Genomic DNA, 70,273 nt, shown 5'->3' on the forward strand with positions numbered 1-70,273 from the left:
AGGCTTGGCTGAGACCCCTGAAGGCTGTGAGGCCATTCAGAGACTTGGGCAGGCTGAGAGCTGGCAGAGAGGAACCTGCTGAGGCTCAGCCAGGAGGAGAGCAGAGTCCTGCCCCTGGGAGGGAAGAATCAACTGCAGCAGCACAGCTGGGAGGGGATCTGCTGCAGAGCAGCCCTGGGGGGAAGGGCCTGGGAGTGCTGGGGAGCAGCAAGGTCTGCAGGGCACAGCAATGGGCCCTGGGGGGCAACAAGGCCAAGGGGGTCCTGGGGGGCATTCAGAGGAGTGTGGCCAGCAGAGCCAGGGAGGTTCTCCTTCACCTCTACTCTGCCCTGCTGAGACCTCACCTGGAATATTGCATCCAGCTCTGGGATCCCCAGTTCAAGAGGAACAGGGATCTGCTGGAGAGAGTCCAAGGGTGGGCCACCAGGATGCTGAAGGGACTGGAGACTGCTTGGGGAGGAGAGGCTGAGAGCCCTGGGGGTGTTCAGTCTGGAGAAGACTGAAAGAGAATTTAAGAAATATTTATAAATATCTGAGGGTTGGGGGTCAGGAGGGAGGGGACAGGGACAGGCTCTGCTCAGTTGCACCCTAGGATAGGACAAGGAGCAGTGGATGGAAACTGCAGCCCAGGAGGTTCCACCTCAACATGAGGAGGAACTTCACTGTGAGAGTCACAGAGCAGGCTGCCCAGAGAGGTTGTGGGGTCTCCTTCTCTGGAGCCTTTCCAGCCCTGTCTGGGTGCATTCTTGTGTGACCTGTGCTGGATTCTTGTGGTCCTGCTCTGGCAGCGGCGTTGGACTGGAAAATCTTCAGAGGTCCCTTCCAACCCCTAACATTCTGTGAGCTGTGACCAGATGCTGTACATGCACATATTAAATTGGACCTTGGGCTTTAACTGCCCTCCTGGAAGGACAGGAGCCTGATACAGCCTCTAAAACCTGGGCAGTGGTTGCTGGATTTGGGGATCTATGAGCAGCCAGCAGCGTAGGAGTTGTCTTGCAGAGGTTGATCGTTGCAGGCTGGTCTAGGGACAGGAGTTTCAAGTGTTGTAAACAGTCATTGCCCCTTGGTCAGTAACCCGCAGTGCTGTGCAGCAGCATTTATCTTGCTCATCTCTGCCTAATGCTCCTTCTCTTCTTGTACTGTGTTTTTCTTTCTTTGGCCTACTATTACTACAGCATTCTCAGTGCTTTTACTCCCTCGTTGCCTACTCCTACACTTTTGCACCCTTTCTTTGTGCTCCAGATGGCTTCAACGTGGAATATTAGAGTCTAGAGGAGCAGCACTGCAGTCACAGTAAACTGCTTTTGAAGTGCCAGCTGAGCTGCATGCTGCTCATCAGGGGATGAATCTTAAACCAGAATTTCAGTGTCAGGTTTGCAAAAGAAGTGTAAATGTCACCCTTTGGGATTCAGAAGGTGTGAAGTAGTTGTACTTCCTTTGGATGTTGCTTGAATGGAGATGCCAGTGCCACCTTAAAACGCTGGAGACTGATTGTGCTGTGTGTGGTGCCCGGAAAAACCAAAACTCACCCTTGGATCCTGACCCACAGGTGGGGTTGTGGATTCCTCTGCCTTTTTCCATACTCCTCAGAGGATGTTTGTTTTAGGATTATGCAGGGAAGTTTTGGTAAGGTAATAAATTAACATGGAAAAAAGACTTTGGAATCATAATGGTCTCCTCTGGAGCGTGTACTTTGGACCCTTTCAATGCTCTGTACAGAGCCTGGCTGCAATAATCTCTGTTCCAAGGTCTCAGACAACATGGGGCTGAATTAAGTGTGGGTAAGGGTAGCTGCCAGGATATTCATGCAGAAATTCTGTTACAGAAAGAAAGAAGCAATGAAGATGAGCTGTGCATAGGAGCACCCAGTTCAAAGCAGTTGTATCCTCAGAGCTGAGACACAAATGTGTGAACAGGATCACAGTTAAATTGCTGTGGGTGTTTGGGCAGTTACACTGAGCTACAGCTCAGCTAACTTCCCTCTCAGTTTCAGATGTATGTGAAGGTGACTCTTCTGGTGCTTATGATTTAGTTTCCTCAACTCTGCCTAGTTTTGATTTTGCAGTTATTTGCCAGTGGGAGCTACAGTGGCTGGAGTGGCTCTTGCTGCTGTGACTAATCAGCTTGAAACTAAGACCTGAAAAAAAAAAACATTTTGGAGGATGACATGGCCACAAGAGCCAAGCAAACAAAACCCGCACAACTGAAACAAAACAGCAACAAAATCCAAACAAAAGTCAAACCAAACCAACAAAACCCCAAACCAAAAACCCCTACATCCAGACAAAACAAACCAGCAACAACCCAGCCCCTGAACCCAAACCTGTCTCCTTCCAGAGTGAGATGCTGTATGCCTGTGATAGCATTTCCTGGATATGATGGCTTTGGTTTTCTGTTGGGCTGTATTTTTCTGCCTTGTGTCTCTGCACAATATTCAGCTTGCTGCAATCCTCTTCAAAGGCTGAAGTTACAAGTTTTGCTTTCGTTTTTAGCTGCTGTGGTTGGAAGCAGCAACCTTAAGCAACCTACTGGAGGCTCAGACTGCAGTGCAAGCAGACACTGTGAGGAAGGGGTACACACTGTAAGTAAATCTGATGTACTTGGAAATCTTTCCCACCGTTGCTGTGTAGCAGATACCTTCCTGGTCCTAGCTGCTTTAAACAAAACTGATTTTATTCACTTTCCTTTTCAGCAGGACTCTCTGAAAATGGCAGAAGCTCACCAGGCAGTAGCTTTTCAGTTCACAGTAACTCCAGATGGGATTGACCTGCGGATGAGCCATGAGGCACTGAAACAGATTTACCTATCTGGTGTCCATTCATGGAAAAAAAAGTTCATCAGGTTCAAGGTATTTTCAATTGGTCAAGGCCAGCAAGCTTGAGGACTGTTTCATGTTCTGGAGATTTGGTGAAGTTTTGTTGAGACAAAACCTAGCACTTTTTGTCTTTATGGCAAATACACTTCCTTACTTGAAAAGCCTTGTGTGGGTCTTAGTGAAGAGCTACAGAGGAAGGCAGTCCTCACTGATGCTGTAAAGACTGAAAGGGTAGAGCTGTGTGACTTACTCTATGGCAACAAGATGAAACAGCCGTAGACATGAACGATACCTGGAGTTCTCCTCACTTTCTTCCTAGCACATGATGTAATCTTTTGGCATACCTCAGAAATACAACCAGTTGTTATTTTTAGTGTGGTAGCACTGAGAGGTACAAGACCACACTCTTGATTTTAAGTATTCCTTTCAAAGATTTCTTTCACATTCAGGAGAATGTTTGCTGTTCAAAAAGTTGCCTGAACATCTCTCCTGTGTGCTGAGCAGTAATGGTTTAGATGAAATACTTGATATAGATTGTTGGGAATTTATTATGTCTATGTTGTTAGCTCAAGGATGAACTTACCTGGCTTGCTGCTCAAGGATGAACTTACCTGGCTTGCTGCTGTCTTCAGCATCTTTCTCAAAACCATTTTTACCAGTACTCCTAATTAAATCTTCTTACCAAGCTGTGAGAAGGACTGTTGAAGTGATGTCTCAAAACCCCCTAATTCCAGTTTTCAGTTTCATGTTCAGTAGAATATTTTTGCCGTATCACAGACTCACTGAATCTGTCTGGTTGGCAGAGGCCTCCAAGCTCATCCAGCCCAGCCTCCACCCAGCCCTGCAGGCTCAGCACCAAACCATGGCCCTGAGCACCAGGCCCACAGCTGCTGGGACACCCCCAGGGATGGGGACTCCAGCACTGCCCTGGGCAGCCTCTGCCAAGGTCTCAGATCCCTTCCAGGGCAGAAGGATTTCCTCATCTCCAGCCTGAGCCTCCCCTGCTACAGCTTGAGGCCATTACTTCTTGTTCTGTTGCTAATTCCCTGTGAGAAGAGACCAGCACCACCCCCTCCACAACATCCCTCTTGCCTTATTGCCTTTCTGTTTTCCTTTGGCAAGCTGTAACTCAGTGTAAGTGGGAGTTACCAGAGTGTCATTTATTGCAAATTTATTTGCAAATGTCAGTAAGCAGGAGCAGTGTTTTCTACAGAAGACCTTAGAAGTTCCTTTAATCCTTGCTACCACTGTGACACTTTCCTGCAGCCAAGTCAGGCAGGCCTAAGGATGGATGACCCCAGTGTGTTGTTCAGGACTGAACGGTGTCCATGTGGTGATTCTTGTTTCTTTGGCTTTGGTGCAAGACAGTGAAGTGAAGGCTTTCCTTTGCAGAATGGAATCATCACTGGGGTCTACCCTGCTAGCCCATCCAGCTGGCTCATCGTGGTGGTGGGGGTGATGTCAACAATGTATGCCAAAGTTGATCCTTCCTTGGGAATCATCGCCAGGATCAACCGCACGCTCGACACCACGTGAGTAGGCTGCAGAGTTCCCCTTCCTCTGGAGGTTTGTGTATAGCTCCTTTGAAGCTCAGCCTGGTGAAGTATGTCAGCTTTGGAGCAGCATGTTTGTGCCCCAGGAGCAGCTGTGTGAGGGTATGAAAGGGGTAGGTTCTCACACCAGTGTTCCTGCATTGTTGTCAGAGGATTTGGGAAGCACATTTGGCAACCGCTGTGGCCTTTGATCTTGCTGCGTGAGAGTGTTTGGAAAGGAGTTCGTGGGCAAGGGTTAAATGGGCATGAAGCTTGTGTCAGACCTGCCTGGTTTGCAATACTAGGTTCTCTGGAGAAATTAAACTGGCACTGACTGGCTGCTGCTGGCTTTTGTTTGCACCAGTGGCTACATGTCCAACCAAACGCAGAACATCGTCAGCGGGATCCTGTTCGGCACGGGGCTGTGGGTCGCCCTCATTGTCACTATGCGCTACTCCCTGAAAATGCTGCTGTCCTACCACGGCTGGATGTTCTCTGAGCATGGCAAACTCTCTGCAGGCACCAAGCTGTGGATGGTAAGGATGTATTGTCCCCCTTTTTCATCTTCACTTCTGTCTGATCTGTAATCAAACTAATGTTTTCTAGGTTTTCCCTTGCTTGTGTTTTCTGTGTCCCAGGACAGGAGGCTGTTCTGTAGCTATTTCTGCTAATTACTGTCACCCTCTGATGCTGGAATTGCATCATCAGGAGAGTCTGGTAAAAGAAAGAGTAAACACTTCAAGAAGAACTTTGAGGTTTGCCAATGCTTTGGGACTCTGTGACTCGAGTGCTTTTGCTCTGTGTGCCTGGATGACTTAAAGAGCTTGGGCTGCAGCACCAAGGAATCTTGTCCTCCCCAGAAAGTGCTACTCTGATTCTTTTATTCTGCAATGCTAGGGTTTCTACTCAGCCAGTCTAAAATTAATCTTGTGCTTGAAGACAATGATATGACAGAATCGCAGAATGGTAGGGGTTGGAAGTGACCTCTGCAGCCTATCCAGTCCAATGTCCTGCCAGAGCAGGGCCTCCTAGGGCAGGTCACACAGGAACACATCCAGGTGGGTTTGGAGAGTGTCCAGACAAGGAGATTCCACCACCTCACTGGTCAGCCTATTCTAGGGCTCCAACACCCTCACACCAAAGAAGTTTCTCCTCATATTGAATGTCCTGGCAGTTGATTTAGTGCCATGTCTCTGACATGAGCTGGAGAGAAGGCATGCAGGGAGCTCATGGTGCAGTTTGCACATCAGGATGGGTGGCTCCTGTCGACTCGCTTGGTGTTTTGGAGCTTGAAGGGTGTGATAGGTGTAAAGTGAGGAGATGTCCACAGAGATGCTTTAAGACATGAAGCAGATTTATTGGTGCTTGGACTCTCTTTTTTCAACTCATTTTTTGACAGCATTGTCGTAGAAGTGATTTATGTACTCTACTATGATAAAATTAGTCCTGAGGGACTGGGAGATAGAGAGAATAGCAGGTTGGAAGGGACCTCAAGGATCATCCAGTCCAGTCTCTCAAGGTAAGAATACAGTTGAAATGAGCTGGCCCAGCATCCTGGCAAGCTGGGCATTGAAATTGCCTAATGCAGCAGAATCCATCCCCCTCTCCGGGCAGTTTATGGTAGAAACTCAAACTGATAGACTAACAACATGCCATGACTCATTATAAAATATGTTCAAGAGCAGGTATGCAGAGTGACAGACTGGAACAGAATGCAAAGCTCATCTGTGACAAATGACATTTCTATTTGATAGTTTCTCCTGGAAGCAGTGTCAGGAGCCTCATGACTGGAGTTTGTGTAGTCCAGGCTCTGGAGGGTAAGGCTCTCTGGCAACTGCTTGAAAGCTGCAGCTGTCTGGGTTTCAGCATGTCTACCAGATAGATATTTAAAGCTGTTAATATTATCTTACCAGCCTTCAACAGTAGGAACTCTAATGCTGCTTATCATGCTTTGTTGCACATTCGATTTGTGGGTTTTTGTTGCATTTGTATTTGTGTAGTTTGTGTTCTATGTGTTTGTAAATAAAGAACACTGAGAATGGGTTGGGCTGGAAGGGACCTCCAAAGCTCATCCAGTTCAACCCCTCTGCACTCAGCAGGGACATTCTCCACTGGAGCAGGTTGCCCAGAGCCCTGTGCAGCCTCACCTGGAATAACTCCAGGGATGGAGCCTCAACCACTTCCCTGGGCAACCTGCTGCAGGGTTCCAGCAGCCTCCTGCTGCAGAACTTGTTCCTCACATCCAATCTCAATCTGCTCTGCTCTGCTTTGAAGCCATTGCCCCTGGGCCTGTCCCTGCAGGCCTTTGGGAACAGTCTCTCTGCAGCCTTCCTGTAGCCCCTTCAGGTCCTGGCAGGCTGCTCTAAGGTCTGCCTGGAGCCTTCTCTTCTCCAGGCTGAACACTCCCAGCTCCCTCAGCCTGTCAGCTGTATAGGTGTTTGCCCAGCAGTGGCTCGTCTATACTTAATAGGAAGCTCTGTTTTAATGCCTTGTTCTTTCTTTAGCTCACCCCACAAGAGGGCTGGTTTCCCTAGCAGAACAGGCAGAACACTCAGAACTACCTCAGCTTGCTAGATTGAATTGGTTTTCAATGGTTCTTCAGTGTTGTGTGATTTGCTGGAAAGGTTTTCCTGGTTTATTTTTCTTAGCTGTTTTTCATGATGATTAACAGCTTCAAAAGTGCTGTTGTGAATATACTGTCTTGTAGTCATGCTGGTCAAAAACCTGAGCCTTGCTTTCACTCTTCTCATGCACCAATTTCACCTTCTAAAAAAATTATTGTAGCAGAAATAGAGGGGGAAAATCTAAGTATTAGGTTAAAAACTAGGCTACAAAATAATAATCTGTGACCAGATTCAGTGCATGCTAGAAAGAGAGAATCTGATGTATCTGGATGGAACCAGAAGTAACTCTGTGTGCCTGGCAGACCACTTCAATGGTCTTAAGCTTTTCTACTTAAGCTTTTCTACTGCACCAGGCCACCTGGCAACAGATGGAGTACATCTGTCCCAGAGGAGGGGAAAGGTCACAGTATATGAGAATGGCCTGTCCCCCAAAGGTAAAAAGATTCTGGGGAGGGAACTGGCAGCTCTCATCGACAGGGCTTTAAACTAGTTTCGAAGGGGGGAGGGGCTGAAACTAGTCCCCTCAGGCAAGAGTCTAGGGGCAGTAAGCTAGGGTCAGAGGCCAAACCAGCAGCCCAGCTGAGGTGCATGTACACTAATGCACGAAGCATGGGAAACAAACAAGAGGAGCTGGAAGCCTTGTTGCAGCAGGAAAGTTATGACGTAGTTGCCATCACGGAGACGTGGTGGGATAGCTCACATGACTGGAGTGCTGCAATTGATGGCTACAGGCTTTTCAGGAGAGATAGACAAGGAAGAAGGGGTGGAGGGGTGGCCATGTACATCAGGGAGGCACTAGATGCCATTGAGCTAGAGATTAGGGACAATCAGGTTGAATGCTTGTGGGCAAGAATTAGAGGGAAGACCGGTAGGGCAGACATCCTGGTTGGAGTCTGTTATAGACCACCCAACCAGGAGGAAGATGTCGACGAAGCATTCTATAGACAGCTTAAGGCTGTCTCAAGATCTCCTGACCTTGTCCTCATGGGCGACTTCAACCTGCCTGACATCTGCTGGGATCTCAACACAGCAGAGAGGAGGCAGTCTAGGAGGTTCTTAGAGTGCATGGAGGACAGCTTCTTATCCCAGGTGCTGTGTGAGCCTACCAGGGGCAAGGCTATGCTTGACCTCCTCTTCACCAACAGGGAAGGGCTGGTGGGTGATGTGGTGGTCGGAGGCTGTTCAGGGGCCAGCGACCAGCAGAGAATTGAATGCTCAGTATTTGGTCAAGTTAAGAGGGGCAGCAAGAAGACCTCCACTCTGGACTGCCGGAGGGCGGACTTCAGGTTGCTCAAGGAAATAATTCAGAGGGTTCCTTGGGAGAAAGCCCTTACAAATAAAGGGGTCCAGGAGGGCTGGACCTGCTTCAAGAAAGAGCTGATGAAGGCTCAGGAGCAGGCTGTGCCAGTGTGCCGGAAGAGGAGCCGCCGGGGCAGACGGCCAGCCTGGCTGTGTAATGAACTTTTAATAGAACTAAGGGAAAAAAAGAGGGTGTATAATCTTTGGAAGAAAGGTGAGGCAACCCATGGAATGTTTAAAGAGGTTGCTAGGGCACGTAGGAGGAAAATTAGCGAGGCAAAAGCACATTTGGAACTTAAACTGGCCTCTGATGTGAAGGACAACAAAAAGTCCTTCTATAAATATATTAATAGCAAGAGGAAGGGCAGGGACAACCTCCACTCCTTGGTTGACATGGAAGGAAATGTTGTAACACAGGATGAGGAAAAGGCAGAGGTACTTAACACCTTCTTTACCTCAGTTTTTACTAGCTGGAAAGAACGTCTACCAGACAGCTGGCCTGCAGAGCTGGCAGAGGGAGCCAGGGAGCTGCATGGTTTCCCTGTGTTCCATGAGCAAGTGATAGGAGCTCTCCTCAGCAGCTTGGACCCCCACAAGTCCATGGGACCAGATGGGATCCATCCTAGGGTGCTGAGAGAGCTGGCAGATGAGCTGGCCAAGCCACTCTCCATTATTTTTCATCAGTCCTGGCTCACTGGAGAGATCCCAGATGACTGGAAACTGGCCAACGTGGTACCCATCCACAAGAAGGGCCGGTTGGATGAGCCAGGGAATTCCAGGCCTGTCAGCCTGACCTCAGTGCCAGGAAAGATTATGGAGCAGGTCATCCTGAGTGCAATCACACAACACTTAGAGGATGGCCAAGGGATCAGGCCCAGCCAGCATGGGTTTAGGAAGGGCAGGTCCTGCCTGACCAACCTGATCTCCTTCTATGATCAGGGGACCCGCCTGGTGGATGTGGGGCAGGCTGTGGATGTAGTCTACCTGGACCTCAGCAAGGCCTTTGACACCGTTCCCCATAGCAAACTCCTGGCCAAGCTGTCAGCCCATGGCTTGGATGGGAGCACACTGCGATAGGTTAGGAACTGGCTGGAGGGCCAAGCCCAGAGAGTGGTGGTGAATGGTGCCACATCCAGCTGGCAGCCAGGCACCAGTGGTGTGCCCCAGGGATCAGTGCTGGGCCCCATGCTCTTTAACATCTTTATTGATGATCTGGACGAGGGCATCGAGTCCATCATCAGTAAATTTGCTGACGACACCAAGCTGGGGGCAGGAGTTGATCTGCTGGAGGGTAGAGAGGCTCTGCAGAGGGACCTGGACAGGCTGGGCAGATGGGCAGAGGCCAAGGGCAGGAGATTTAACACATCCAAGTGCCAGGTTCTGCACATTGGCCACAGCAACCCCAGGCAGAGCTACAGGCTGGGGTCAGAGTGGCTGGAGAGCAGCCAGGCTGAGAGGGACCTGGGGGTGCTGGTCGACGGTAGACTGAACATGAACCTGCAGTGTGCCCAGGCAGCTAAGAGGGCCAATGGCATCCTGGCCTGCATCAGGAACAGTGTGGCCAGCAGGAGCAGGGAGGTCATTCTGCCCCTGTACACTGCACTGGTTAGGCCGCACCTCGAGTACTGTGTCCAGTTCTGGGCCCCTCAGTTTAGGAAGGAGGTTGACTTGCTGGAACGAGTCCAGAGAAGAGCAACAAAGTTGGTGAGGGGTTTGGAACATAAGTCCTACGAGGAGAGGCTGAGGGAGCTGGGGTTGCTTAGCCTGGAGAAGAGGAGACTGAGGGGTGACCTTATTACTCTCTACAACTACCTGAAGGGAGGTTGTAGACAGACGGATGTTGGTCTCTTCTCCCAGGCAAGCAGTACCAGAACAAGAGGACACAGTCTCAGGCTGCGCCAGGGGAGGTTCAGGCTGGATGTTAGAAAAAAGTTCTATACAGAAAGAGTGATTGCCCATTGGAATGGGCTGCCTGGGGAGGTGGTGGAGTCACCATCACTGGAGGTTTTTAGGAGAAGACTTGATGGGGTGCTTGGTGCCATGGGTTAGTTGTTTGGGTGGTGTTGGATTGGTTGATGGGTTGGACGCGATGATCTTGAAGGTCTCTTCCAACCTGGTTTATTCTATGTATTCTAAGCTCTTACAAATTCTCTTCTACAGGTTTATTTAAGATATAGTGTTCATAGATTCACAGAATGGGTTGGGTTGGAAGGGACCCTAAAGCTCATCCAGCCCAAACCCCCTGCCTTGGGCAAGGACACCTCCCACCAGCACAGGCTGCTCAGGGCCTCATCCAGCCTGGCCTTCAAAACCTCCAGGCAGGAGGCAGCCACAGCCTCCCTGGGCAGCCTGTGCCAGAGTCTCCCCACCCTCACTCAACAATTTCTTCCTCCTCTCCACTCTCAATCTCCTCTCTCCCAGCTCAAAGCCATTGTCCCTCAGCCTGGCACTCCCAGCCCTTGGCCAGAGTCCCTCCCCAGCTCTCCTGGAGCCCTTCAGGTACTGCAAGGCTGCTCTGAGGTCTGCCTGGAGCCTTTTCTTCTCCAGGCTGCACAGCCCCAACTCTCCCAGCCTGGCCCCACAGGGGAGGCTCTGCAGCCTCTGCTCCTCTTGGTGGCCTCCTCTGGAGCCTCTCCAGCAGCTCCAGGTCCTTCTTGTGCTGGGGGCCCCAGAGCTGGAGGCAATGCTGCAGGTGGGGGCTGAGCAGAGCAGAGCAGAGGAGCAGAATCCCCTCCCTGTGCTGCTCTCTCCCTGCTCTGGCTGCAGCTCAGCACTCAGCTGGCTCTGGGCTGCCAGGGACCAGTGCTGGCTCCTGGGGAGTTTGTCACCAACTGACAGCCCCAAGGCCTTCTCCTGCAGGCTGGCCTCAGCCACTCCTCACCCATCCTGGATCTGTGCTTGGGATTGCCCTGCCCCAGACACTGGGCCTTGCCCTTGGTCCCTTGGGCAGACATGTCTGTGTCTGCAGATAGTGTTTTGTTGTTTCCTGATCTAAGAGCTGTGGAGTAAAATTGCCTCCAAGTGTGGAATTACATTTTCTTATGAAAAGCTGAGATTTTATTTCTCATCTGGCTTCAGATTGTGTGACAAAACACAACTAGATGTTGTTGGGCTCATAGCTGTATTGTATCCACAGCCATCCAAAAATCTCAGCTGCAGATCCATTTGCAGGGTGGTTTCTGCAGATCCTCTTAGTTCTTTGCTGCCCAAAGTAGCCTCCTCTGGCTGTGATAAGCAGTGACCATGAGAGATGAGAGAGCTTGCATCTTGCAGGTGGATTTGTCATTTGGGAGGGGCTGTGGAGGAGAAGGGTTAGAAATTGAGTGGTGGAAAGGCACATTCAACTGTCTCTGGCTTCAGTCTGTGGGTCTGTATCCAATGTATACTGCAGTACATTGGACCTTGGACAATAAAGGTTCCCCTGGATTGTTGGTGTAATCCCTGGCCTTGCTTTCATGATGCAGTAGGTGGATAATGGTAAAACCCTTTCCTGTGTAGCCTGGAAGCTGCATGGCCTAGACTTTGAGCCTAGTGCATGTCACAGCTGAGACGTAGCCGTAGATGGAAATGCTGCTTCTGTCTTCAGCCTTCCACAGGAGCTGCTGTGCTGTCTGAAGCTCAGGTGGAGCTGTCATCTGTGGCTGCTTTGTCTGGTTGCTGGGGCTCTTGGTGGAACACAAGCAGTGAGTGGAGCACTGATGTGCTTGCATGGTTTGGCACCTGTGTTTGAGGAAGCTTCTAGTAACATCAGGGCTGTTCTGACTTTGGAAAATATTAAACCATTACCCCAAAGCCTAATTACAGTTACTTGGCATCCTCAGATGAGTGAAGGTCTTGCTAATGATTCTTGTTTTGAAGCACAAGATAAATATTTTTGTAGAATCCCTATAGTAAACTGTAGTTTCTCTGGAACATCTGCAGTAAAAGATCAACTGCTGGAACTGCTGTGTTAATGTTACAGAGGGAAAGACATGAAGAAAAGAAGTGTTCGATAACTCTGTCTCTATGTTCTGTCAAGATCATAGAATCATGGAATGGCTCAGGTTGGAGGGGACCTCAAAGATCATCAGCTCCAACCTCCCTGCCATGGGCAGGGACACCTCTCAGCTAGACTTGGTTGCCCAAGGCCTCATGCAGTTTTGACTTAAATGCTTCCAGGGAGGAGGCAGCCACAGCCTCCCTGGGCAGCCTGTGCCAGAGTCTCAGCAGCCTCACACTGAAGAACTTCTTCCTCCAGCTCCACTCTAACCCTGTTCTCCCTTGGCTTCAAACCATTGCCCCTTGTCCTGCCTCCAGACCCCCTCAGCAAAAGTCTCTTTGCAGCCTTCCTGCAGGATCCCTTCAGGTCCTGGCAGGCAGCTCTGAGGTCCCCCTGGAGTCTTCTTCTCTCCAGGCTGCACACCCCCAGGCCCCTAAACCTGTGCTCACAGCAGAGCTGCTCCAGCCCTTGGATCATCTTTGTGGTCTCTTGGCCTTCCTCCAACAGTTGTGCCATTCAAAACCAGCATTGCCTCATGCCCAGAAGATTGTGTGGCAAGTCTGGAATCCCTTCAACTAACATGTTTAGAAAGGTAATGTCAGGGCCCTTTTGATGTGGCACACAGTGATAAATGTGATCATTTGCTACAGCAAGTACAGTGGGAAAAGCACTTTGTTACTCTGTCATTTTCCTTCTGCTGAGCCCTAGTAAGCTGGGTTTGTGTGCTTTGTTTTTTCAGACACTTGTCAAACTCTTCTCAAGACGTAAGCCCATGCTGTACAGCTTCCAGACATCTCTACCCCGGTTGCCAGTTCCAGCTGTTAAAGACACAGTCAGCAGGGTGGGTACCATCACTCACAGACTTTCTTCAGTGATGATGTATGTAGAGTTAGATGCCATTGTGTGTGGTGGTTGTTTTGGTTTTCCCAAGCCTTATAAAAGTCTTGCATGGTGGAATTAATGTGGTGTAATCACGGCATGTTAGGGGTTAGAAGGGACCTCTGGAAATCATCCAGTCCAGCCCCCCTGCCAGAGCAGGGTCACCCAGGAACACATCCAGGTGGGTTTTGCAAGTCTCCAGAGCAGGAGACTCCACAACCTCTCTGGGCAGCCTGCTCCAGGCTCTGGCAGCCTCACAGGGACAAAGTTGTCCCTTCTGTTCCCCTGGCACCTCTTCTGCCCCAGCTTGCCCCCAGTGCCCCTTGTGCTGTGCTTGGCCATCCCTGAGCAGAGCCTGGCTCTGTCCTTCTGACACTGCTCTGCACATCTTTGTAGAATGATGGAATCATTCAGGTTGTAAAAGACCTTTGGGATCACCAAGTCCAACCACTAACCCTACATGAAAAAGAAAGGCTGTGACCAACCACTGGAACTGTGACAGTTTGAAGCTGGCATAATTCATACTGGATGATGTGGTGTCTGGTGTAGAACTATGCAGCCAAGTGTGATTTCCAGGGCTTTTGAAAGAGATGGTTTGTTATCTCCCACAGCCTGAACATTCACAGATGTGGAAATCAGAAAGCACAGACAGAAACCCAAGGACTGATCTTTGTGGTTTTAGAGAAAAAACTCTCTCTCTGCTTGATCCTGGAGGAGTTTCTCTTTTGAGTGGAAAACATATCTTGAGAAAAGTAACCTCCTCCCCTGGGGATTTACTGACAGTGTCTGGAGAAAGAGCTCAGTTTTGTGGTCTTCAAGATGTTTAGAAGAGTGTAGAGCAACATCTTGTTTGCAACCTGATGAGTGGAGTCTGGGTAGTCTTTCCTACTCAGCTGCTCTGTGCAGGAAGGGCACGAAGCTGTTGAGTGGCTGCTGTCCTGATGCTGATTCTTTTCCTGCCTTGCAGTATCTGGAATCAGTTCGTCCTCTGATGGATGATGAAGAGTTCCAGAGGATGGAGGGACTTGCCAAAGACTTTGCATTCAATTTGGGACCAAGGCTTCAGTGGTACTTGAAGCTAAAATCCTGGTGGGCCACAAACTATGTGAGTAGATAAATAGAAGGCTCAGTCATGCAAAGAGTTGATTGGTTACCTGTTGCCTCTCTTAGCTTCCTTTCCATTGCTTGTGAGATCTAAAAGGTGGTGACGGAAAGTCCCTCAGATCTTTGTGGATTGTGTTGGAGTCCACCTGATGTACTCAGAAATAATTTGTGTGAGGGGGTGAATGGAACTTGACAAAGAGGTGGAGGTTGTTACTCTGGAGCAGGAGATTTGGCTGTGGCTGCTGTGATTGCTTTTGAGGTCTGTTCATTTGCCTAGCGAGGCTGAGTTCTCGGCAATGGCCTGGCTACCCAGGTGGCTGGGAAGAGGATTTAGAACAACTTCTTGACCTAGAAGAGCTAAAGCATGCAGAAGAGGAAGGAAGAATTGTAACACTGAGTCTGTTTGGGTTTTGCCAAAAAGAAGCTCCAGCCTCCAACCTCACAGTAAGAGCTGTGAGATAAAGGATCCCTGCCCTGTTATCTAACACTCAAGCCAGCAGCCTAAACTGTCCTGGGAAATTCTGCCAATCCTTCAGGAGATCTGACACATTTCAGTTCTCTGAAGGTGGTGATTTCTTCAGAAGCATATCAGTGAGGTACAGCTGGATTTAACTTAATTCTCTTGCCCCTTTTTTGCTGTTTTCCCTGAAGTTTTAACAGAAATTAGGGGGAGGTTAGTTTTATTTTGTGAATAAAGGGGCAAGCTTGCAGTTTCCTCCCTGCTTCTGTCTGGAATGTTTCTTGTTGTGGAGTCAGTAAGGTGGAAAACACAAACTGGGAATCCTGAGCCTCACAGAACCGTTGGAAGGGATTGAAATGAAATGGATAGGGAGAGGCAGGGAATCAATAAAAGTATAAATGGTGTATTGGCCCAACTTCCCCCCACAAACTAGATACCAAAGTTAAGAACAATTCAGAGCCTGGGGGGTTTGGCTGGAAAACACTTTCAGTGTCTGTCTATACAATAACAAACAGCTGAGGAACAGTAGTTGGACAAAAGGTAAGTCCACACGCTGAGACTTCTCCTGAGTTAACAAGAGGCAGGCGTTGCCCCAGAGGCTCCAGGGGAGCATCCAGGTCTGCTCGTCAGGCAACATTGCACTTGTAAGAGTTCCTCTTTGGTCTTCTGGGTTTGGGGAGCCTTCCAGAGCTGCTGTTATGTAATCCACAATGCCAAAAGCCAAACTGGAGCCAGCAGAGCCTGCAAGCTCTTTGCAGCTAGGGCGCTTCGCGGCAGGGAGAGGCGGCGCTGCCCCGGGGAGAGCTTCGTGGCAGGGAGAGACAACGCTGCTTTCCAGCTCACTCCTTCCCAGTATCTCCAAGAGTAATTGCGTCAAACAGCACCAAGAGAAGTAGGGAACTCAACCTATTGCATCCTGGTCTTGTCACAATGCAGGGATTCTGACACGTGGTGTGGGGTAGGGTCCCTGTGCACCGACCCCAGCCCCAGGCGGGAGGAGTTCCTTCTGCCCCTTTTACACCTTGTCTCTTTCCCCCATCCTGACTCCATAAGGGGGAGGGGGAAAGGGGAGTGCTGTGAGCACACTACTACAGGGACCTCCAGTGATCATCCAGTCCAACCCCCCTGCCAGAGCAGGTCACAGGAACACGAGCAGGTTGGCTTTGAAAGCCTCCAGAAAAGGAGACTCCACAACCTCCCTGGACAGCCTGCTCCAGGGTTCCAGCACCCTGACAGCAAAGAACTTTCTCCTCATGCTGAGGTGGAAATTCCTGGGTTCTAGCTCATATCCTTCTGTTTTCCTTTCTGCTGCAGGTTAGTGATTGGTGGGAAGAATATATCTACCTTAGAGGACGTGGACCAATTATGGTTAACAGTAACTATTATGCAATGGTAGGTGAATGCTGTAGACACCTTCATGTGCCAAACAAGTGCTGTCAGATTTCTGTTAGGTGTCTTCTTTTGTCACCTCTGTTTAGAAATCCATTGCCACTGACTGTGTGACCTTTGGTTTTCTTTCTTCTAGTATAGCAAGTGTCTTCAAATGTCTTCAAAGGCAGTGCTGTCTCAATTAATCACCCTAGGTCAGCTCCCAGAACAGTGACTGACACAGTGCTCTTGTGGCAACAAGCAGTCTGGGTAGCAGTGCACTGAGGTGTGTGCTCACAGTCACAGAATCATTCAGGTTTGAAAAGACCTTTGGGATCATCAAGTCCAACCTTTAACCCTGCTCTGCAAAGTTCACCCCTAAACCATATCCCCAGGCACCACATCTGAATGGTCACATCCAGGCTTGGTGACTCCACCAGCTCCCTGGGCAGCCTGTGCCAGTGTCTGACCATTCCTGCTGTGAAAAATGTTTCCTAATGGCCATCCTAAGCCTCCCCTGGTGCAGCCTGAGGCTGTTCCCTCTTGTTCTATGGCTTATTACCTGTGAGAAGAGACCAGCACCAACCTCCCCACAATGTCCTCTCAGGGAGCTGTAGGGAGTGATGAGGCCTCCCCTCAGCCTCCTCTTCTTCAACCTAACCAGCCCCAGCTCCAGTCACTCTGCATTTTCCTCTTTATTCTCCAGGCCCTTAACAGCTTCCTTGCCCTCCTCTGCACTCACTCCAGCACCTCCTGGTCATGTGTTGAGGGCCCCAACACTGTACACAAGGTGTCTGCACAGGAAGGAAAGTTGTAAAATTCAAAGCAGAGAAGAAAAAGGGCAATCTGGTAGCCTTGAATTGAGGTGTCAAGCAGTGTTCCCTTTTCTCCTGGCTGATGAGCAGCTGTCAGGGATGCTTTAGGACTAATGCTGTTTAAGAAGGTTGTGACTGTTGAAGTTTCATAGAGTCACAGAATTGTTTCTGTTGGAGAATACCTCTTGTGTGATGGGAGTCCAACTCGCTGCACTACTGCACATCACCTTCTGAGGCCTTTTCTGTGTTGCCCAGGATAAACTTCTGAGGTGTGGATGAGAAGTACTGTCAGTTTGGGGGTTTCTCTTTAAATGTGGTCTGGCAATCACTAACTTAGGATTCTTCTGTACTTTACAGGACTTCCTTCATTTGTTTCCCACAACCCTGCAGGCAGCCAGAGCTGGCAATATGATCCATGCCATCCTGCTCTATCGGAAGAAACTGGACAGGCAGGAAATCAAGCCAGTAGGTATTCTGGGCTTCAATGGTTGCTGGGCTTTCTCCAGCACAGTCTGCAAGTTGGTTGGTTTTCAGAATGAGAGATGGGATGAATGTCTTACTGTCTGAACAGTGGGAGATTGAACTGACTTGCACATGGACAGAAACTACCAACTATCTGCACCCAGTTCTGCTGCCCCCAGCACAAGAAGGATGTGGAACCACTGGAGTGGGTCCAGAGGAAGCCACAGAGATGATCAGAGGCTGGAGAACCTGTAGGGACAGGCTGGGACTGTTGAGCTTGGAGAAGATAAGGCTCCAAGGACACCTTAGAGCAGCTTCCAGTACTTGAAGTGCTCCAGGAGAGGGACTTTGGACAAGGGCTGGGAGTGACAGGAGGAGGGACAATGACTTTGAGCTGGGAGAGAGGAGATTGAGAGTGGAGAGGAGGAAGAAATTGTTGAGAGTGAGGGTGGGGAGACTTTGGCACAGGTTGCCCAAGGAGGCTGTGGCTGCCTCCTGCCTGGAGGTGTTGAAGGCCAGGCTGGATGAGGCCGTGAGCAAGCTGTGCTGGTGGAAGGTGTCCCTGCCCATGGCAGGGGGTTGGAACCAGATGGTCTTCCCAACCTATTCTGTGAATCAAAACCACTGGATTCTGTCTTGCCAAATCCTTTCAGTGTTTGCAGTTTACAGATCTACCCAAAGGTGGCTGGCACTGGCATATGCTCTTTGCTCTACTTAACAGATGCTACTGCTCTGTGCTAAGCATGTGATGGCACTTTTGAGCCACTGCAGTCTGAAAAGTCTGTGATAATCACAGTGTGAGCAGGAGGAGTGGTTAGGACAAAGGGCTGGACCCTGAGCCGAAGAGTGGGCCTGTGGCAGACTTAAGTAGATATGATGATAAAATCCTGTGTTACTCTACTTCTAGGTAGCAAAGGTAGGCAGAATGAATCCAGTTCACACAGTGTTCTGGGCTGGAAGGGACCTCCAAAGCTCATCCAGTCCAAACCCTGCACTCAGCAGGGACATCCTCCACTGGATCAGGTTGCCCAGAGCCCTCTCCAGCCTCCCCTGGAATAGCTCCAGGGATGAGGCCTCAACCACTCCCTGGGCAACCTGTTGCAGTGTTCCAGCAGCCTCCTGGGGCAGAACTTGTTCCTCACATCCAATCTCAATCTGCGGTTCAGAATGTCCACCCTGCCCAGTGCCTGTGTGCTGGAGTGAACAGTGAGGAAACAATCAAGCAGTTTTCTCAAGGTGATAGCAGGGATCTGAGGAGTTGTTTGTCACTACAAAACTACACAGCCAGAAGTGGCATGCTGCATGGGTTAAGTTTTGCATCTGGACTGGCCATGGAGAGCTCTTTGGATTTCAGATGGTGACTAGCTTCAGCAACCCTCCTTGAAGGGTGAGCTTGGATAGAAGGGGAAAAAGCAAATGCAGCTGCTGGAATGTCGGTGGAGTCCTCCACCTGTAGCAGAATGAACAGGGGAGGGCAAAGCCTTAAGTCCATGTGCTGTAAATCTTCCTGTTCTACAGCCTGCTGCTGCTTTCCTTCCTGATTTGCTGACTGTCTGTGTGAAATGCCACCTCAATGTGCATTTGTGCTGCAGATCCTGCTGCTGGGATCCACGGTGCCACTCTGCTCGGCTCAGTGGGAGCGGATGTTCAACACCTCCCGGACCCCAGGGCTGGAGTCGGGTAAGCAAAGGCAACCAAGGAGAGGAAACATCTGAAGGGAATTCAGGGTTTGGGGTGCTTCCTGCTGCAGTCCTGGCTTTCCAGATGAGGATGTAACAGACAAGGGCACACCAACACCGTGTTCAGGAAGTGGTGAATTGCTCTGGAGTGTGGGGGTGTTTTTCTCTGCAGGGTGACTTTGAAGCGCCAGAGTGTTTTGTTTCTTCCTTAAATTAAAAGCTAGCATCCAGAAGTTGTTGCCAGCCCTCTTTAACCCTCACTTTTCTCCATTCCTCTCTGTCAGGAGCTTTTGATACCCAGGGTTTTATCTTCCTATCAGTCATGTTATCTCAAATATTTCAACATCTTTTGCTTCCTTGACACCCCCCCCCCCCCCTTTTTCCTTTCAGTTTGTGGTTAACAACAATTTCCCAATGTGTTCCTCTCACTTAGGAACATTTGTTCAACACTGGTTGTTTACCTGGCTTAGAGGCAGCTACAGCCTTGCTTCTGTTAAGCTTTTCAGTGCCACTGGCATAGTGTGTGCAAAAGGTCAAGGTAAGACATTAGCTAAGTGAAGTCACCTCTAAGAAGCATTACCACAGAATCACAGCATGTTAGGGTGCTGGAAGGGAGCTCTGGAGATCATCCAGTCCAACCCCCTGCCAGAGCAGGGTCACCCAGGGCAGGGCACACAGGACACATCCAGATGGGGCTGGGAAGTCTCCAGAGCAGGAGACTCCACAGCCTCTCTGGGCAGCCTGCTCTAGGCTCCAGGGACAAAGTTTTCCTTTCTGTTCCCCTGGCAGCTCCTCTGCTCCAGCTTTTACCCCCAGCACCCCTTGTGCTGTCCCTGGACATCCCTGAGCAGAGCCTGGCTCCAGCCCTGCACATCTTTATCCCCAGCAATGAGGGCAGCCCTCAGGCTCCTCTGCTCCAAGCTCAAGTCCAAAACTTCTCTGTAGCACACTAAGCAAATGCATCATCTGGACTTTGTTTCTGCCATGCCCTGGCTCACAGCACTGCTCTGCTGGATCATCTTAAGCTGTGAGGAATTCAGTTTTCACATTTCAATGCTGAATAGAGGAGTCTGCCTGTTGGCTTACAACAGGGTTGTTGTAAGGCTGTTGCTGCAGCTTCTGCTCATTTTAGGAGACTAACAATGTGTTAGCTCAGTCATTAAAAAATAATTGCATCTGTAAGTGCCAGTTCAGAATAGTATGGGATCCTTCACTAGATCAGGTTGCCCAGAGCCCTCTCCAGCCTTACCTGGAATAGCTCCAGGGATGGAGCCTCAACCACCTCCCTGGGCAACCTGCTGCAATGTTCCAGCAGCCTCCTGCTGCAGAACTTGTTCCTCACATCCAATCTCAATCTGCTCTGCTCTAGAAGCCATTCTTCCTGGGCCTGTCCCTGCAGGCCTTTGGGAATAGTCCCTCCGCAGCCTTCTTGTAGCCCCCTCAGGACCTGGCAGGCTGCTCTAAGGTCTGCCTGGAGCCTTCTGCTCTCCAGGCTGAACACCCCCAGCTCCCTCAGCCTGTCCTCATGAGAGAGGTACTCCCTGATGCCTCTGCCTGTCCCAGTGCTTTTATCACAGGCAGAAATGCAAGTGGATGGCCACAGGCATGATGAACATAAAAATGCTTCCCAGCAGTGGCTAGGGCATACCTGCCAAAATGTTTTGGATAGCTGAGGACACCCACAGTGTGGAGCTCTTCCTGGTACAATGTTTCTCAGAATCGTGGGGTTTAGGCTCAGTCCTCATTTTTGACATCTTTCTTTACCATCTCAGCAATGAACCTTTCCAGTTTCATAAGTGCAGAGCAGTTCTTTGTGGCACTGAAGGAATTCAGTTAACAGTTTTCATCCAGTGAGGGTGTGGTAGGTTGAGAGAGGGCTTAGCTCTCCCTCCTCCACAGAGTAAGAAACCACAGCTAACTCAGTCGAAGAGCAAGCTATATATTTACAAGCATATATGGAAAGCAGGTTATATATAACACAATATATACAGGTATTTACAATATATACACAGAAATACACAGCAAAGACAAATAACACAACAAAAATCCCTCCCTCAGGGAGGGATCCCCTCCTTGGAACCCCCTCTCTCCCCCCCCTACCTCCCTTTTTCCCCAAAAAGGGATTAGAGAGAGAGAAAGGCAAGTTACTAAGGAGAAGAGTTGTTAGCAAGCTTCAAAAGCCCATGCAGGATTAGTGTTTGCTTATCTGAAGGCCAACTCCAGCAGTTCGCAGAAGAAGCAGGCAGGGAGAACAGGCTGAAACCTCCAACTCCCCCAACTCCCAAACCGAACTCAACTGAGGGAAAAAAAATTTTCCAACTGCTTCACAATCTAAAGTTGAATTTTTGTTTATCAACCAATGAAATTCGTTTAGAATATCAGAATGTTTTGGTTCTAGTACCAAAAACATTAGCCACTGTGTTCCAGCAGTGTTTGTTCTTAAAGGCACAGCCTCAAACGACCACATTCCACCCCTTTCTAAACAATTTCATTGGCTGTTCGTACTGTCCATCCAATCCAGAACAACATTTACAGTTTGTAAGTAAAGTTCATAGTCCATTCCGGCTATACTCAGATGTAGATGATTCAGAAGTCCAAGAAAATCCAAAATCAAGAAAATGGAAAACAGTTTGTCTCTCCACAGACAAAGCGAAGAAAAGGGAAACAGGGACTCAGGGACTCTCAGTTGACTCAGGGCTCTCAGGGTTCTCAGGGTTCGTGCACTGTAGATTCCTCAGGGACTCTTCCTTTGGACGCGATGTAGCTGTACAACAGTCTGAAATTAAACTCTCTCAGCTAAAGTTAAATCTCTTTGTGGAATACACTGAATTTCACCACTCTCTTGCATTACCCAATAAGTGTGACCCGGACCTTCTGCTGAAACCACCCCTCGGACAGGTTTAGCCTCTCCTGAGGGCGAGAATACCCAAACAGTTGTACCTAACAGATTCTTTTCTCTAACAACAGGAACTCTATCACCTTCTACTTTCTGTAGCAGATCTGAATGTGCTGGTCCAGCTCAGTTCACTGAACCTCTACTATTCACCAGCCAGGTTGCTTGTGCTAAATGTTTCTCCCAGTTTTTCACAGCTCCACCTCCCATGGCTTTGAGAGTGGTCTTCAACAAACCGTTGTAGCGTTCGATCTTTCCTGCAGCTGGTGCATAGGAAGGAATATGGAAATTCCACTCAATGCCGTGCTCTTTTGCCCAGCTCTTTACAAGGTTGTTCTTGAAATGAGTTCCGTTGTCTGACTCAGTCCTCTCTGGAGTTCCGTGTCTCCACAGGATCTGTCTCTCCAGACCCAGAATGGTGTTGCGTGCAGTTGCATGTGGAACTGCATAAGTTTCCAGCCATCCGGTGTTTGCCTCTACCATAGTAAGCACGTATTGCTTACCAGAACGAGAACGTGGTAGAGTGATGTAGTCAATCTGCCAGGCTTCACCATACCTGTACTTGGACCATCTGTCACCATACCACAAGGGCTTAATTCGCTTTGCCTGCTTAATAGCAGCACAAATGTCACAGTCATGGATGACTTGGGAGATGGCATCCATGGAAATGTCTATGGATCTGTCACGAGCCCACTGGTATGTTGCATCTCTGCCTTGATGTCCTGATGAATCGTGAGCCCACCGAGCTAAGAATATCTCACCTCGGTGTTTCCAGTCGAGATCAAGTTCAGAGTCCTTGTCTACTTGGGAAACTCTTGCAGCTAAATCTGCCTGATGGTTGTGCTGCTGTTCCTCAGTAGCTTTGCTCTTAGGAATGTGAGCATCAATGTGTCTCACCTTCACTGGAATTCTCTCGACTCGATCGGCAATGTCTTGCCACAGGTCAGCTGCCCAGATGGGTTTTCCTTTCCTCTGCCAGCCATTCTTCTTCCAGTTCTTTAGCCAACCCCATAGAGCATTGGCTACCATCCATGAGTCGGTGTAGAGATAAAGCTTTGGCCGTCTCTCACATTCAGCTATGTCGAGAGCTAGCTGGACAGCTTTTACCTCTGCAAACTGACTGGACTCTCCTTCTCCATCCTTCGCCTCTGCAACTCGGCGTGTTGGACTCCACACTGCAGACTTCCACCTTCGCTTGTTCCCGACGAGACGACAGGAACCGTCTGTGAAAAAGCATATTTCTTCTCATCATCTGAAAGGTCATTGTAAGGAGGAGCTTCCTCAGCACGAGTTACTCTCTCCTCTGGAGGTTTAGCACAGTTGGTATCTTCAGGCCAACTTGAGATCACCTCCACCAGACCAGGTCTTTCAAGATGGCAATCTGGGAGCTAGGAGAAGTTGTGATTCAGTTCCAATTACTTCAGAAGCTGCTTTCATTCCTTCATAGGCAGCTAGAATCTCTTTCTCTGTTGGAGTGTAATTAGCCTCTGAACCTCTGTAACCTCGACTCCAGAAACCAAGAGGTCGTCCACGTGTCTCACCTGGAGCTTTTTGCCACAAGCACCAGGTTGGACCATTGTCACCTGCAGCCGTGTACAAAATGTTCTTAATGTCTGGACCATCTCGCACAGGTCCCAGTCCCACTGCTTGGACTACCTCTTGCTTTATCTGGTCAAAGGCTGCTTGTTGTTCAGGTCCCCAGTGGAAACTGTTTCTCTTTCGAGTCACATCATACAGAGGTTTCACAATCTGACTGTATCCAGGAATGTGTAGTCGCCAAAATCCCACTATCCCCAAGAAACGTAGAGTTTCTTGCTTGTTGGTGGGATTTGCCATGGTAGAGACTCTATTTACCACATCCACTGGAATGTGTCGGCGTCCATCCTGCCACTGCACTCCCAGAAACTGGATCTCTGTGGTAGGACCTTTCACCTTGTCTCTCTTGATGGCAAAACCTGCATTCAGAAGAATGTCCATGATTTTGTTACCTTTCTCGAAGACTTCCTCAGCAGTTTTACCCCAGACGATGATATCATCGATGAACTGGATGTGTTCTGGAGCACCACCTTCCTCCAGAGCATCATGGATCACTGCATGACAGATGCTGGAGCTGTGGATCCAGCCCATTGGCAGTCTGTTGAAAGTGTACTGGATTCCTCTCCAGGTGAAAGCAAACTGAGGCCTGCATTCCTCTGCTATGGGAATAGAGAAGAATGCATTAGCAATGTCTATGGTAGCATACCATTTGGCCTCTTTGGATTCCAGCTCGTACTGGAGTTCCATCATGTCTGGTACTGCTGCACTCATAGGTGGAGTTACTTCATTCAGGGCTCGGTAGTCCACTGTCAGACGCCAGTCTCCATTCGGCTTTCGCACAGGCCACACTGGACTGTTAAAAGGTGAATGAGTTTTGCTGATGACTTTCTGACTCTCCAACTGACAAATCAGATTCTGAATGGGCAACAAAGAGTCACGGTTGGTTCTGTATTGTCTGTGATGCACAGTCCGAGAAGCAACCGGCAACTTAATGTCCTGAATCTTGTGTTGTCCCACAACTGCAGATTCATCAGAAAGCTCAGGTCTAGCAGACAGCTTCAGCTTTTGTCCATCAATCTCTACAGAAGCTACTCCAAAAGCCCATTTGTAATCTTTAGGGTCCTTGAAACGCCCTTCTCTCAGAAAATCAATTCCCAAAATACAAGGTGCATCAGGTCCGGTCACAACTGTATGCTTCTTCCACTGCTTACCAGTTAGACTTATATTAACCTCTACCTTACTTAACTCTTGAGATCCACCAGTGACTCCCAGAATAGTTATGGACTCTGATCCCTGATAATTTGATGGCAATATGGTGCACTGAGCTCCTGTGTCAACCAAGGCCCTGTACTTCTGAAAGTGTGAAGTGCCAGGCCACTGGATGTACACATCCCAATAGATTCTGTTATCTCCATTATCCCTCTCCTCCCCCTGGCGGGAGGCAGGGCACCCCTAATTATGGGGAACATTTTCACAGGTGCAACGAGCACACTGTGCAGTGTTAGAACTGGAGCCACTGTTGGAGCTACTAGAGTTGTCCTGGGGAACTGTAGAAGTAACAGCTACCCTTCTGCTATTGCTACCCTGGGTTCTGCCACTTTGCAGTTCTCTCAGTCTCCTGAAAAGATCAGAAGTTGGTTGGCCATCCCACCTGTTCATGTTCTCACCAAACTGATCCCGCAGGGTAATCCAAATAGTCCTACGTGACTGCCTTGGTGGTCTGTTTTGGTTTGGTCTGTTTTGGAATGACCTCCTTGGAGCATGTCTATTCCTCACAGATGAAACCTGCACCCACCTGGAGGAAGAATTGGAATCATCTCTTTGTGCCAATTGGGATATGGTGTTCTTAAATTCATCCTTCAGCTCTTTCATGCAATTCTCCAGTTTTCCAGACAGAGTTTCAATGGCTGAAACCAAAGAAACACGTGTCATGCTATCATCCAATTGTCTCAATTGATCAGTAAATTGGCCAACCGTAGGAGGAGCTCCACCATAATTTCTTGCTACAATTCTGCTTGCCAGAATGTTTGCATAATTAGAAGGAGCAAGCTTGATGAGCTTTTTAGCAAGACCATTTCCTACAGGAACATCATCAGGATTCAGAGATTCATGTTCACCATAGAATATCTCTCTAACAGCAAATTCTCTCAGACGCTTAATTCCCTCATCTATGGTAGTCCAGGGCTTAGGATTCCATGGAAGATCATCTCGGGAAGGGTATCTCATGAGAACCGCCATTAGAAGGCGTATCCACAGATTAACCTCACCGAGAGCCTTGCCTAGATGTCTATCTATTCCATTATCCTTTGAGAGAGTTCCTAGCTGAGCTGCTGACTTGTCTCCAACCATTAGAGCTGGAGCACCTGTATCATAGCATCTACCAAGCCAAGCGAGAACTGGCTCCTTATCTGCTCTGAGATAGTCTTTTCTTACATTTCGTAATTCCTCACGGGGTGAAGAGCAGTCGGTTATGTCATCTTGTTGCTCTTCTTCCTTTGCCTCCTCTTCCTCAACTTGTTGTCCAAACAACCTTTCTGTCACTCTCTCAAGGATCCCTTTAAGCTGAGAAGCACCACCACTAGCTGCTGCCCTACCAAGAGATGCATCTCGATCCTCTGATGATCTCAATAACTCAGCTATATTTTTAAGACAAATTTTCTCTTCCTCCCCAGCAGAAGAACCTTGCTGTGCATCCCCGTCAGCTCCTGAATCAGCTTTAGTCTTACCCTTCCTTGTTGTTAAAACTGCTACTTGCTTTACTGGAGCTGTGTTTGGGTTTCCAGCTGCCTTATTATCAGAAGCTGATAAGCTTTGAGACAGATTAGCTGCTTTGGAGGACGCTTCTGCTCCTGCCATGGAAGAAGGAGGAAATGACTTTGCCTCGTTAATGGTGGCTGCCGGGGACACGGGAGCCGCCATGTTTGGGGCAACTGCAGCCCCTGGCTGCTTGCCAGAATCATCACCATTGCTATTCAGAGCTGCCTTGCCGATTGACTTTTTAGCTTTATCTTTAACTGACACAGATTCTCCATTATCATCCTCACTGGATGTTCCTGAAACAGAGCCAGGGTGGTGTTTTCGTCTCTTAACCCTCCGTTTGATAACAAAACATGCCTTGGACACTTTTTTCTCCCGGTACAGTGCTACCAACAAATACACATTAATTATCAGGAGCAGCAGGACTACACACATCGAGAAAATCAGCTTTGGATCCCAGCCATCACTTAAAATTACCCTTTCACCGATCGGAATCTTAAACTCCTTTATCTCAATAGGGAGTGTGCTAGATGTTACATTTCTGTATCTTTTCACCCAAAATAATTCCAGGCACCGATCATACAGAAGCTGAATCTTGTACTTAAACCACATATATAATTTTTGCATTATATATTTACCTATCTTATCGATAATCATACCCAGGCAATACTTGTAGATCAATACACTGAAGACCGAGAAGAGCAGATGCTCTAAAAGCCAAAACACCTTCATGTTTGCTCGTTCAACTCAAGCTTGCAATAAATCAAACTAATTTGTCACCAAGCCCCGAGTTGGGCAGCCAATGATGTGGTAGGTTGAGAGAGGGCTTAGCTCTCCCTCCTCCACAGAGTAAGAAACCTCAGCTAACTCAGTCGAAGAGCAAGCTATATATTTACAAGCATATATGGAAAGCAGGTTATATATAACACAATATATATAGGTATTTACAATATATACACAGAAATACACAGCAAAGACAAATAACACAACAAAAATCCCTCCCCGAGGGAGGGATCCCCTCCTTGGAACCCCCTCTCTCCCCCCCCTACCTCCCTTTTTCCCCAAAAAGGGATTAGAGAGAGAGAAAGGCAAGTTACTAAGGAGAAGAGTTGTTAGCAAGCTTCAAAAGCCCATGCAGGATTAGTGTTTGCTTATCTGAAGGCCAACTCCAGCAGTTCGCAGAAGAAGCAGGCAGGGAGAACAGGCTGAAACCTCCAACTCCCCCAACTCCCAAACCGAACTCAACTGAGGGAAAAAAAATTTTCCAACTGCTTCACAATCTAAAGTTGAATTTTTGTTTATCAACCAATGAAATTCATTTAGAATATCAGAATGTTTTGGTTCTAGTACCGAAAACATTAGCCACTGTGTTCCAGCAGTGTTTGTTCTTAAAGGCACAGCCTCAAACGACCACAGAGGGCTTATCCAGGCTGCTTCATCTACAGTTTGAGATGATACTTTCATGGCTAACTTCAGGCTTAACCCATGGAAATAATAAAGTGAGGTTTGTGCTTCACTGACTTTGATCACCTTCTTTTTTGGGCCCTCTGCATCTACTAAGATAAAGATGAGCATAACTTGTGATTCTGATTCCTGAGTTCTTAATACTTCCCATGGATTGTACTGGGAGTTGTCTAGCACTTGAGTGCAGCTGAGTTACAAGTGCTTTAGCTCGGGCTCATCTAGCATGTTCTCCATCAGGCTCCACCACCACTGCTCACTTCTCAGGTACAGAAGTGCAGTTTTGGTTGCTTAATGTTGGCCTCCACTGTTGAAACTTGGGGTGCTATTTATGGAATGGGTTATCAGAGCTGGGTATGGGACTGCTCCTGCAGGAGTCTTTGTGCTGGGGCAGCAGATCATTCCATGCTGTTATTGCTGTGGAACGAACCGGTGCAGCCATCAATGGAAGGGCTGCCTGGTAGTGCATACAGCAGGTGTTTGAAGTTACTGAGTGCATTGATGTGTTGTTTTTACACAAGTGGTTGCAATTCTAGATACTCTGCAGCATGTGAAAGACAGCAAACACATTGTTGTGTATCACAAGGGCCGCTACTTCAAAGTGTGGCTGTACCACGACGGCAGGCTGCTGAGGCCCCGCCAGATCCAGCAGCAGATGCAGAGGATTCTGGATGACGATTCGGAGCCTCAGGCTGGGGAGGAGAAGCTGGCAGCTCTTACTGCAGGAGACAGGTAGGGGACTGAGTATTTTTTCAATGAACTCTTGCTGTTTAGAATGAGCTGCATCAGGTCCTGCTTGAATAATTGCTCTGAAACATTCAGTTGGGGGTCTGCAGTGAGCTCATTGTACCTTGATCAGTGCTGCAGGTATTCAGAACTACACAGACTTCATAGCAATTTGCAGTGGCAATCCTGTGTCCAGACTAGCTGTAATTAGCTTCAGCAGCATGGTTTGTCTTTAACATCAGAGCAGTCAGTGGAAGCTTTATAGTGTTACAAATAGCAAGCTGCTTGAGGTTTGGAGGTTGGCATTTTATAGCAGATCATAGAAATCAAGGCTGAGAATCCAGGAGCTGTTATTCCATGCTCATAGCTTGTACCTACAAACCAAACACCTCCAGGGAGGAGGCATGCACGGCCTCCCTGGGCAACCTTCTTCATCTCCACTCTCAGTCTCCCCTCTCCCAGCTCAAAGCCATTGTCCCTTCTCCTGTCACTCCCAGCCCCTGTCCAAAATCCCTCCCCAGCTCTCCTGGAGCTCCTTCAGGTACTGGAAGGCTGCTCTGAGGTCTCCCTGGAGCCTCTTCCTCTCCGGGCTGAACAGTGTAATATCTTTTGTTAGTTATTGATGAGCTGTGCTCTACACTTTGCATGGCACAGAAATGCTGTAGCTTTGCACCTGTGAGATCACAGTATCACCAAGGTTGGAAGAGACTTCAAAGCTCATCAAGTCCAACCTGTCACCACAGACCTCATGACTAAACCATGGCACCAAGTACCACATCCAATCCCCTCGAACACCTCCAGGGATGGGGACTCCACCACCTCCCTGGGCAGCACATCCCAATGGCGAACGAGTCTCTCAGTGAAGAAGTTTCTCCTCACCTCCAGCCTAAACTTCCCCTGGCACAGCTTGAGACTGTGTCCCCTTGTTCTGGTGCTGGGTGCTAGAGAAAAGAGACCAACCCCTTCCTGGCTACAACCTCCCTTCAGGTAGTTGTAGAGAGCAATGAGGTCTCCCCTGAGCTTCCTCTTCTCCAGGCTAAGCAACCCCAGCTCCCTCAGCCTCTCCTCACAGGGCTGTGCTCCAGACCCCTCCCCAGCCTTGTTGCCCTTCTCTGGACACCTTCAAGTCTCTCAATGTCCTTCTGAAACTGAGGGGCCCAGAACTGGACACAGGACTCAAGGTGTGGCCTAACCAGTGCTGAGCACAGGGCACAATGATTTCCCTGCTCCTGCTGGCCACACTATTCCTAATGCAGGCCAGGATGCCATTGGCCTTCTTGGCCCCCTGGGCACACTGCTGGCTCATGTTTAGGCGGCTGTCAATCAGCACCCCCAGGTCCCTCTCTGGCAGCTCTCAGCCACTCTGACCCCAGCCTGTAGCTCTACATGGGATTGTTGTGGCCAAAGTGCAGCCCCTGGCACTTGGGTTTGTTGAATGCCATCCTGTTGGCCTCTGCCCATCTGTCCAGTTGGTCGAGGTCCCTCTGCAGAGCCCTTCTGCCCTCTAACTGACCAACATCTGCTCCCAACTTGGTGTCATCTGCAAATTTGCTGATGGCTGTCTCAATCCCCTCATCCAGATCATCAATGAAGATATTAAAGAGGATGTCGAATTGGTTCCTAGCATTACTTTGTGCACTTTTCCCTCCTGAAACACTTTAAATGCAATCAAAGGAGTCACTTCAAATTTGAGAGAAGCAAGAGGAATGGCTGATAGAGCTGTTCAGGCTGCTGTTCAGGAAGCACTGAGACGTGCATGTAATATGAAGGAAATCCTTTCTGCAGGGTGCCGTGGGCCAAAGCTCGACATGCCTACTTCAGCCGTGGGAAGAACAAGCAGTCCTTGGATGCTGTTGAAAAGGCAGCATTTTTTGTGACATTGGATGACACTGAGCAAGGCTACAGGAAAGAAGATCCAGTGAGGTCCCTGGATACCTATGCAAAATCATTAATCCATGGCAGATGCTACGACAGGTACAGTCCTGACTCTTCAAGGGTTCACTAATTCCTGTGGCTGATAGCTGTGAATTAGTGGCTTACATTTCATACAATCACACAGTGGGGTGGGTTGGAAGGGACCTTCAAAGATCACAGAACACATCCACTTGGAAGAGCCTTCCAAGCTCATCCAGTCCAGCCTTCAACCCAGCACTGCAGGCTCAGCACCAAATAGAACCCTTCCAGGGCAGAAAGATTTCCTCATGTCCAGCCTGAGCCTGCCCTGGGGCAGCTTGCAACCATCTCCTCTGCTCCTGGCCCTTGGCACCAAGGAGCAGAAGCTGCCCCCTCCTCACTCCAACCTCCCTGCAGGGAGCTGCAGAGAGTACTAATACTGGGGATTGTCCCAGCCCAGGTGCAGGACCTTGGTCTTGGCTTCACTCCTGGAGTTCAAATTGATACCTGACAATATCAAATATCTTTGTATATAGCTTTATGTCTATATTTTTATCAAATAATATCACATTTGTATTTAAATAAACTATGAAGTACAGCATTTGACTGTAAATTTTAGAGAGAGATGAAGCTGCAGTATGAACATGCTGCTGAAATGTACAAAACTGTGAAAAAAAAATTCAAATCTGCATTTCTTTTGTAGGTGGTTTGACAAAACCTTCACCCTGGTGGTGTTCAGAAACGGCAGAATAGGCCTGAATGCAGAGCACTCCTGGGCAGATGCTCCTATTGTTGGGCACTTGTGGGAGGTAGGTGTTCAGGACTGGTTCTTAGTGCAGGAGATAATGGAATCAAAGAATGGCAGAGGGTGGAAGGGACCTCTGGAGATTATCCAGTCCAACCCTTCTGCCAGAGCAGGGTCACCTGGGGCAGGACACACAGGGAGGTTGGGGCCCGTGCAGCAGTCCTGAAGATCAGCAGTAACTTTCAGTCCCTTGCATGCATGTTGCTGAGGAGTGATTATGGGTCTGTGTGGAATTAAAAAGAACCACCAGAAGTTGCTGCCCTTTAAATGAAAGGTCTTTCTGGTGTCTTCATGAGCACAGATGTCTTGAAAGAACAGCGATGCAGCTCCCATCTGCCTTGTTCCTGGTATTCTAAACCAGTAGGTAGTTGCCTCTGACACAGCACTGTATGCTCCTGAAGGATTTCAGCTTGCGTCTGCTGTGAAAATCCCCTACTTTCAAAGCAGCAAAGTTAAACAAACAGCAGAGTTAAACTTTTCCCTTCATCCATTGTTTGGTGAGCTGCTGGTTGAGAAGGTGTTTGAAACGATCTGTATGCATTTGCAGTGAATGCAGTAAATGCAGCATTGGTCAAGCCTGTTCATCATGAGCTAATTTGTTGCTTGCAGTCCTATTTGATTTTTTCATTCTCTCTTTGAAACTTAAACCCATGAGCAGTTACAGGACTCAGTCACTCAAACATCAGCAGATTCTGATTTGACTGTTTGTGCAAATGGATCTTGGCTCTGCCTGGTGCATCAAGCAATTTCCTAAGTGCATTGCATGAGCGTTTCATGTCTGTAAGAGCAAAAAGCCCTCCTTGCATTCTCTGAGCAAGGAAGAAAGGAGGCCAGAGTGAGAGAGGCTGGCAGTGCAAGTTAGACTGTCTCAGTGGGAAAGAATTATTTTTTGTTTCAGTGAATCATGTGCTTCAGGTCAGACCTGTGTGCTGCTTGTTAGCTGGTCCATTTTCTGCTGGAGATTAAGATGACTAAACTGAACTAAGTAGGATTTAATTTCCTAATGCCTTACCTGTTGCTAGCTCTGGACTGTCTATTTTTAGAATGGAATAGAATGCATGAAGTTTAGTTCAGAGTTGAGGTGTTCTGACCACTGAGAAAATTTGAGATTAGAAACAAATCTGTAGAGCATGCAGGAGACTTCTCTCAAGTCTTTTCTTTCCACTTTTAGCAGATTCAAATCTATTGATCCTTTTTAAAATTATTCCTTCCTTCCTGACCCCCAACCCTCAGATATTTATAAACATTTATTAAATCCCCTTTCAGTCTTCCAGACTAAACAGCCCCAGTGCTCTCAGCCTCTCCTTATAAGCAGTGCTGCAGCCCCTTCAGCATCCTGGTAGCCCTCCCTTGGACTCTCTCCAGCAGATCCCTGTTCCTCTTGAACTGGGGAGCCCAGAGCTGGATGCAATATTCCAGGTGAGGTCTCAGCAGGGCAGAGTAGAGGTGGAGGAGAACCTCCCTGGCTCTGCTGGCCACACTCCTCTGAATGCCCCCCAGGACCCCATTGGCCTTGTTGGCCACCAGGGCACATTGCTGCCCACCAGCACTCCCAGGTGCTTCTCCACAAGGCTGCTCTCCAGCAGATCCCCTCCCAGCCTGTACTGCTGCAGTTTATTCTTCCTTCCCAGAAGAAGGACTCTGCACTCATCCTTTTTGAGCCTCATGAGGTTTCTCTGCCCAACTGTCAGGGCTGAGTAAACAAATGCACCCCAAAATGTACCCCAATACAGAAGGAGATATATGTCTGTATGTATACACAATCAAAATCAGTTCAGACCTTGCTTACCACCTGAGCCCGCCAGGCCTCAGCTAGGTCACAGCCAGGCCAAGACCTCCTCCCCAGCACTAGACCTCAGTAGGCCCAGAGTAGGCCTAAGTATTCCCCCCGCAAGCCTCAGTGCTTCCCCACCAACAGCTGGCCCAGGACAGCCTCAGCTATGCAGCAGGAAGTGGATTCCTGCTTGCCAGGCCTCACTGCCACCATGACAGCAGCAGAGGGGAAGGAGACAGAGGCAGACCTGGTCTGGGGTGTGCTTGTATAGGGATGGTGGGATGGAACAACAGATGACCAGATCCTGTGCTTCCCCCTGCACTGCATCGCCCCTGGTGGGCTTTGTACCTCTACGGCAGGACAGCTAATCTCTAACCTGCAAAATCCTCCCACTCAGGATGTAAGCACAAAGGCTTTAAAGAGTTGAAGCCGTGGAATTCACTTGCGGCCCTTGGCTGCTGCGACCCCGCGGGACTCAGCGCGGGGTTCGGTCCTTGGCTGCTGCGTCCCCGCGGGGCTCGGCGCGGGGTTCGGTCCTTGGCTGCTGCGTCCCCGCGGGACTCAGCGCGGGGTTCGGTCCTTGGCTGCTGCGTCCCCGCGGGACTCAGCGCGGGGTTCGGTCCTTGGCTGCTGCGTCCCCGTGGGGCTCGGCGCGGGGTTCGGTCCTTGGCTGCTGCGTCCCCGCGGGGCTCGGCGCGGGGTTCGGTTCTTGGCTGCTGTGTCCCCGCGGGGCTCGGCGCGGGGTTTGTTCCTTGGCTGCTGCGTCCCCGTGGGGCTCGGCGCGGGGCTCGGTCCTTGGCTGCTGCGTCCCCGTGGGGCTCGGCGCGGGGCTCGGTCCTTGGCTGCTGCGTCCCCGTGGGGCTCGGCGCGGGGCTCGGTCCTTGGCTGCTGCGTCCCCGTGGGGCTCGGCGCGGGGCTCGGTCCTTGGCTGCTGCGTCCCCGTGGGGCTCGGCGCTCGGCTGCTGCGTCCCCGCGGCCCTCAGTGCTGTGCTGACTGCCCACTTGCAGTGCTCATAGTCCAGCTGCCTGTGGTGCAGTGCTGAAGGAGTTCTGTTCTCTGCAGAATGTGATGGCCACAGACTATCTTGAGCTGGGTTATACAGAAGATGGGCACTGTAAAGGAGATACCAATCAGAACATTCCTGCTCCTACTAAACTACAGTGGGAGATTCCAGAAGAAGTAAGTACAGAACAGCAAGTGTTGGGGGAAGTAATTGCCAGCAATTACTAATAACTCTCTAATCAGCTTTCAGTTCCTCTGAGTCCTGTCAGCTGTGTGTTCCATCTGTGGATGGGACTCACTTTTCTTCAGGAGGCTTCAGGGGGTTTTAACACCACATTCTGACCAGGAAATGCCAGCTTTTTACTAGAGACTGTCTTGGTTGGCAGCCTACCAAAAATAAGTGGCCAACTATTTTGTAGAAGCTTGGAAAAGACCTTTTAACGTCATTGAGTCCAACCATAACCCAATTCCTGTGACCACTGAACTATAACCTGAGGCACCTCTGCAGCTTCCTGAGCACCTCCAGGGATGGGAATTCACCACCTCCCTGGGCAGCCTGTGCCAATCCCTGACCACTCTTGCAACAGAGACATTTTTCCTCGTCTCCAGCCTAACCCTCCCCTGACAGAATTTTAGGCCATTTGCTCTTGTCCTTTCCTTAGCTGGGAGAAGAGTCTAAGACTGTCCTCACTACAAACTCCTTCCAGGAGTAGCTTTCAGTAGTAACTGTATTAAAGTAAAAGGCTGCTGAGGTTTCATTACTGTCGGAGCAAAAAAATGTACTTGTGTAGCAGTTCCTTGAGCTTGGCTGTCCTTTTGTGTTCAGAGTTCTGTATACTTGCCTAATAAGGCTTCAATTATTTTTCTTTTATGGGTTTTGTCTGTGTTGAAGACAAACTGCTACCACCTGTTTGGATTTTACCCTTTGATTCCAAAGTAGCGGTTGATGATATGTTTAAGCATGCCTGGCAGATGGAAAGCCACAAAGCTCTTCCCATTCTGTCTCTCTGAGTTGTTATTTTATGTTCTAATGATCAGTGCAGTCTTAAGGCCAATGGGGGGGGGGGGCGGTGTTTCAGCCTAGTTTTTAGACTCTGGACATTTATTGGCATAAAACTTCATAGCTCTTTTAAATTTTAACTTCCTGGCAAGGATAGCTTCTCCTCTTTCTCCTGGCACACTCAGTGCCAGCTTGGAAAGGACTTCGAGGATCATCTGCTCCAACCTGTCTGGGTGATGGTGGAGTTGCAAGGAGCTGGCCCAGCACCCTGCCAGGCTGAGTCTCCACACTGCCCAATGCAGAGGACTCCACTGCTGCCCTTGGGAGATGATTCCATTGTGCAGTTGTGCTCGTGGGCAAACATTTTCTTCTGGAGTCCAATGGGAATGTCCCTATGAGCCCTTGTCTGCTCCATGGGACTCCTGTCAAAAGGGAGTCTCCATTCTCCTGCTATCCACCCTTGATGTCCTGGTCCATGGTGCTAAGACCTGCCCTGAGCCTTCTCCAGGCTGCGTTTCTTGTTTATCAGTCAAACCACTCGCACTTTCCCAACAGCTCTCTCCAGTGCAGTAGAATTCATGCACCTGCACTTTTCTTTATCTCTTTTAGTGTCAAGAAGTGATTGAGAGGTCCCTGAGCACAGCTGTGGCCCTGGCAGATGATGTGGACTTACATTCGTTTTACTTTGATACTTTTGGGAAGGGACTCATAAAGAAAGCCAAAACCAGCCCTGATGCCTTCGTGCAGCTCGCCCTGCAGCTGGCTCACTATCGGGTAAGGAGCATCAGAGCCTTGTGCTGTGTGGAACCATCACATCTGGGACTGTGTGAGGCACTCTGGGCTGATCTGGGACTGCAAGGTTGTTGAAGACGTTCCATGGAAATGGGGACAAACCCCAAACATATCACTGGAAATGAGCTGTCCAAGGGTTGGCATATTGACACCTGGGCAAAACTTTCTCTTCTGCTTACTTGGTCTGGCCTTAGGCATACTTGAAAGAAGTAGATATGAAACTTGCACTAGTCTGGGTTTTAATTTAAACAGGGTTAGAATCTTAAGTAGAGCTCAGCTTAGCTTTGAGCCCCTCATGGACAAACAGAAATGCTGCTGTGTTCCCCTCTCTCAATTCAGCTCTTCTGTGAAATGCTTTCAGGAAACACCTGTGTGGCAACAGCAGTGTTTTAATTTTGCTTTCTAGTTCTCACTGGCCAGAAACTATTCTACTTGCTTTATGTATGTGCATATATACATTTATTTTTCACTCTTTGGCTTTTAGCAATTCCAAGTCTTTTGTCAGAGCATCCAGGTTTGCTGTCACCGCTTGGAGTCTTTCTTACCATTTGTTTGGGGAGCCACATGACACAGCTCAGTTACCATCACACTCCTTTCATTGTGGACATTTCTCCTCCTTACTTGAAGCAACAAACTTCTTCATGGTTGTTATGGGTTGGAGTGGATTGCCCCCACCAAGTGTTTTAGACTCTGCCCCAAAGAGCAAATTCACCACTCAGAATTTGGAAGTAAAAGTAGAATAGAATAGAATAAACCAGGTTGGAAGAGACCTTCAAGACAAGTCCAACCTATCACTCAACACCATCTAATCAACTAAACCATGCAACCAAGCACTCTATCAAGTCTCTTCCTAAACACCTCCATTGATGGTGATTCCACCACCTCCCAGGGCAGCACATTCCAATGGCCAATCTCTCTTTCTGGGAAGAACTTCTTCCTAACATTCAGCCTAAACCTCCCCTGGCACAGCCTGAGACTGTGTCCTCTTGTTCTGGTGCTGGGTGCCTGCCTGGGAGAAGAGACCAACCCCCACCTGGCTACAACCTCCCTTCAGGGAGTTGGAGAGAGCAAGAAGGTCTCCCCTGAGCCTCCTCTTCTCCAGGCTAAGCAACCCCAGCTCCCTCAGCCTCTCCTCACAGGGCTGTGCTCCAGACCCCTCCCCAGCTTTGTTGCCCTTCTCTGGACACCTTCCAGCAACTCAACATCTTTCCTAAACTGAGGAGCCCAGAACTGGACACAGGACTCAACGTGTAGCCTAACCAGTGCTGAGCACAGGGCAGAATGACCTCCCTGCTCCTGCTGGCCACACTGTTCCTGATGCAGGCCAGGATGCCCTTGGCCTTCTTGGCCCCCTGGGCACACTGCTGGCTCATGTTCAGCTGCTGTCCACCAATACTCCCAGGTCCCTTTCTGCCTGGCTGCTCTCAGCCACTCTGACCCCAGCCTGTAGCACTGCCTGGGGTTGTTGTGGCAAATGTGTAGCCCCTGGAACTTGGATGTGTTCAATCTCATGCCCTTGGACTCTGCCCATCTGTCCAAGGTCCCTCTGCAGAGCTCTCCTACCCTCTAACAGATCAACTCCTGCCCCCAGCTTGGTGTCATCAGCAAATTTACTGCTGATGGACTCAATGCCCTCATCCAGATCATCAATAAAGATGTTAAAGAGCATGGGGCCCAGCACTGATCCCTGGGGCACACCACTGGTGCCTGGCTGCCAGCTGGCTGTGGCACCATTCACCACCACTCTCTGGGCTCAGCCTCCAGCCAGCTCCTAACCCAGCTCAGAGTGCTGCTGTCCAAGCCAGGGGCTGACAGCTTGGCCAGGAAGTGGAACTGTATTTACAAATGAATATAAAGTATAAAAGGTAATAAACCTGTACTGAGTGCAGTGACATCCACATGCACAGCTTAACAACAGCACAGCTCCTCCTGTGCCTTAATTCAGCTCTTCCATCACCTCCTGGGAACAATGGGCCTCAGAAGGGTATACAACCACACGCTCCCTCTTCCCCCTTAGAGAAGCAAAAATAGAGAAGCCCAAGGTCAGAGGGAGAACAGCACAGCCTGAATCCCAAAGCAGAGCAGTGAGAGAGAGGGAGAAGACTTCTACTGCAAAATATCAGCTATTCCTCAGGCCAGTTGAGTGAGGTGGACTTATCATCATCATCATGGTGTGAAGTCTGAGGAGTCCACCCTGGACTTCTGGAATCTTCTAGTTACAACTAAAACTTTAGTTCCAATCTGTTAAGAATGGTCTCTCATGGTGTGTGTTTCCGACAAGCAGAGTTGCTAACATGCTAGATAAACTGTCACTTGGCAGCTTTCAGTCTGTAGATCCAAAGTTCTGTGCACATCCACAGGAAGAGTGGGAGCCACACTTCATTTTGCAGCCTGTTTTCAGCTCTCACATTCTTGCAGCTCTCCATTCTGCTGTTAGAGCTTTAGTTACAGACACATTGAAATATGTTACAGCTTTCTGTTTCTCTTACCAGGGCTGTATTCATTAGACAGTCCCTGAACTTTCAAATAGGTTTTGGTAGCCTTTAAATCAGCTTCTGTTCTAAACTGAAGAAGCCTGGGCAGTCCTTGCTAGTTTGGTTGTTGCTTTAGCACTGATCAAATTCTGCTGCTAATACTATTTTTGCCTTGATTACCATTAGGTAAAACTGCTAATGGTGACTACTAAAAGCTGCCTGTTGTGTTCAATCTGTGAACTGTTGGTTAGGGAAGAGGGACTAAATCTGGCTGACCCTTTAAGTTGTTCCTTTTCCCTTCTGAAGGACATGGGGAAGTTTTCTCTGACGTATGAAGCCTCCATGACGCGCCTGTTCCGAGAGGGCAGGACGGAGACTGTTCGCTCCTGTACCGTGGAATCCACTCGGTTTGTCCGAGCCATGGAAGACCCAGTTGAGAGTGTAAGTTCACAGGCATCCTGAGGGCTGATCAGCCCACTGCTGGGCAGAGCTCTCACAGGTACAGCTGAGGAGAGAGCCCATTGCATTTGCAGGTTCTGCTAAGCTGTGAAGGGGATTTCCAGTTCTTCAGAGTCAAAAGCAATTCTGCCTGGAAAGAAGAGGATTTTCTTAAATAGGAATGTACTCAATTACAGCATCCAGGCCTGAGCAACCCCTGCAGGGCTGGAAGTTCCAATGGAAAAGGTCCAATAACTGAACATTGATATGGCACTTTCAGTACTGGGCCTCTGGGAAGAATGGAGCCCTCAGCTCAGTCCTCCTGTTTATTTTGAGTCGTCTTTGGTCTGCACTGGCTGGGGTGGTGTGGCCAGTGTTGGGGGGTGGTGTGGCCAGTGCTGGACACCACACTTGAGGCATAGATGGATTGGAGAGCATCTGCTAAAGAGAGCAAGGATGGTTAGAATTGTCTGAAGAGGATGTGTGAGGAGAGTTTGAACTTATTCATGCCTAGTCTAAAGAAGAGAGAGCAATGTGGAAGAGAGAAGGAGCTGGGGTGTGCTAAAGAGGGTAAAAGGTCTGTTGCAGAGCTGATACCTGAATACCCCAGCTGATACCTGAAATGGAGTCTCTGAGGGTGAGAAGGGTGAATGATCTGTTCTCCATGCCAAGAAGTGATGGACTTAAATATCAGGAAAAAAACACTAGGGAAACATACTCTTCTAGTAAGGAGGGAAATAGTGAGAAGCCTGAACCTGATTGTTTTAGGAAGGTTTTTCACCATGAAAATCTTTAGAAGTAGGTCCTTCAGCTAAGAGTTTCAGTTAACAAATCGATGGAAGTGCAGGAGATGAACAGTTGATGCTATGAATAAATTTTAATACAAGAAAAGAGATGCACAAAGAAACATTTTTGTCCCTCCTCTTTCTGAAAGTTCTGTGTGTTAGGCGCTCCCTGGATTTCTTCATGTGCTGCACTGGGAGCTGTGAGCAGAGCAGTGCAAGTCTGGACCTCCAGCCATGTCAGCATGTCCTCCATGGCACAGCTACTGTACAACTGCCCTGGCTAGAGAGGTTAATTTGGGCATAGCCTTGCTGTCAGCAGGAGCTGCTGCTACAGGTCTGCTGCACTTCCAGTTGTCTCCAATCATGCTGAGATTTGCTTTTCTGTATCTTGTTAAGAGCAGAAACTAAAGCCTCTAGAAACTCATGCGTGATGGTGTAGTAAGCTTGAGTTGTGGTAAGTTGTGTGATGCTGAAGTTAGATTACACCTCAGATACAACTGTTTCTGGGTGCACTGTTCACAGCAGGGTATGGCTGACCCCAGCTGATACCTGAAATGAAGTCCCTGAGGGTAATGAGTGTTTGGTGTTAGCCGCATGCAGTGTCTTGTACTTAACCCTGATGTGCTCTAGGCTTGAGCCATTGCTGTGACTTGGTGACCACACTTCTGTCCTCAGCCCAGTTCTCTAAATTCTTTTTCCTGCCTCTTTTTTTTCACTGTTAGAATGAGACTAAGCTCAAGCTCTTCCACCTTGCTGCTGCCAAGCACCAGCACTTGTATCGTCTTGCCATGACCGGTGCTGGCATCGACCGGCATCTCTTCTGCCTTTATGTTGTGTCCAAGTACCTTGCTGTAGACTCTCCTTTCCTCAAGGAAGTAAGTGACTGCTACTGATAACTATTAATGATGATAAGTAACCCTTTGTTTACTTAGTGCTTTGGGGTACCAGCTCACCTAAGAAAAAAGGTAAGAGCTTAGCTTGTGTTGCTCAACATCTGCTGGTAGAAGACAAGTTCAGTTTCCTTTTACTTTGTATGTGCACAGAGTAGCAGCCCTGTAGCAAAGCCTTCTGAGAGCTGTATAGCATAGAAAGAAGTTCTTTAGAGTGAGGGTGGTGAGACACTGGAACAGGATGCCCAGGGAGGCTGTGGCTGCCTCCTCCCTGGAGGTGCTGAAGGCCAGGCTGATTGAGGCCTTGAGCAACCTGGGCTGATGGGAGGTATCACAGTATCACAGTATCACAGTAACTAAGGTTGGAAGAGACCCCAAGGATCATCAAGTCCAACCTGTTCCAACAGACCTCACAACTAGATCATAGCACCAAGTGCCACGTCCAATCTCCCCTTGAACACCTCCAGGGACGGCGACTCCACCACCTCCCTTGGCAGCCCATTCCAATGACGAATGACTCGCTCAGTGAAGAACTTTTTCCTCACCTCGAGTCTAAACCTCCCCTGACACAACTTGAGACTGTGTCCCCTTGTTCTGGTGCTGGTTGCCTGGGAGAAGAGACCAACCCCCACCTGGCTACAACCACCCTTCAGGTAGTTGTAGAGGGCAATGAGGTCGCCTCTGATCCTTCTCTTCTCCAGGCTAAACAATCCCAGCTCCCTCAGCCTCTCCTCATAGGGCTTGTGCTCAAGGCCTCTCACCAGCCTTGTTGCCCTTCTCTGGACACGTTCAAGTGTCTCGATGTCCTTCCTAAACTGAGGGGCCCAGAACTGGACACAGTACTCAAGGTGTGGCCTAACCAATGCAGAGTACAGGGGCACAATGACCTCCCTGCTCCTGCTGGCCACACTATTCCTAATACAGGCCAGGATGCCATTGGCCTTCCTGGCCACCTGGGCACACTGCTGGCTCATGTTTAGGCGGGTGTCAATCAGCACCCCCAGGTCCCTCTCCGTTTGGCAGCTCTCCAGCCACTCTGACCCCAGCCTGTAGCTCTGCATGGGGTTGCCGTGGCCAAAGTGCAGCACCCGGCACTTAGACTTATTAAATGCCATCCCATTGGACTCTGCCCATCTGTCCAGTCGGTCAAGGTCCCTCTGCAGAGCCTTTCTACCCTCTAACTGACTAACATCTGTTCCCAACTTGGTGTCATCTGCAAACTTGCTGATGACTGACTCAACCCCCTCATCCAGATCATCAATGAAGATGTTAAAGAGGATGGGGCCCAGCACTGATCCCTGGGGGACGCCACTGGTGACTGGCCGCCAGCCGGATGTGGCACCATTCACCACCACTCTCTGGGCTCGGCCCTCCAGCCAGTTCCTAACCCAGCACAGAGTGTTGTGGTCCAAACCACGAGCTGACAGCTTAGCCAGCAGTTTACTGTGGGGGACGGTGTCAAAGGCCTTGCTGAAGTCCAGATAGACTACATCCACAGGCCTCCCCACATCCACCAGACGGGTCACCTGATCATAGAAGGAGATCAGGTTGGAGAGGCAGGACCTGCCCTTCCTAAATCCATGTTGGCTGGACCTGAGCCCTTGGCCATCCTTCAGGTGCGCAGTTATTGCTGCCAGGATAATCTGCTCCATCACTTTCCCTGGCACTGAGGTCAGGCTGACTGGTCTGTAGTTTCCAGGTTCCTCCATCCGTCCCTTCTTGTGGATGGGGACCACATTGGCCAGTTTCCAGTCACCTGGGACCTCTCCAGTGAGCCAGGACTGGAGGAAAATGATGGAGAGCGGCTTGGCCAGCTCATCTGCCAGCTCTCTCAGCACCCTAGGATGGATCCCATCCGGTCCCACGGACTTATGGGTGTCCAAGTGGCTCAGCAGGTCCCGGACTAATTCCTCATGGATTTCTGGGGCATTACACTGCTCCCCGACCCTATTACCCAGCTCAGGAGGCCACTCATCCTGGACTCCTACCTTGCTGTTAAACATTGAGGCAAAGAAGGCGTTCAGGACCTCAGCCTTTTCCTCATCTTTCGTCACCATGTTCCCCTCCAGGTCCAGTAAGGAGTGGAGGTTCTTCTTGCCCTTCTTTTTAGCATTGATATATTTGTAAAATTGCTTTTTATTATCTTTCACAGAGGTGTTCAGCTTCAGTTCCAACTGGGCCTTTGCCTCTCTAATTTTATTCCTACATAGTCTAACCACTTCCTTAAACATACCTGGAGAAGCCTTCCCCTCCTTCCAAAGGTGATACAGCCTCTTTTTTTCCCTTAAATCCTTCAGGAGCTGCTTGTCCATCCAGGCCGGTCGCCTTCCCCGCCGGCTCATCTTTCGGCACATGGGAACCGCCAGTTCCTGTGCCTTCAAGAGCTCCTGTTTGAAGTAGGTCCAACCCTCCTGGACCCCTCGGTTCATGAGGGTTGGTACCCAGGGAACTTTACAAATAAGTTTCTTAAAGAGGCTGAAGTTTGCCCTCCGGAAGTCCAAGGTGAAGGTTCTGTTGGTACTCCTCCCTATCTCCCTGCATATTGAAAACTTCACTATCTCGTGGTCACTGCACCCTAGGCAGCCTCCCACGGTCACATCTCCCACTAGCCCTTCCCTATTGGAGAGCAGCAAGTCAAGCAGAGCCTGTCCCCTGGTAGGCTCACTTAACAGCTGCGTCAGGAAGCAGTCCTCTATCCGCTCCAGGAATCTTCTGGACTGCCTTCTCTCTGCTGAATTAAGTTCCCAGCAGATATCCGGCAGGTTGAAGTCCCCCACGAGGACAAGATCTGATGATCTTGAAACAGCCTCCAGTTGTTTATAGAATAATTCATCAGCCTCCTCATCCTGGTTGGGTGGTCTATAACAGACTCCAACCAGGATGTCAGATTTGTTGGGCTGCCCTCTGATTTTAACCCACAGGCTCTCAATTCCCTCATCTTCCACCTCGAGTTCTGAGGCAGAAAGTGTCTCCCTAATATACAAAGCCACCCCTCCTCCTCTCCTCCCTCGCCTATCCCTCCTAAAGAGCCTGTAGCCCCCCAGTGTAGCACTCCAATTGTGCCTGTTGTCCCACCATGTTTCTGAGATGGCAACTATATCATAGTTGCCCTGGTGGATTAGGACCTCCAGCTCATCTTGCTTATTGCCTAGGCTGCGTGCATTGGTGTACCTGCACTGCAGCTGGGCTCCTGAGCTCTCAATTGACCCTACCTTGTGCTCTACTCTTACCTCTGCAGAGGGACCGATGTCTTCACCCACCCCCTTCAGACCTAGTTTAAAGCCCTCCTAATGAGTCCTGCCAACTCTAGTGCTAGGACTCTCTTGCCCCTTCTAGATAAATGCACCCCATCAGGACCCAGGAGGTCGGGTGCCGTAAAAGTAGCCCCATGATCAAAGAAACCAAAGTTCCTCTGCTGGCACCATTCCCTGAGCCACTTGTTGATGGTGTGGGTTCTCCTGTTCCTCTCAGTGTACTCCCCTGCCACTGAGGGAACTGAGCAGAACACCACTTGTGCGCCTGCCCCATCAATCAATTGTCCAAGGGCCCTGAACTCCTTCTTAATTGCCCTGGTGTCCTTCCTGTCGATCTCATCACTCCCAGCCTGTATTACCAGCAGAGGGTAATAGTCAGAGGGACTGATGAGCTTGGGGATTCCCCTTGCAATGTCCCTTACCCGCGCCCCAGGTAGAGAGCAGACCACCCTGTGGGATGGGTCGGGACGACATATGGGTCCCTCAGTACCCCCCAGGAGAGAGTCCCCAACAACTATAACCCTTCTCCTTTTCTTTGTGGAGCTGGTCGTTATAGCTGGTAGTGGCCGCTTGGCCTTAGGCTTGGCCTTAGGCTGCTCCCTGGAGCTGGTCGTTACAGCCGGTGGGGACCGCTTGGCCTTGATCTCCCCTCTGGATGGCTGCTCCTCAGCCCTCTCATCCCCACCGCCCTCAGCCCGCAGGGCCTCATACTTATTATGCAAGGGCAGCGGAGGAGGAGGAGATGGCTGGGGTGGATTTCTCTTGCCACCCTTGGCAGGGACTTGTGTCCATCCCTCTCCGTTTTCAGGGGCCCGTCCCTCAGCAGGGGAGATCTGCAGAGCCTTCTCCCACAAGTCTAACTCCCTTTCACTTTCCCTTATTGACCTTAGCCTAGACACCTCCTCCTTCAGCTCGGCCACTTCATCCTTCAGCTCAGCCACCAGGCTGAGGAGAAAGTTCACCTGCTCACACCTGACACAGGTGTCCTCACCCTCTCCCTCTTCCTCTATTCCAACTGCCAGGCTGAAGCACTCTCTGCAGCTGGCAGCCTGGACTCCAGCATGCTGGAGAAACAACTCTGTCTGGGTAGATGCTGTTTTTCTACCCTTGGTCCGAGTAATGACCATGGTGCAACGTGTGGGTGAAAACCAAAATTTCTTTTTTTTTTTTTTTTTTTTTTTTCCTCCCAAGCAGCCGAAAGGCTCTCGGCTACCGAGCCAAACTGGCGCCGCGCGCACAGCCCGCCCGGGATTTAAATCTCCCGCGGCTGACGTCAGGCACTAGCTCCCGTGCACGCTCGCGAGAGCACGAGCCCGCCTCAATCCCTGCCCCCGAGGAGTCCTCCCGACCCGCTAAACCCCGAAAGCAAGGCAAAAAGCCGAGCAGAAACTCACAAAGCGAGCGGTGCTGTCCCGAAGGAGCGGTTCTGACCGGCTACCGAGCCAAAATGGTGTCCCTGCCCATGGCAGGGGGCTGGAACTGGATGAGCTTTAAGGTCCTTTTCAACCATGCTATGAATCTAGGAATCTATAATTTAGTAATTAAGGATTGCAAGAAAGATTCAGTCAGTTACCAAAAAATACACTGGGTGCTTGTGGGTTTTACTTATTACTGAGGCAGTGCCACAGAGGCTCTGTGTGTTGTGTCGAGAATGTTCTCTTGCAGCTGTGACAAAATCACAGAATGATAGAATGTGAGGCTGGATCGCCCAGTCCAACCTTTCCAGGTGCTTGTGTAGTTGAAATGAGCTGGCCCAGCTGTCAAGCTGAGCCTTAAAACTGTCCAGTATAGGGGAAACCACTGCTGCCCTTGGGAGATGATTCCAGTTCCTAACTGTTCTCATGAGGAAAAATTTTCTTCTGGCACTGTGTTTCAGAGACTCCTGGAGTAGTTGGGGTTGGAAGAGACCATAAAGCCCATCTAATCCAGTCCCCCTATATGGACACCTCATTTTAGTGTGGAATAAAGGAGCTGTGTGCTGCAATTTGTTGTTCTTAATGCCCAGCATTAATGTCACTTTATTACTGAGGCAAATGCTTTATTGCTTAAATTACATTTTATAAGAGCAATTGTATCACACTTGCTCCTCTTCTCCTGATAAATAAAAGCTGTGGTCATGCTTGCCTCTGAAGCCACTGACACCTGTCTGCTTGCCCTCCTGCATGGGTAGCAGCACATCAAGAATGAAACCACTTTGCACAGCTTCTGCAGACTGCCAAGGTGCACCTGTGTTCTTAGGGGCTTTACAAGCTTCCAACTACCTGTAGTATCTTAGCAGGATTTAAATACATCTGTTAATGATCTTGTTGTTCAAAGACCTCTTCTGCAGAATTCACCAGTTCTGAAAGGGCATTTCTGCTGAAAGGGTTTTTATTCTCTTTCAGCAATTGACATCACGACCTCCAGTGTCAATATTTTGCCTATCAAGTGTAGCTCTTTGTTCTAACTTTCTTAACTGCTGATGCCATTGAAGTGGGAACTAGCATGACCCTTAGTACTGCATCACAGAATCACAAAATGTTAGGGGTTGGCTCTGGAAATCACTGAGTGCCCACCCCACTGCCAGAGCAGGACCACCTAGGACAGAGGTTGCACACAGAACACATCCAGATGGGGCTTGAAAGTCTCCAGAGAAGGGAGACTCCACAACCTCTCTGGGCAGCTTGCTCCAGGCCTCCAGCAGCCTCACACCAGAGAAGTGTCTCCTCATGTTGAGGTGGAACCTCATGGGTTCCAGCTTGTACCCTTTGTTCCTTGTCCTATCACTGGGCACCACTGAAAAAAGCCTGGCCCCTTCCTGACACCCAGACATTGATCAGATCCTCCTCTCCTACTTCTCCAGAACAGACAGCCCCAGGTCTCTCAGTCTTTCTTCATAGCAGAGATGTTCAAGTCCCCCAGTCCTCATAGCTTCTGCTGGACTGTCTCCAGCAGATCTTTGTCTCTCTTGGACTGTGGAGCCCAGCCCAACACTGGGCAGACCAGCTGTGGTCTCACCAGGGCAGAGTAATTACTGAGGAATTGCTGAGTGCTTTCAATCTTGACTAGTTGTGATCATGCTGGAAGTTTTTAAGCACTGCCTGATACTGGTTTGTATTTCTTCCATATCTTATAAAGGTTTTGTCAGAGCCTTGGAGGCTATCAACAAGTCAGACTCCACAGCAGTACATTGATCTAAAGAAGAACCCTGAGATGTTGGCCTGTGGCGGAGGCTTTGGGCCGGTATGTTTGCTAAAGGACAACCAGCTTCAGTTTGAATGCTGCCAATCTAGAAATTGCTAATCTGTCACACCTGAATGCTGCCCAGCAGAGGTGCCACATCTGCTTTAAATGCATGCATTGGATGCTGCCCAGCAGAGGTGCCACACCTGCTCTAAATGCATGCATTGGATGCTGCCCAGCAGAGGTGCCACACGTGCTTTAACTGCATGCATTGGATGCTGCCCAGCAGAGGTGCCACACGTGCTTTAACTGCATGCATTGGATGCTGCCCAGCAGAGGTGCCACACGTGCTTTAACTGCATGCATTGGATGCTGCCCAGCAGAGGTGCCACACGTGCTTTAACTGCATGCATTGGATGCTGCCCAGCAGAGGTGCCACACGTGCTTTAACTGCATGCATTGGATGCTGCCCAGCAGAGGTGCCACACGTGCTTTAACTGCATGCATTGGATGCTGCCCAGCAGAGGTGCCACACCTGCTTTAAATGCATGCATTGGATGCTGCCCAGCAGAGGTGCCACACGTGCTTTAACTGCATGCATTGGATGCTGCCCAGCAGAGGTGCCACACCTGCTTTAAATGCATGCTTGGTTCTTCTCAGGAAGAATCAAGGCGGCTCAGGTCAGGTGGCTCAGACCCCCCTGCAGCACCTTTTGCTCCTGTTGCACCAGCAGAATGTGTTATCCTTTAGGAGATTCAGAGTTACCACGGGTGGAACAGGGCTCTGCAACAGAGCCCTCTGCTCTCACATGCATGTGTCCAGGGCTGCAGAGCAGCAGGCTGTTAGCAATATGAAATGCCTTGATGCTTAAACCAGCTGCTCAGGTTGGTAATGTGCACAGGTAATTCTGCTTGAGCATTCTTTGCATTTCCTGCTTAATTAAGGAATGTGTTTGTGCTTGCCTCCAAATGAAGCTACTCAGCATTCTGCTTGTCCTTCTACCCAAGAGTAGTGGCTAAGTCAAGAATAAACCCACTTCCTATCAACTTTGAAGACAGCAGTGTATTGGTAGAGATTTTGACAAGCTGCTGCCTTGCTTCAGTGCTTTCTTGGGATTTGAGCATGGCTGTTGATAATGATCTTGGGAAGCAGACTTTGTGGGGCTGTGGTGAATCTGTTTTCCAAAAGCATGAACAATGAGTGCCACCTAGGAACGAGGGCGAGAGGTGCAGAGTCTCTTGGGGGTTGTTTTTGTAGCTAATATTTCAGCTTTCAGGTGTTCTTGAAGCTGGAATGAGCTCAAAGTGCAGTCTCAAGGAAACCCATCAGTGGCAGTGCTCTTCCATCAGAAACTGACTTGCTGTAGTCTGAAGTCAGAGTTTAAAGCTGTCCAAAAGCTGTGGTGTGGCTGTAAAACAGGGGGTGGTGGCAGCAACCCCAAACACTGTTCCCTCTGGTTTGGGCTGGTGCTGCATTCACTGCTCCCTTCCTTGCTCTTTTTCTCATCCCTTTTATTTCCTTCCTTCAGTTCTCTGCCTTTCTGAGTAACCCTGCTTCACATTTCCCTTCCTTGTCGTTTCTCCTATCCTTGACTTGTGCTTTAGTTCGCTGAAGTAGCCCAGTTCAGTCCCTCAGGCTTTCTATGTGCTTGCTGGTTTGGGGGAGTTCTTCAGGCCTCTGTGGAGTGCAGCTCTGTAGCACTAATGGGGAAAAGAGTGCCAGGCTGCTCAGTAGCAGTGGCAGCAAAAAGCTTTAGGTCATGAACCCTGGAGTTAGGAAAGAGAGGCAGGAGTGTGGCAGCAGGATGGTCTGTCTTTATCAGGCTGAAACTTGGAACTGTTGCTGCTGCTGCTGTTGAAACCGGCCCAGAGCTCTGCTCATGGTGTGGGTGTTCAGAGCTGTGTCTCTGCTATAGGGTTAGGTGGCTTTGCCTCTGGGCAGGTTTCCACAATACAAGGCTTATATGCTCTGTGTTTGTTTACACCTGCAGAGTAATCACAAGGGACAGGGTGTTCAGGTGTACACCTGAGCTGGTTTATTCCTGTCTGCTGAGGCTCTGCAGATAGCTGCTTAGGACCAGACCTTGACAGGACAATGTCCTTGCACAAGGCTTCTTGTTTTAGAGTGTTAAAGCTGGGAAACACCAGAGACAGCTGTCCAGAGCATGGTAATTCTGTGCACTGCAGATGAGCCAAGAAACATTTCGTGAAGTGGGATCAGTTTTCAGCAATAGTTCCCTAGGTGTGGAAGCTTGAAATTTGCTCCAGGAGAAACTGCAACTGCTTGTGGAACCTGTGTAGTAAGAGTTATGTAATGATAAGGTAATGTGGGCATGGAAGGGAAAAGAAGAAATTTTGACTTGTGTTTGTCTTCATTCTTTCCCTAGGTGGCTGATGATGGTTATGGTGTTTCTTACATTATCCTGGGTGACAATTCCTTCCAGTTCCACGTCTCCAGCAAAATCTCTTGTTCTGAGACGGTAAGAGCCAGTCCTGTCCTGTGCCTTCGTGAAGGCCTTCTGTTACCTGCTAGCAAAAGTCTTCTACTCAGCATCTGAAAGCAATGAGTAGGATGTGCTGTGTACAGCTCTAATGCAGGTTTGCTTTCCCACCAGAGGCTGTTTGGTTGGGTTTGGTTGGGTTTTTTATCTGTACATCTGTAACAGCTTATGAACCAAGGGAACCGTCTTCTATTTCACTTCTGCTAACAAGCAGAAAGCAAGCTGTGGCCCAGGGTTGTCTTTACACTTCCAGTTGCCTGGAGGATGAGTGTCTCTTGGGGGTCAGTGCAGTTTAGCTTGCAGATGTAAAGAGTAAAATGGATGCTGCCTACTCTTTTAAATCATCCTAGTTTAATTACTACTGAAAAAAACCCTGGCCCATAAATTAGAGTCCTGTTTCTCAAGCAGAGATCAATCACATTTATTAGACTAACATCCATCAGAATGTGGTAGATGTCATCTATTCAATATCCTGCTCTTGTGGAGGCCTGCTTTGAGGGAGCTTCAGTTCCCCATTCCCCTGCAGCTGCTGAGTCTGTGCAGTAGTAAAGAGCTGAAGTAGTTTTCCCCTTTCGACCTTCCCTTGTCCAAGAGCTCTCAGTGCCTTTGGTTAATCATTAAAGATGGAAAAATCCAAATTTGTTTTTTCAGGGTTCAAAATGTTCTTCAGGTACCTGTTGGCTTGCACTTCAAATTCCCCTCTGTTTTTTCCTTAGTAGTCCAGGCAAAGGTCCATGCAGGAAAGCAGCAGTTGTGTGTGGTGCTGGTACGAGCGGGGCCTTTGCAGTGGGTCCTGTACTGGAGTTGATCACCTCTGTGAGCTTCATTTCCTTCTGCCACTCAGAACAGACAGAGCAAGGCCAGGGTTTGCATACACTTAGGTCATTTTGATTCTTCATTTTAAAAACTTCCTCTGATTTTTGGATTCAAATGATTCAGAATTCTGGTAGGAACTCACATACAAAAGGTTTTTCTGCTCTTCTGGGTCATTAGTTCTAGAATGTCTGAACATTCTGTTGCTTTCTGAACATTAGCTTTGCAGAATCTTGTGCAATAAACACCAAACCTCAGCTGCTTTAAAGTAACAGAGAACTGTAGGTGCCTGATTGCAAAAGAAGAGGATATCAGTTCTTTCTGTAGGAAAGTAAATGTGTAAGCATAGAAGCACAGAATTGTTTGGGTTGGAAAAGGCCTCTGAGATCATCCAGTCCAACCAACAGCCCAACCCCACCATGGCCACCAAACCATGTCCTCAGGTGCCATGGCCACAGGTTTCTTGAACACTTGCAGGCATGCAGACTCCACCACCCCCCTGGGCAGCCTCTGCCAGGCCCTGACCACTCTGCCACCAAAGACATTTTTCCTCCTCTCCAACCCAAGCCTCCCCTGGCACAATTCCAGGCCAGTTCCTCTCCTTCTATCCCCTGAGCCTGGGGAGCAGAGCCCAACCCCCAGCTCCCTGCAGCCTCCTCTCAGGGAGCTGCAGAGAGCAATGAGGTCTCCCTCAGCCTCCTCTGCTCCAGGCTGCTCCCTCAGCTGCTGCTCCCCAGCCTTGTTCTCCAGACCCTTCTCCAGCTCTGAATCTGCTCCAGCTCCTCAATGTCCTTCTTGGATTCAGGGCCAAAAACTCAGTATCCAGGCTGTGGCCTCCCCAGTGCCCAGTCCAGGGGCACCATCCCTGCCCTGCTCCTGCTGCCCATACCTTTGCTGCTCCAGGCCAGGCTGCTGGTGCCCTTCTTGCCCACCTGGGCACTGCTGGCTCATCTTCAGCTGCTGGCACCCATCAGCCCCAGAGCCTTTCCTGCTGGGCAGTTTGCAGCCACTCTGCCCCCAGCCTGGAGCATTAATGGGTTTTTAGTGACCCAAGTGCAGGAGCTGGCACCTGGCCTTGTAGAACCTCTTACAGCTGACCTCGTTCGGTCAATCCAGCCTGGCCAGGTCCCTTTACAGCACCTTCCAGCAGATCCACACTGCCACCCACTTTAGTGTCATCTGCACTGAGGGTGCCTCAATGCCCTCATTCAGATCATTGATAAAGACATTACAGAGAGCTGGCCCTGGCCCTGAGCCCTGGGGAGCACCACTGTGCCTGCATGCATCCCTGTGCAGCAGAAACCTGAGGTCAGTAGGCTTTGGCGTGGTGAGGCAGGGAAGGGTTGGTTGCAAGTCTCTATCTGAACACCTGGCAGGATTTTATCAAATTATACCTGATGTTATTTTGGTGCAGAAGAGGTAGAGCTGCTCTACAGGCTTTAACCAAATCACTTCATTGTGTGTGTTTGGTTGTAGTGTCTGAGATTTTTATTATGTACTGTCTGATAAATAACTTAGAGAGAGGGTTCCAAGATGAAGGTACAGAGTTTACAACTCTTTACCACTTGAAACCTGTAGTTTGCTTTATAGCTTCACTTACTGCCTGAGGGGATCCTGCAGGAAGGCTGCAGAGAGGCTTTTTACAATAGTGTCCACAGACAGGACAAGGGAAATGGATTTAAACTGAAGGAGAATAGGTTTAGATTGGACCTTAGGAAGAAATTCTTCACTACGAGGGTGGCAAGAGTCTGGAATGGATTGCCCAGGGAGGCTGTGGCTGCCTCCTGCCTGGAGGTGTTGAAGGCCAGGCTGGATGAGGCCCTGAGCAGCCTGGGCTGGTGGGAGGTGTCCCTGCCCATGGCAGGGGGCTGGAGAAGATGGTCTCTGAGGTCTCCTCCAGCCTAAACCATTCTGTGAATCTCTGGTTCTCTGATCTACTCCACACTTGGCCTTCTTGCTCGGCCTCTGCTGTTTCCTGTGTCAGAGCTGCAGTGTTAAGCACATCAGAGATGATCACAACAGCACAGAGACTTTTGTGGGTTAGGTTGGTTTAGTTTGGTTGGTTGGTTTGTTTGTTTTTCCAAAGAACAATTACTAAAGTTCTTAAGAACAAACCACTTGAAATCTATCAGTGTCTTCCTAGAGCACCAACTGCCAGGGCAAGGCAAAGCTCCCATCTCAAGGAGTGCTGCTGGTTTCAGAAGTAAATACAGAGACAGAGAACAAATCTGCTGCTCCTCAAAGGCTTTTTTTGCCCTCTGTGGTCATCTGATGGGCTCCCAGGTAGTGCTCCCAAGCGTGAGGGGGTCCAGGCCTCGATCCTATAAAGGCTGCAGTGTCTGCAGCTGGTTTCCCTGGCCAGGGGGTGACCTTTTGTAGGGGGGCCTGGGGAAAGCTGCAAGAGATGGCTTCTATGAGAGGACACCAGAAGATGCTCCCATGTAAGACAGAGCCAGTTTCAGCTGCCTCCAAGGAGGGTCCCCTGCTGGCCAAAGCTGACCCTCTCAGTGACATCACTTCCAGAGCCACACAAGCACAGAATCCCCTGAGCTGGAAGGGAATCAAAAGGCTCACAGAGTACAAATCATTGCACCCCACAGGACTACCAAAACTAGACCAGATGGCTAAGAACATTGTCTGGACACTGCTTGACCTCAGAGGGGCTTGGTGCCCTGACCGCTTCCCTGGGGAGGCTGTTCCAGTGCCTGACCCCCCTCTCAGTGAAGAGACTTTCCATGATCTTCAAGCCTGCACCTCCCACAAAACAGCTTCATTCTATTTCCTCATGCCCTGCTGCTGCTCACCAGAGAGGGGCTATCAGCATCTCTCTCTCCATTGCATGCAGACTCCACCACCCCCCTGGGCAGCCTCTGCCAATCCCTGACCACTCTGCCACCAAAGACATTTTTCCTCCTCTCCAACCTAAGCCTCCCCTGGCACAATTCCAGGCCAGTTCCTCTTTTTCTCTCACCTGAGACTAGGGAGCAGAGCCCAACCCCCAGCTCCCTGCAGCCTCCTCTCAGGGAGCTGCAGAGAGCAATGAGGTCTTCCTTCAGCCTCCTCCAGACTGAACTCCCCCAGCTCCCTCAGCTGCTCCTTCCCAGCCCTGTTCTCCAGACCTTTCCCCAGCTTGGTTGCCCTTCTCTGACCCTGCTGCAGGCCTCAGAGTCCTTCTTGCAGTAATGAAGAAATCCTTATTCAGTAACAGCGTGAACCAGGATTCATTTGTACAGCATTCATGTTTTTGTGGTTTGGATTTCCCATTTTATGGTACAGTCCAGGCTCTAATTCTCCAAGCTCCAAACTGACTACCTGTGAGAGGTTCCTCCTTTAGCTGCCTGTCAGCACCAGTCTTGGGTTTTCTGTTCTTTTTGCTTCCCCAGGATTCTCACCGGTTCGGACACAACATCCGCAAGGCCATGACTGACATCGTGGCCTTGTTCACCCTCAGCAAGAACTGCACCAAGTGATTGGCCAGGAGCCTCCTCTGCACAGAAGGAGAATTCTTCTGCACAGCCAATGTGAGCGAGGTTTGTCAAACAGCAGCTGGAGAAGAAACTGAGTCACCACCTTCGTGATCACCTAGCACAACCTTAGCAGTGCAGCCAATAGTTTTTGCTTCTTGATTCTTTGTTTCAGTAGTTTGGAAAAGTTTCTTTCCACAATGGGAGACTTGGGAACTCTTTGTTTGTAGGGATGAAGTGTGGAACCACTGCATGAAGTCCTGTCTGGCTGAAGTCCTGCATTTTGCTCTTCATTCCTGTACTCTTGCCCTTTTGGAGTTTTGGTTGGTTGTTGGTTTGTTTTTTCTTTTTTTACTTCACATTAAGGCTCCTTCTGCCCCAGAACCCAAGGGATAAAGAACCACTGCCTGAAATAGCTGGGAAGAGGTTGATTTGCTCTGTGTTCATAGCAGAATGTTTCGGTCTATCTGCTGCTTTGTGCCAGTGAGGGGCAAAACTTGTGCCTGTTCCACTTCATTGTTTTGGGGCTGGGGGTTTTGATTTAGTGTTTTGGTCTCTTTGGGGTTTTTTGGCTGGTTGGTTTGGGTGGGGTTTCTGTGTTTGGCTTTGTTTGTTTGATTGATTTCCTCCCCCAGGTTAATTTCTGTAAAATATTTTTTAAAAACCTTGGTCTAAGCCAAAGGAACACAGCAAGGAGCACTGGGGAGTGCTACTTTGGGTAGCAAAATGTGCACTTAATTAGCCAGATGTGCACTCAGCTAGCAAAACGTGCACTGAACTCGCGTGTTGGCCACATCCGGCTTTGTTTCCATGCAAATGGACCTGTGCTCATCTGAGGGCCTTCCAAAGAGGAGGATCCCAAACCCAGAAAGGAAAAGGTTATGCTGAGAGCTGGTTTTACACTGTTGCAGTGGTGAAGAAGGTGGAGTAACAGTAATGCAGAGGTAGTTTTCAAAGTGTAAGTTAGATCGTGGTGGCCTAAGTAGCCCTGAACGTGTTACCATGTGGTGCAGTTTTAAAGCTCTTCAAAAAAGGAAGGCTTTTAAGCCTTCTGTGGGGTTTAAAGCTCTGGTGAAGTGCTCCCACCTGAAATGGAAAGGTGAGTGCCCATGAAATACAGAAGGAACTTTGCTTCCCAGATGCAGACTGCTTTGAGTGTTTTGGTGCATGATGATGCTGGTGGTTTGAGGTCAGAGTTTCTGGGCCCCAAGGGGTGTCAGACCAGTTCAATGCAACCTGTTGCACAGGGAGGCTGCCTGCAGGGGCTGCTCAGCTGCAGTTTGCCTGTTGCAGCCTAGGAGAACCACTGCTACACTGCAGCCATCTGCAAAAGGGTGAACTTGGAGCTGTGCAAAGTAACTCCAGAATGGGACAAGCCTGGCCTTCCCAAACCCCTCCTGGGAGATGCTTGTGGGAGGGAGGGAGGGAGGGAGGGAGGGGAAAGCTGTTTTGCTTGAAAAAGAGGAAAATGATTTCCAAGTGCAGAAATAAAATGGTTACCACAAAATGGAGCAGCTTTGTACCCGATGCTTCTCTCCCCCATGCCCCAGAGGTGTGGTTTGTTTGACACCTTGCAGTGCACTCTTAGCTCAACTGTTTGTATTTCTGTCTAATTATTTGTTGTTTAAATGTGAGGTACGTGGCATTTACTGATACAGTGACTGCTGCTGCAGAGCTCTGCTGGCTTCTAGAGGCCTTTTGGGGTTAGTCTACAACTCACCAGACTTTGAATGTTTTCTGGCCAGTATTTCTGACCTCTGTGCCTCTTGGTGTTGGCTTTGTTGTGTTGTGTTTTGGTTTTTCACGCTAGCTGTTAGCACACCAGTACAGATGGGTGTTTGAGGTGGGGGAACCTCAGAGAGCCCACATCCATATTTAAACAAGTACTTGCTTACATAAATGCAGAAACCCTTGCAAGGACTTGGCCAGAGACACAGAATCACAGATGGTAGGGGTTGGAAGGGACCTCCAGAGATCATCCACTCCAACCCTCCTGCTAGGGCAGGTCACACAGGAACCTGAACCTGCGGGCACTCATTATTAGGGTACAGTGTGTGGGAAAGGACCATCTGGACTGAGCCTTCCCAAACTTCTGTACCATTTCCTTTTAGAGCTGCAGAAGTTAAAGCCCTGTCCTGTTTTACTGACCCCTGACCACTCTTTGCTTCAATTAACATTAGAACAGATGAGCTTGGAGGAGTTTCTGTACTCAGACAAACACCACCAAGAAAAACACAACAACAGAAGGGCAAAAAGTAAAGGAAAAGCAAAGACTTTGGACTTGCCTCTCAGGTTAAGGTGGTGTGAGTCTCGTTGTAGTTCATGGCAGTGATCAATGCAAGTCCCATTCCCAGTGAGTCCAGCTGGCACAGAGAGCTGGGGGCCATTGGCAATGTTCTCAGCAGTTTGTGGTGTTGGATGTGGTGTTCACAGATCTGCTTTCTGTTGGTTTCCTTTGGGGTAGGTCAGCAGTCCTGAGCAGCTGAGGTTTGCTTCCATTTCCTTGCAAGTGTCAATGGCTTGTAAATAAAATCTGCCTTTTTTGGGGGGGATGTAAATCTTAGGAATGCAGAGGGAAAGTAGGATGTTAATAAAGAATTAATTTAAGTCTGGGTGTTCAGTGTTGTGTACATATAGCCAAGCTGCTTGCTTTTCTTTGCTCAAAAGCCATAGGAATGTAACTGCAGTTTTCTAGATCTGGATGAAGCTCCTCGTGAGGGTGAGCTTTATCCTAAGGGAAGCTGCTCATACTCCAGAGAAACTCATCTGCTACTAAGGCCTTAAAGCACTCTTTGTTTTTCCCTCTCCCATCAATCTAAGAGATTTAAGCCCTTGAGGAGATGGTAAAAGGAAGATTGGGTGATCCTAAATGAAACCTGTGTGTTGAACAGCAGTGTGGAATGGGTGGGATTCCCCAAATCTTTCAGTCATTTCATGCCAGGAGTTGGGAGAGCAGGAGGTGCATTGAGAGGCTAACCCCATCCCAAACCACATATCCTTCTAAGGGTTCTGGTTTTTGAGGGACTCAGGAAGTGTTGCCTGGTCTTGACAACGATGGCTCTAAGCCAGCCTTGGTACCACTTGTCTGCTCCTACTAAATAGATTAATTTAAGCTTTCTGGTTTTATCCTCTGAGGTTGATTTTGTACATCCACAACTTTGTGTCTTTTCTACCCTCTTCTGTCACAATGAAATAAAGTTTCTCAATGACCACTACTTGGTTATGCTGTTTCACGTTTGGGGGTTGTTTCCTGGCTCTTCTTCCCAGCTGCCTTGCTGCTGTTTCTGGCCTTGTGGAACCACTGCTCTCAAAGCCAGGTAGGAGCAGCAGCAGCAGAGTGTTCAGTGCAGCATTGGTCTGGAGCAGTCTTGCTCGTTAATGAACACTTGTCCAGGGTCAGGAGATAGGAGAAGCCACATGGCTCTTAAATGAGATTCCCATAACTGCTGGAATATTTCTGTGCAGCAGTGGCCTTGACAGGGACCAACCTGCAGAAGCTTAATGGGAAGGCAGTGGAGAAGCAGTTGAGGTACAGAAAGCTGACGCTGTGAAAAGGATCTTTGCTCTATCTGAAGATTCCTGACACCTGAAAACTCCAATTGCTTTAAACCTGGGGAGTACCTTGCGTGGTTAAAGGGTTTTGTTGTCATTTTATTTTGTTTTACTCTTTAAAGGTTAAATAAAACAAACCCTAAGCACCCAAACCAAACACACACAAATCCTGTGCAAGACCTACAAACCAGTTTTGTGCCACAGACCATTTTCAGTCCTTTACCCTGCTGGTTTTCCTGGGTCATGGAAGCACAGAATTGTTTGGGTTGGAAAAGGCCTCTGAGGTCATCCAGTCCAACCATCAGCCTAACCTTACCATGGCCACCAAACCATGGCCCCAGGTGCCATGGCCACACCTTGAACGCCTCCGGGGCTGGGGTCTCTACCACCTCCCTGAGCAGCCTCTGCCAGGCCCTGACCACTCTGCCACCAAAGACATTTTTCCTCCTCTCTAACCTAAGCCTCCCCTGGCACAATTCCAGGCCAGTTCCTTTCCTTCAATCACTTGAGACAAGGGAGCAGAGCCCAACCCCAACCTCACTACAGCCTCAGTTTCTGCTGATTTTGATCTTCAATGGTCATAGGTAGTGGCCTGGTAGGTCTGGAATGTTCTCTGAGCTCTCTATGGCTATCTCAGTGACAAGGGCAAGGTTTGCACAGCCAGTTGGAGGAAGGGCACAAAGAGCAGAAGCTGGAAGCAGCTATTTCACAGAGCCACAGAATGGCTGAGGGTGGAAGGGACCTCTGGAGGTCATCTGTCCTGTGGCCCAGGGGATTTCTGAGTATCTCAAAGGATGGAGACTCTACACCTCCCTGGGCAAGCTGTGGCAGTGCTCACTGAATGCTGCAGAGAAAAGGAGTTTGCTGACAATCAGAGGGAAAGGTGCCAGTTCCAGTCAGTGCTGTTTGCCTCTGGCACTGCACACAGGATCACAGATCAGAGGATGTTAGGGGTTGGAAGGGACCTCTGGAGATCATCGAGTCCACCCCCCTGCCAGAGCAAGGCCATAGAATCCAGCACAGGTCGCACAGGAACGCATCCAGATGAGTCTTGAAAGTCTCCAGGGAAGATGACTCCACAAGTGCTCTGGGCAGCCTGCACCAGGCTCTGTGACTCTCGCGGTGAGGAAGTTCTTCAGCTGACAGTTCTCTGAGGACCCGTGATGGAGGTCATTCTTTTTGTGTCCCTTTCTTGGAGCCTCTCCAGTGTGTCCCTGTGTGCCCAGACTGAGGAGCCCAGCCCTGGCCACAGTGCTGCCAGTGTGGTTTTATCAGTGCTGGGCAATGCTGCCACATGGGCTGGGTGCCAGGGCCCTGCTCAAACTGAAGTTTTCAAGGGAGCCCCCATGGGTGTTCCAGGGCTGCTTCCCGCAGGCTAGGGGTGAGCAGCCACTGCTCCCCATGCCCCATGGGAAGGGGAACCACTCAGGGCAAGAGCAGGGGAAAAGCTCAGGTTGTGCCTTGCCTTGCAGAAGCCCATCAAAGCAGCACAGTGATGTGGGGCAAGCAGGGAGGGTAGCTCCTGGGGAGGTCTTGCCCCACAGGTGTCCCTGGGCTGGCAGTGGTTGGTTCATGTGAGTCAGAGAGACCTGAGCCTTTTGGGGTCTGCCATTGCCTGGTGCAGGCATGGGGATGTGGGTAGATGTCTCTGTCCATATTAGCTGGGTCTAAGTCTGGAGCAAGGGTGATGAGAGGACCGGAAGGGCTTGGCCAGGGCCTGTTGAGTGGTGGCCTTGTGCTGCTCTGGGTAGAGGTGCTTGGGCCCTGCAGTCTCTGCAGCTGGCAGTGGTGATGTGGAGAGCAGAGGTGAGGGTTGGCCCCTAACTGGCCCAAGATGACAGTATCATGAGAGCTGAGTGTGCTGGGGCACACCTGATTGTTTGGGTTTTTTTCCTTTTTGTAACTACTAAAAGCCCAGTGGCAAAATTCTGCTTTGTGTCTGACTGCTGCTGCTGTGTTTAAAAGCTGCAAGGGCTCTGCTCTCATGGTAGATCCAGCGTGCTTGTGCTGGCATGCTGCCCTCTGCTTTCCAGAGACTCATGGAAAGGTATCAGTTCCAGGCCTGAAATTTGCTGAAAGCAGGATCCAGAGCCCCAGCCAGCCCTGCTGGTGCTGGTTTTGTGGCCCGTGTCAGTCTTGCTCAGTTAAGATTGTTTCATTCACTTTTAGATAGAAAAACTGTTCAGAAGAATACTGAAACTGAAAACTTAAATATCTTCAACTAGATAAACAGACCTGAGCCAGCAAAGCCACATGACCTTGTCCATGACTATGGAAAGTTGAACATTCCTGGTGCTTAGGGACATGGTTTGGTGCTGGCCCTGCAGTGCTGGGGCGAGGGTTGGAGTGGATGAACTTGGAGGGCTCTGCCAAATGGATGGATTCTGTGATTCTCTGTGTGATTGCTTGAAACAAGATCACTAAGAGACAGTGGATTTGTAACTGAAATACTTAGTCAATAGTCCAATTAGTGCTGAAAAGCCTCATCTGGAGACTGCATTAATGAACAATCTGACAGCAGAAGCGCTGCTGGCTACTCAGAACAGGCACTGGAGCACTGTAAATGTGGAGAGTCTTTGTGCTCCCTGAGAACTGAGACTGGGAAAACAGGCATGGAATCACAGAGTGGTCTGGGCCAGAAGGGACCTCCAGAGCTCAGCCAGCCCAAGCCCTGCCCCCAGCAGGGACATCCTCCCCTGCAGCAGGCTGCCCGGAGCCCTCTCCAGCCTCACCTGGAATAGCTCCAGGGATGGAGCCTCAACCACCTCCCTGGGCAGCCTGCTGCAGGGTTCCAGCAGCCTCCTGCTGCAGAACTTGTTCCTCACATCCAATCTCAATCTGCTCTGTTCTGCTTTGAAGCCATTCTTCCTGGTCCTGGCCCTGCAGGCCTTTGGGAACAGTCCCTCTCCAGCCTTCTTGTAGCCCCTTCAGGTCCTGGCAGGCTGCTCTAAGGTCTGCCTGGAGCCTTCTGCTCTCCAGGCTGAACACTCCCAGCTCCCTCAGCCTGTCCCCAGAGCAGAGATGCTCCAACCTCCTGATCATCTTGTAGCCTCCTCTGGACCCTCTCCATCAGTTCCATGCCCTTCCTGTGCTGGGTGCCCCACAGCTGGACACAGCAGTGCAGGTGAGGTCTCAGCAGAGCAGAGCAGAGGGGCAGGATCCTCTCTGCAGCTCTGGCCACACTGCTTCGGATGCAGCCCAGGCTGCCCTTGGCCCTTCTGTGCTGCCAGTGCCCATTGCTGGCTCCTGTCCAGCTTCTCCCCCCCATCACCCTCAAGGCCTTTTCCTCAGGGCTGTTTTCTATCAGCTCCTCCTCCTGCCTGTCCTGATGGCGAGAATTGTTCCTAGATACAGCTGCAGGATCCTGCACTCGCTCTTGTTGAATCTCATGAGGTAAATGTTGAAGTACATCTGTCCAAGAGTTGAATGTCTGAACTGGGATTGGTTCTAAGTGGCAGAGTGTGGAAGGTTCTTTCAAGCACTCTCCTATCTGATCTGCTGACAGAAGAGAGGGAAATTCAAATGTTGGTCTGTAGGTTTCCTACACTGCTGCATAGTAGAGGAATGCAGAATAGTACCTGGATTTGTCACCTCTCGTTGGCCCAAGTCTAGCAGGGTCCTGTTTGCCACTTCTGGTTTCAAGTCAGGCCAGTTAGGGAGGGAGCATCTCCTAAAGCCAACCTGAATACACACTGCCTGGTGGAGCTCTACCACTATGAAGAAGTTCTTCAGTAGGAGGGTGGTGAAACACTGGAACAGGTTGGCCAGAGAGGCCATGGGTGCCTCCTCCCTGGGGGTGGTTAAAGCCTGGTTAGCTGAGGCCTTGGCCATCTGCTCAGTGTCTAAACCGTGATCACACACACAGTGTGTATCCTTTCAGCTACCCCTTCTAGAAAGGATCAGAGCTGTGGCTGCCAATCCAGCTTAGCATTAGCCTTCCCTGCCTACAGAGAGAGTGTGGGGGGAGGTTATTTTCTGACAGCTTTGGAAGGCCTTTGCTCGAATTAGAGGAAGCTCTGCTTTGTCTTTGACTCTGAGGGGAATGTAGACATCTTGTAACTGAAGGAGAGAAGCTGGGCAGAATTTGGTTGGATGTGTTAAAATATTGTTTTGTTATTTTGGTCTATTGTATGCCTCAATTACAGGCATGCCAGTAGCAAATGGCCAGTGGAGATGTGACCCCTGTGCCCTCTGATGGACTAGAGAACTCTGCTGTAGGACCTAATAAAGGTCTTCGCCTGCTTGCATCTGGTCCTGGAAGCTGTGCCCGAGGCAAATCTACCATCTGCACAAAATCTACATTATTACAAGAGAGTTCTCTGCAACTGGATTTTTCTGGAGCTGAATTTCTCAGATACCATTTGCTAGATAAGCACAAGACAGTCTAAAGAAATCCAGATACTGGGTAAAAGAGAGATCTCTGAAACTCCCTGGAATGTTGTACCCAGGTCTTTCAAAGCTGTCTCTTCAGTGTCTTAGCACAAGGAAAGGCTCCAGCTGGAGCTGTGGTTTTTGTGATGGTGAGAGTGCAAAATGCAAATGGCACCATAGCTCTGCCAGAAGGCACTGGAGTTGATCACTGCAGCAAAAGCTCATTTTGGATCACCCTGCTGTATATTTATTATAACTGAGTCACAGAAGCACAGAATCCATCTGGTTGGCAGAGCCCTCCAAGCTCCACCCAGCACTGCAGGCTCAGCACCAAACCATGGCCCTAAGCACCAGACCCACAGCTGCTGGAACACCCCCAGGGATGGGGACTCCAGCACTGCCCTGGGCAGCCTCGGACAAGGTTTCAGAGCCCTTCCAGGGCAGAAAGATTTCCTCATCTCCAGCCTGAGCCTCCCCTGGGGCAGCTTGCAACCATCTCCTCTGCTCCTGGTCCTTGGCACCAAGGAGCAGAGGCTGCCCCCTCCTCACCCCAACCTCCCTGCAGGGAGCTGCAGAGAGCAAGGAGGTCTCCCTCAGCCTCCTCTGCTCCAGCCTCAACCCCCCCCAGCTCCCTCAGCCCTCCTCTAGCCCAGGGGCTCCAGGCCCTTCTCCAGCCTCACTTCTAGAGGGTAGGGAAGCTTCACAGACTCACAGAATCCCAGAATGGTAGGGTTTGGAAGGAACCTCCAATCATCCAGTGCAACTCCCTGCAAACAAACAAAAAAACCCAAACCAACCAAAACCAAAGCAACAAAACCCCAGCAGCGTGGAGATCACTAAATAGGAGAGAAAAGCCTTGCTCTAAACCCACAAGTAAATGAAACATGAACACTTGCAGTGAGCTGCTGTGGTTAGGGCACTGCCCCAGGCTGAGCCAGCTGGTGCGCTCCCAGGGAGCACTTGGAGCGCCAGGAATCTGTCACCTGGGCTGAGCAGCTGCAGTGTTAGAGCTCAACAGCTGCTTCCAAAACTAAATGAACATTAAAGGACAAAAAGCAAACATCCCCATGCATAAAGACCCACTGCAGAGAGCCCAGCCTGGGAATATGAAATTTCACAAGGCAGGTGGTGCTCCAATGACAAACTCTGCTTAGAAGCAGAGCTTCTTAACCGCCAGCTGCTGGCTAGTCACTTGCTCCAGGTTATCTGCCAGTGGGAAGGAGGAGCTCAAATGCGTAAACTGCTGTGGCACACAAGAACTAAAACCATTTCATCCAGCTGCTGAGAATCACAACCACCACAATCATCAGTCAAGATTCTGCCCCTTGGCTTTGCTCTGATGAGACCTCACCTCCAATCCTGCCTCCAGGTCTGGTATCCCCAGCAGAAGACGAATAGAATAGACTAGACTAGACTAAAATTAACCAGGTTGGAAAAGACCTTTGAGATCATCGAGTCCCAGCACCATCTGATCAACTGAACCATGCCACCAAGTGCCTCATCCAGGCTCTTCCTAAACACCTCCAGTGATGATGACTCCATAACCTCCTTGGGCAGCACATTCTCATGGCCAATCTCTCTTTCTGGGAAGAACTTCTTCCTAAGCTCCAGCCTAAACCTGCCCTGGCACAGCTTGAGACTGTGTCCCCTTGTTCTGGTGCTGGGTGCCTGGGAGAAGAGACCAACCCCCACCTGGCTACAGCTTCCTTTCAGGGAGTTGGAGAGAGCAAGAAGGTCTCCCCTGAGCCTCCTCTTCTCCAAGCTAAGCAACCCCAGCTCCCTCAGCCTCTCCTCACAGGGCTGTGCTCCAGACCCCTCCCCAGCTTTGTTGCCCTTCTCTGGACATCTTCGAGCAGCTCAACCTCTTTCCTAACCTGAGGAGCCCAGAAGTGGACACAGGACTCAAGGTGTGGCCTAACCAGTGCTGAGCACAGGGCACAATGACCTCCCTGCTCCTGCTGGCCACACTGTTCCTGATGCAGGCCAGGATGCCTTTGGCCTTCTTGACCATGTGGGCACACTGCAGGCTCCTGTTCAGCTGTTGTCAACCAGCACCCCCAGGTCCCTCTCTGCCTGGCTGCTCTCAGCCACTCTGACCCCAGCCTGTAGCTCTGCCTGGGGTTGCTGTGGCCAATGTGCAGCACCTGACACTTGGCTGTGTTCAATCTCCTGCCCTTGGCCTCTGCCAATCTGTCAAGTCTGGCAAGGTCCCTCTGCAGAGCTCTCCTACCCTCTAGCAGATCAACTCCTGCCCCCAGCTCGGTGTCATCTGCAAACTTACTGCTGATGGACTCCATCCCCTCCTCCAGATCATCAATTAAGACATTGAACAGGCTGGGGCCCAGCACTGATCCCTGGGGCACACCACTGGTGCCTGGCTGCCAGCTGGCTGTGGCACCATTCACCACCACTCTCTGGGCTCAGCCTCCAGCCAGTTCCTAACCCAGCTCAGAGAGCTGCTGCCCAAGCCAGGGGCTGACAGCTTGGCCAGGAGTTTGTTGTGGGGGACGGTGTCAAAGGCCTTGCTGAAGTCCAGGCAGACTACATCCACAGCCTGCCCCAAAGCCACCAGGTGGACCAGAAGGACACAGAGCTGCTGGAGAGAGTCCAGAGGAGGCCAGAAGGATGATCCAAGGGCTGGAGCAGCTCTGCCAAGAAGGCTGAGAAGAGATGGCTCCAAAGGCACCTTAGAGCTGCCTTCCAGTACCTGAAGGGTGCAATGAGTCTTTTCCTGAGGGTGTCTGGAGCCAGGCCAAGGGGGAATGGTTTGAAGCTGAGGCAGAGCAGGGTTAGACTGGAACTGAGTACATTCTTCAGTGAGATGGTGCTGAGACCCTGGCACAGGCTGCCCAGGGAGGCTGTGGCTGCCTCCTGCCTGAAGGTGTTGAAGGCCAGGTTGGATGAGGCTTTGAGCAACCTGGGCTGGTGTCCCTGCCCATGGCAGAGGGTTGGAGCTGATGATCCCTGAGGTCTCTTCCAGCTGGAGCTGTTCTATGATTCTCTGGTTCTCTGTGCAGCTACAAGTGTTGATTTTCTTAGGCTGCAGAAGGGGGAGATGAGCCGAAGCTAGGGGACCTGTCACCACCTGATATTTTGCCACACAACTGAAGGTTTCTAGGCTCAGCAATGTGCCAAGGACGCTGCCCTGCCTATACAGAAGGTTTCTGGCATGCAAATCCCTCTCCACACACAGCACGCTGAGCCCTGGCACCGGCACCCATCTGCGCTGGTCTCGGCTGGCCGCCAGGTGTCGCTGCCCCTCCAGGAGCGCCCCCGGCAGCGGTCCCTGCGCTCCCCTCGCAGAACCGTGCGAGCGGCTGGGTTGGAAGGAACCTCAACGGACCTTTAGAGGTCGTCTAGTCCAACCCTCCCGCAGTCAGCAGGGACATCCCCAACCAGAGCGGGTTGCTCAGAGTCCCATCAAGCCTGATGTGAACTTGAAATGCCAGCAGTTTCTGAGTGGTTTCTGAGGTTCTGAAGGTAATGGAGTCACACAGTTCATCTGAGCAGCAACGGAGGATCTGAGGGTAGTTTAGATGAGGTGGCTGAGAGGAAACCTCATTGCTCTCTCCAGCTCCCTGAAAGGAGGCTGCAGTGAGGTGGGGGTTAGGCTCTGCTCCCCAGTCTCGGGTAATAGGAGAGGAAATGGCCTGAAATTGTGCGACGGGAGGGTAGGTTGGAGCTTAGGAAAGGTTTCTTTGCTGCAAGAGTGGTCAGGGACCGGCACAGCCCTCCCAGGGAGGTGGTGAAGTCCCCATCCCTGGAGGTGTTCAAGAACACTGTATCCATGGCACCTGAGGCCAAGGTTTGGTGGCCATGGTGGTGTTAAGTCTGGTTCAACTCAGTGATCTTAGAGAGATTTCCCAACTCAAACATTTCTATGACTCTCTTTACCTAAATGTAGCTTATTGCCTTTTTGTGACAGTGGTGAAAACAAAGCCCTTCAGCACAGACACTGTGCTCAACACAATAGGTGCTGAGTGTGAGCACCTCCAGGTATGAAGCCTGCTCACTTGCCATCAGAAGAGTGAACCAGGCAGATTTTCTGTACCAGCAGGGGAGAAGCAGCTGAAGGGGAGTGTGCTGGGAAAAGATTGTAATGAGTCCTTGACTTGAGCTGCGTCTGGTTTCTGTTATCTTCAGAGCAAGTCGAACAATTAGGTCTAGAATTAAATCTAAGGTTTCTAGGGACTAATCTCTTCAATTTTTGATTTAAGCTGGGCTTTGGCCTCCATTTGGCTTGTTTTTTTCTTTCTCTAGATGGGAAGGAAATAAGTACAGGCATAAATACATCTGGACAGGCTGCAAAAGCAGTGTAGGTGAGCCTCATGAGGATCAACAAGAGCAAGTGCAGGGTTCTACTCCTGGGCTGGAGAAACCCTCACTATCAATACAGGTTGGGGAAGGACATGATAGAAAGCAGCCCTGAGGAAGAGGACTTTGGGGTGCTGGAGGGAAGAAGCTGGACAGGAGCCAGCAATGGGCACCGGCAGCACAGAAGGCCAAGAGCAGCCTGGGCTGCAGCCAAAACAGTGTGGCCAGAGCTGGAGAGAGGATCCTGCCCCTCTGCTCTGCTCTGGGGAGACCTCACCTGCAGGGCTGGGGCCAGATATGGAGCCCTTAGCACAAGAGAGACCTGGAACTGATGGAGAGGGTCCAAAGGAGGCCATAAAGATGATCAGGGGGTTGGAGAAGCTCTGGTATGGGGACAGGCTGAGGAAGCTGGGGGTGTTCAGCCTGGAGAGGAGAAGGCTCCAGGGATACCTTAGAGCTGCCTGCTAGGGCCTGAAGGGGCTACAACAAGGTTGCAGAGAGACTGTTCCCAAAGGCCTGCAGGGACAGGCCCAGGGGCAATGGCTTCAAATTAGAGCAGAGCAGATTGAGATTGGATGTGAGGAACAAGTTCTGCAGCAGGAGGCTGCAGCTGGTTGCCCAGGGAGGTGGTTGAGGCTCCATCCCTGGAGCTGTTCCAGGTGAGTCTGGAGAGGGCTCTGGGCAACCTGATCTAGTGGAGGATGTCCCTGCTGAGTGCAGAGGGGTGGACTGGATGAGCTTTGGAGGTCCCTTCTAGACCAGAGCACTCTGTGACTGTAAGCTAGATCCTTTTCCTGCACAGCCCAGAGTGCTCAAGTAGCATAGAATCATAAAATTGTTAGGGCCAGTTCCAACCCCCTGCCATGGGCAGGGACACCTCACACCACAGCAGGTTGCTCACAGCTACCTCCAGCCTGGCTGCAAACACCTCCAGGCAGGAGGCTTCCACCACCTCCCTGGGCAGCCTGTGCCAGGCTCTCACCACCCTCATGGGCAACAACTTCTTCCTCACAGCCAATCTCCAGCTCCCCACTTCTAGTTTTGCTCCATCCCCCTCACTCCTATCCCTCCCTGACACCCTCAGAAGTCCCTCCCCAGCTTGCTTGCAGCCCCCTGCAGCTCCTGGAAGGCCACAAGAAGGTCTCCTGGGAGCCTTCTCCTCTCCAGCATGCACAACCCCAACTCTCTCAGGCTGTCTCCAGAGCAGATCAGCTCCAGCCCTCTGCTCCTCCTTCTGGCCCTGCTCTGGACACCTTCCAGCCCCTCCAGAGCCTTCCTGGTACAGAGGCTCCAGAGCTGGCCCCAGAGCTGCAGCTGTGGTCTCAGCAGAGTGGAGCAGAGGGGCAGAATCCCCTCCCTGGCCCTGCTGGCCACACTTCTGCTGCTGCAGCCCAGGCTCTGCTTGGCTCTCTGGGCTGCAAGTGCTCCCTGCTGGCTCCTGCTGAGCTTCTCCTCCCCCAGCACCCCCAAGGCCTTTCCTCCAGGGCTGCTCTCCAGCCAGTCCCTGCCCAGCCTATAGCAGTGCCTGGGATTGCCCTGACCCAGCTGCAGGACCCTGCACTTGGCCTTGTTGAAGCTCCTGGGGTTGGCTTGGGCCCAGCTCCGCAGCCTGTGCAGGTCCCTCTGGATGGATCCTTCCCTCCAGCTGTCAGCAGCACCACACAGCTTGGTGCTGAGGGAGCCTCAGTGCCACTGCCCATGGCCCCAGCAAAGATGTTCAACAAGCCTGGGCCCAGCACTGATCCCTGAGGGACTCCACTTGTCCCTGGCCTCTTGCCTTTTATTTTTACAAGCTGATTGCTTGTAGCAGGCAAAGACGACCTGGTCCGGGGGGGGGTACAGCGGCCACACCCAGGCTGCTGGTCCATCAGCACACTGACACCAATGTGGTAGATGGCAAATGGCGTTTATTGCTGGTTGTTATCAGCTTTTATAACCTTGGAGTTACAATGTCACATCCGTCTGCTTACATCATGGCCTGAGTACCATAGGCTACAGAAAACCTTATCTACACGTACAGCACGTAATCTTCCGGCCGCTTGTCCCTAGCTACCACACTGGCCTCCACTTGGCCGTGGCCCATTGCCAGCCACCCTTTGGGTGCAGCCCTCAAGCCAGTTCTGTATCCACTGAATGCTCCTTCCCTGGAACCATCCTGCCCCAGCCTGGAGCCCAGGCTGTGCTGTGGGACAGTGGTGAAGGCTGTGCTCAGCTCCAGGTCAATGCTGTCACTTGCTATCCCCTTGTCTGTTGATGCTGTCCTCTTGTCACAGTAGGCCACCAGGGTTGTCAGGCAGGAGCTACCTCACTGGGCACAGGGGTGACACTGCCTGGCCTATACTCCCCTGGGTCATCCCTCTTTCCCTTCCCAAAACTGGAGTTATGTTTCCCCTTTTCCAGTCCTTGGGGACCTTCCTGGGCTGACAGGACTTTTGGAGTATGCAACCTCCTCCCCACCTCCCCTGGGCGTATCCCATCAGGTCCCATGGACTTGAACACTTTCCGGTTCCTCAGATGGTCACAACCTGATCTTCACTCACCATGGGCAGTTCCTTCTTCCTATCCCTATCTTCTGTGACTCTGGGTGTGCAGCTGGATGTCGCAAGAAGGGGTCGCCAACGATCAATATGATCCACGAAATCCAACTTTATTGAGCATCAGACAGTCCTTATATACAGTAGCCTAGCTGCCAGCCCCACCTTCTGCAGTTAAACATCCTGCTTTCCCATCCTGATGAGATAATCACAAGAATTCTGTTTTACATTCTTCTTTACTTGTTATCGCCTGTAAGGGCGCAGTGACCTTGCTTTGGTATCCTGTTATCCTTTGCAGGCAGCTGCAAGCACAGCTACAAGGCCACGGTGGCCTGGCTGCATCAACACACTAGCTTACTGTGAGCAGTAAATAACAAGATGGAGTGCGGCCTACATGCTCTTGTTCAAACCATTGTTCCGTAGAACCATGTCTTTGCAAGCCATTCTGCAACAATTCCCCCGTTTTTATTTTTAACAAATAAGGCCTTAAGGGTTATTCTTTGAACACTTTACATAATACAATCAGGCTTAACAATAATCAAAATTAATACAATAATACCTAAAAACCTTAAAACTTCTTCTATCAATTGTATAACCCACTGTCTACAAGCTCAAACACAATTTGTTACTGCCTGTCGTGTTGGCCCATGTCACCCATACAAGGCACAAGGCTTAAGTTGAACTGGTTAGAATGTTCTAACAGCGTTGGCATAATCCATGGTCAAAGATAACAGAGATTGTAAAGAAGAACTTAGATCTTAATAGTTCTGATCTTTACATTTCACTTATTGACAGAGAAGACTTGATTATGCCTGAACACATTGCACACTGAGATTAAGACACAAATGCAATCCTTAGCACTGTCTTTTACAATCTGCTTTAGGGGTATGTTGCATCTTTATTTTCTCTAGGATGGTCAAGAATCATCAATTGTTTAATGGCAGCAAGATGTCTTTAATCTGTAAAGGTAGATCTGGCCAGGCTCTAGCTTCACAGACAGAAATCTGCAGGTGAACAGCAAGAGCAAAAGGAGCTTCATTGCTTTGCCCAATATAAGATTACACATCATAACGTGTTTTTGCTCATCCTAGTAATTCTAACATCTTAACATCCACGCAACAGTTAAGCAGTCACGACACTCAGCTAGAAGTTAGATGCTTTCTGTTGACATCTTGGGTCATCGTGACAGTTATTGAGGTCAGTGCTAAGCAGGTTTGCTGATTGTCATTTTCATGACAGTTGTGCTGTGTGTCTTGTGGTGAGAGGGTTACAGCACTTCTAGGGTTGATGTTTTTAGGGTTACAGCATCTCTAGGGCTACCATGAGCTAATTTTTTCTGCTGTGGGGGTATTCTCTCTTTTCCCCCCTCTTTTTTTGTTTTGGTTCAGTCTTTGTTTGGCGAAATGTAAAGATGAAACTTTATCCCCTAGGATGTCTGCGTTCAGAGGCACACTTAGTTAACAAGAGAGAAGACAAAGTTATCTAACAACCATAATATTCAGGCCTAATTCGCATGGTGCCATGGTACATTCTTCTGAGTGATGTTTGTGATCCCAGATGATCGATGTTCAGCTTCATGGGCAATGCTGTGTCCTCACGGTGTTGATTCTTCTGCCGTTGTTCATTGCGATGATCGCAGGTAGCAGGAAAGAAGGCTCGAGGCGACCTACTTGTCATTTGCTTTTAAAATTTATTTCTTGTCTACTTTCCTAATTATTATTTGTATTTTGTTGTTATAATTTTTAATCTGTATTTTAATTTGTTATTCTAATCACCCTTTTATTTTTAACCCCTTTTTTTATCTAGTATTTAATCTTTTATTTTGTTTGATCTTATATTCTTTAATTTTTTTTTTCATGTTTAGTTCATTTAATCTATTTTCTGTTTTTATTTTGTATTTTTGCTTTTTTATTATATTTTGTAACCTGCCTTTCTATTAATTCTTTTTATTATTATTGTGCATTTTAACTTTCTTGATGTCTTCTTTCTATAGAGTTTTTGTTTTAATCTAGTAGTCTTGATAATCCTTATTTTTTATTTATTACTAGCAATTCTTACGTTCT

At 49.8% G+C, this 70,273-nt stretch overlaps 1 protein-coding gene across 1 annotated transcript; it reads left to right on the top strand.

Annotated features, from left to right (window-relative positions):
* Positions 1 to 2,701: 2,701 nt before the first annotated feature.
* On the top strand, positions 2,702 to 54,066 carry CPT1A (carnitine palmitoyltransferase 1A). Its single transcript, XM_054171676.1, has 18 exons — positions 2,702 to 2,851; positions 4,211 to 4,350; positions 4,715 to 4,886; positions 12,992 to 13,093; positions 14,099 to 14,236; positions 16,010 to 16,087; positions 17,236 to 17,343; positions 18,933 to 19,020; positions 28,203 to 28,398; positions 30,178 to 30,366; positions 30,989 to 31,094; positions 33,928 to 34,044; positions 35,477 to 35,641; positions 38,440 to 38,574; positions 40,079 to 40,231; positions 46,618 to 46,722; positions 49,049 to 49,141; positions 53,359 to 54,066. The coding sequence occupies exons 1-18, from the start codon at positions 2,711 to 2,713 to the stop codon at positions 53,443 to 53,445; spliced, it is 2,313 nt and encodes a 770-aa protein (XP_054027651.1). The 5' UTR covers positions 2,702 to 2,710; the 3' UTR covers positions 53,446 to 54,066.
* The last annotated feature ends 16,207 nt before the right edge of the window (positions 54,067 to 70,273 follow it).

This window comes from Dryobates pubescens, chromosome 22 (assembly GCF_014839835.1).
Source record: "Dryobates pubescens isolate bDryPub1 chromosome 22, bDryPub1.pri, whole genome shotgun sequence".
NCBI classification, from domain to species: Eukaryota; Metazoa; Chordata; class Aves; order Piciformes; family Picidae; genus Dryobates; species Dryobates pubescens.

What these genes read in the sequence shown, in the direction of transcription:
- CPT1A (XM_054171676.1), top strand. Translation starts at nt 2,711, where the DNA reads ATGGCAGAAGCTCACCAGGCAGTAGCTTTTCAGTTCACAGTAACTCCA. An exon ending in AGTGGGAGATTCCAGAAGAA is followed by an intron (nt 34,045 to 35,476) that starts GTAAGTACAGAA and finishes TATCTCTTTTAG; the next exon opens with TGTCAAGAAGTGATTGAGAG. An exon ending in ACTCTCCTTTCCTCAAGGAA is followed by an intron (nt 40,232 to 46,617) that starts GTAAGTGACTGC and finishes TATCTTATAAAG; the next exon opens with GTTTTGTCAGAGCCTTGGAG.